Source organism: Mustela nivalis (genome assembly GCF_964662115.1).
Source record: "Mustela nivalis genome assembly, chromosome: 1".
NCBI lineage: Eukaryota > Metazoa > Chordata > Mammalia > Carnivora > Mustelidae > Mustela > Mustela nivalis.
In genome coordinates this window covers 204,436,870-204,507,006 of record NC_139020.1, presented here as the reverse complement: position 1 = coordinate 204,507,006, position 70,137 = coordinate 204,436,870, and the positions used below count along the sequence as shown (strand labels likewise).

Below are 70,137 nucleotides of genomic sequence, written 5' to 3'. Positions count from 1 at the left end.
GAATTCACTTCTCCAATAACGCTAATGTCCTCTGAATCATTTCTGCCTCTGAGGCTTTGCTTACCACCACTTCCCTGAGCTGGGGTGCCCCTTCTCTCACTACTTCCCACGCAAATGTATTCTTTCTAGTTGATTCTGCACTCTCACACAGGATGAGACACTGACAATTACAGGATTGACAGCAGGAACAAATCTTGGATCAACATAATGAATGTTCAATAAACAGATGTCTAACTTTAAAAGTATGTGTTGAAACCTTCTCTATGCTTAAAACATGAGGCTAATGTGAAAGACATTATAGATTTAGTTCCTTTTTCCCAACAGCCCACTGCCTCCCAGACAAGTCTATCATGAATAGAGAATCAGGAGCCTCATCTCCTCTTTCTCAAAAATGCAGGTGTGTGAAATAAGTCAAGCAGAGAGAGTCAATTATCATATGGTTTCACTTATTTGTAGAGCATAACAAGTATCATGGAGGACAAGGGGTGTTAGAGAAGAGAAGGGAGGTGGGGTAAATTGGAAGGGGAGGTGAATCATGAGAGACTATGGACTCTGAAAAACAATGTGAGGGGTTTGAAGTGGCGGGGGGGTGGAAGGTTGGGGTACCAGATGGTGGGTATTAGAGAGGGCATGGATTGCATGGAGCACTGGGTGTGGTGAAAAAATAATGAATACTGTTTTTCTGAAAATAAATTAATTAATTTTTTTAAAAATAAAGAAATTTAATTTTTAAAAAAATAATGAATACTGTTATGCTGAAAATAAATAAATAAATAAATAAAACCAAAAAAATGCAGATGTGTATGAAATTTATAGTTAGAGGCCACACTTTCATTACAAATGGTTATGTTTTTCATGATTGTGTCATCTTCAGAATGTTCCTGAAGAAGTTTTCAGACACAGAATTATAGCTTTTTAGAACCATAAGGGACCTTGGAGATCACCTAGTTATAGGTTCACAGATATTTAGCTAGTGTGTTATGTCTTTCTCATCTGGGTGCCCATGGCAGACATGACTAATCAATCACACCTTTCCCACTGAACTTGGGTGCTGCCTCAAAGTATTTCTTCTCTTAGCACTCCAGGAAACATAAGCACATCATTGGGGAGGGACTTGCCTAGAGTCACCGAGTTCTTCTTTTTTTTAAAGATTTTATTTATTTATTTGACAGACAGAGATCACAAGGCAGAGAGGCAGGCACAGAGAGGGAGGGAGGGAGGCTCCCTGCTGAGCAGAGAATCTGATGCAGGGCTCAATCCCAGGACCCTGGAATTATGACCTGAGCTGAAGGCAGAGGCCCAACCCATTGAACCACCCAGGTGCCCCGAGTCACCAAGTTCTTAAGTAGCAAAACCAAGCGCCTCATTCTACAGTAGTAGCAGTAATAGAAGTAATAACATTCTGCAGTGGTAGGGCAGCAGTGAAGGCTTTATCCATGAGAATGGGCAGAACAACTGGCTGAGGGAGGGTTGAGTACACAGAGCCAAGTAGATCTGGGATGATGCATATACTGAGTGCTATACACCCACCCATGTGAAAACCTGTGGTCCAAACACCCAATGATTCTAGAGTCTCTAAATAAAAACAGGGATCAGCAAACTATGCCTCCTTTGCCAAACCCAGTCAGCAACCCATTTTTGTAAATGAAGCTTTATTGTCACACAGTGATGCTCATTCCTTTACACATTGTCGATGGCTCCTTTTACCCATCAATGGCAAGCTTAAGTAGCTACAATAGACAATATATGGCCTGCAAAGCTGACAAGATTTACTACCTGCACCTTTTCAGAAGTGTGCCAGCCCCTGCCCTAATGTCCTTGCAACAAATTCCCATTTTATTGAAATCAGCCAGAGCTGCTCATCACCAGAACTATACCTGATACAAGTGACAGCACTGAAAACAATGACTTAATTCTTTAAGAGCCCTCATTAAGTATTTCCCCCAAGTATTTACTTAGGATTTGAAAGGGTATCCTGGAAGTTTATTACTGAGTATCAAGGGCACATCCAAGTTTTGTGGGACCTGTACAATTGCTGCAGGAGGAGTTTCTCCTTAAGAAAAATACAAAATTACCAACCCAGAATTATTACAGTCATATAAGCGCATTGTCAGGTCTCTCCCAAGGCCTTGGAGGAGCCCATGAAAGTGAGGTACCAGCAGCTTAAGCTTTGATAGCCTTCCAGAAAACACACATCTGTCTACCACCTGTTTTCTAGGCCATTCTCCAAGAATAGCAGGGATGGTCATTTTTTAAAATGAAAACCTGCCCTGAAATGCCTGGATGGCTCAGTTAGTGAAGCATCTGACTCTTGATCTGAGCTCAAGTCTTGATCTCAGAGTTGTGAGGTCAAGCCCCACATTGGGCTCCATGCCCCCCCAAAATGAAAATCTGACCTGCCATGCAACCTCTTAAAATCTTTCAGTTGTTTCCCACTACCCTTTGAATAAGAAAAGCAGTCTTAATTTGACTGCTAGGTCCCATGTTTTCATCTCTATCCCTTCTCTCTTTCTATTCCAATCACATTGGCCTTCTATTTTTCCCAAAATAAGCTCTTTACTACCTCAGGTCTCTCTGCCTAGATCATTTTTCCCAACTTCCACTTATCCTTCGTATCACAGTTCAAGTATCATTTCTTCAGGGAATTCTTATCCATCACTCCAGAGAAGATCAGTGTTTATAGTTCCTTGTAGACTTTTTCCTCAAACCACAAGTCACACTAAAATCTGCACTCAATGTCTCCAAGACAAGACTTCTGTTGTCATAAGCCTATGTGCTATACTTTATATGGAAAACCAAAAAGATTCCACCCCTAAATTACTAGAACTCATACAGCATTTCAGTAATGTGGAAGGATGCAAAATCAATGCACAGAAATCAGTTGCTTTCTTATACACTAACAATGAAATTATAGAAAGGGAAATTAGAGAATAAATTCCATTTGCTATAGCAACCAAGAACCATAAGATACCTTGGAATAAACCTAACCAAAGAGGTAAAGGATCTGTACTCAAAGAACTACAGAACACTCCTGAAAGAAACTGAAGAAGATGGAAAAACATTCCATGCTCATGGATCAGAAGAATAAACATTGTTAAAATATCATACTGCCCAGAGCAATCTATACTTTCAATGCAGTCCCAATCAAAATTTCACTGGCATTTTTCAAAGTGCTCAAACTAACAATCCTAAAATTTGTATGGAACCAGAAAAGACCCTGAATCGCTGAAATATTGAAAAAGAAAAAAAAAAAGCTGAAGGGATCATGTTTCCTGATTTCAAGCTTTACTACAAAGTTGTGACATGATAACCAAGACAGCATGGTACTGGCATAAAAACAGACACATAGATTAGTGGAACAGAGAGCCCAGATATGAGCTCAGCTGAGCTCATAGACCTCAGCTCTATGGTCAAATAATCTTTGACAAAGCAGGAAAAAATATACAGTTGAAAAAAGACACTCTCTTCAATAAATGGTGCTAGAAAAATTGGGCAGCTATGTATAGATGAATGAAATGTGGAATTCTCTTATACCATACACAAAGATAAACTCAAGATAGATGAAAGATCTCAACTTGAGACAAAAATCTATCAAAATCCTAGAGGAGAAACTAGGCAGTAACCTCTATGACATCAGCCACATCAGCCACAGTAACTTCTTTCAAGACATGTCTCCAAAGGTAAAGGAAACAAAAGCAAAAATGAACTTTTGGGACTTCGTCAAGATAAAAACTTCTACACAGCAAAGGAAACAGTCAACAAAACAAAGAGGCAACCCACAGAATGGGAGAAGATATTCACAAATGACACTATAGAAAAATGGCTGATAGCCAAGATCTATAAAGAACTCCTCAAACTCAACACCCAAAAAACAGATAAACATCATTAGCCATCAGGGAAATTCAAATCAAAACCACATTGAGGGCACCTGGGTGGCTCAGTGGGTTAAAGCCTCTTCTTCTGGCTCAGGTCATGATCCCAGGGTCCTGGGATGGAGCCCTGCATCAGGCTCTCTGCTCAGCAGGGAGCCTGCTTCCTCCTCCTCTCTCTCTCTCTCCCTGCCTCTCTGTCTACTTGTGATCTCTGTCAAATAAATAAATAAAATCTTAAAAAAAAAAAACCACACTGAGATATCATCTTACACCAGTTAATTATGGCCAAAATTAACAAGCCAAAAATAACAGGAAACAGCAAATGTTGGAGAGAATGTGGAGAAAGGGGAACCCTCTTGCACTGTTGGTGGGAATCCAAGTTTGTGCAGCCACTTTGGAAAACAGGGTGGAGATTCCTAAAAAAATTAAAAATAAAGCTATCCTGTGACCCTACAATTGCACTACTGGGTATTCACCCCAAAGATACAGATGTAGTGAAAAGAAGGGCCATATGTATCCCAATGTTCATAACAGCAATGGCCACAATCGCCAAACTGTGGAAAAAGCCAAGATACCCTTCAACATATGAACGGATAAAGGAGATGTGGTCCACATATACAATAGAATATTACACAATCATCAGAAAGGATGAATACCCAACTTTTGTATCAACATAGACAGGACCGGAGGAGATTATGTTGAGTGAAATAACTCAAGCAGAGAAAGTCAATTATCATATGGTTTAACTTACTTGTGGAACATAAGGAATAACACGGAAGACATGGGGAGATGGAGAAAAGTGAGTTGGGGGAAACTGGAGGGGGAGACAAAACATGAGAGACTGTGGACTTCAAGAAACAAACTGAGGGTTTTAGAGGTGAGGGGACAGGTGGATGGGTGAGCCTGCTGGTGAGTCTTAAGGAGGACACATATTGCCTGGAGCACTGGGTGTGGTGCACAAACAATGAATCTTGGAACACTGAAAAAATTAAATTAAATGTAAAAAAATAAAAATAATAAAATAATAAATATATAAATAAAATAAGCCAATGTGCTTCAGGGATCATTTGTTACTGCAGCATAATCTAACCTAATCTGACTGATACACTAGACAAGGCCAAAGGTCTAAAGTGGAGGGTTCAGTTTAAAAGTGACATTATAATGAAAGATGCTTTGAGAAGCCAAATACGAAGTTCACAGAAGCCATGAGATAAAAACAAATCCACTTCCTATATATATGAATACATTGAATCATATGAAAAATTTATTCTCTTAATTATCTCACAACACACACATATATCAAATTTTTGTGTTGTTGTATACCTTAAACTTACATAGTGTTATATGTTAACTGTATCTCAATAAAGCTGGAAAAAATCTTAATTTTTTTAAAAAGTATATACACTAACAAGGGAAGCACAAGGAACTAATGACCTAAGTCATTTCAAAGGCCTCCAGTTCAACATAAGACATGAGAAACGTGATGGGATGTCTATCCTCCCAAATTTGGAATACAAACTGGTCTGCCTTCATTCTGATTGACTAGGTTATTTGGAAGATAAAACATGTCAGCTGTTTATGAAGTTGTTCTTACATATGATCAATTATAGAAAATGAGGTCACCCTCATTTTGGTCAATTAATTAAACCAATTTAATTAATTGGTTTAATTTAATTAATCCTGCTATACTTCCTTGCCCACAGCCCACACCCATGGCCTCAAGTCAAGCTCCTTATGTCCATCTGGTTTCCTGTTATGTTATGACAGCATGAGATATTAAGAGGAAGATAGGGAGAAGGAGGAGCAATGCATGGGTTGAATCTTCTGGTTTTGGTGGCCAGCAATATCACATCGAAAAAGTTTCTAACTTCTTTGCCCCATAGGCAGAACCAGCATCATCATGGTCCCCTCATGTGTACCAGCAACAGCTGATTACCAAGCCCTCCTCAGAGCTATCTATTGGTACCAGATCCCATGATACTCCCATGATACTCATCTCTAAGCTTCTGGGATCTGATAAGTTCAGCTCTTTCTTTTGTTTCCCAAGTTATGTTGACCAACTGATTCCCATAGGATGTCTCTCTGTTTTAACTCTAGTATTAGATTGCCTTTTCTGTCCTCCATTACCTATTTAACTAATTCCCATATTCAATTCTTTCTGTTAAAATACCTTGAGTATTTCTATACATGGATAAACCTTGAAAACATTATGCTAAATGAAATAAGCCATTACACAAAAGGACCAACATTATATAATTCCTCTTACATGCAGTACCCTAAGTAGGTATATTCACAGAGATGGGATGTAGATTAGAGATGCCAAGGTGACTCGGTCAGTTAAGCATGCGTCTCTCTATCTCAGCTCAGGTTTTGATCTCAGGGTTGTGAGTTCAAGGCCCATGTTGGCCTCCATGTTGGGTGTGGAGCCTACTTAAAAAAATAAAAGTGTTGAGTGTTCTATGAAACTGATGAATCACTAAAGTCTACCTCTGAAACTCTATGTTAATTTATTTTAAATTTAAAAATAATAATAAGTAATAAAAGAAGATAAAAATAAATTTTAAAAAAGAGATGGAATGTAGATTAGAGGTTGTCAGGGGCTGGAGGCAGAGGAGAATGAGGGTTTATTATTTGATGTACATAGTTTCTGTTTGGGGAAATAGTGATGTTGGTTATACATCATGAATGTAATTCATCTCACTGAATTGTACACTGAAAACTAGTCAAAAAAACAAATTTTGTGTTATATATATTTTACAACAATTTTTTAAAAATTAAAAAGGTATCATACGTAAAAGCAATGAATTGTAACACTTTACATGGTAAATTGTATGGTATGTGAATTATATCTCAATAAAGCTGTTTTAAAAATAGTGATGAGCACTGGGTGTTATATGCAACTGATGAATCATTGATCACTACTACATCAGAAACTAACAACGTATGATATGTTGGCTAATTGCATTTAAATTAAAAAAATAAACTTGAGTACTTTGCAGTGAAGAAAACTAACCAAGTGAAAGAGATGTTCATGTGGATTTCGTGTACCTTCTGAAATGATATGATAAAAGGGGCACCTCACCTCTAGGGCATTTTTTCCAAAGATCCATAATCCCAACCTAATCATGGGGAAAATATCAGACAAATTCAGATCAGTTGACATCCCACATGCTGCCCAACCAGTCTTCCTCAAGACTGTCAAGATCATGAAAAACAAGGAGAGACTGAAAAACTATCACAAACTAAAGCAGAGTGGAGAGACATGACAATTAAAAACCATGTGGTACCCTATGTTGGTGCTTGGACCAGAAGGAGGACACTATTCAAAAACTGGTCAAATCTAAATAAACTCCTGAGTCTCGTTTTTAAAAAATAAATAAATAGGGTGTTTTCAACCCCAATTCCATAATACTATGCTAACGATGAGAAAACATCAGACAAACCTAAAATAAGGGATATCTCACAAAATATCTGACCAATGATGCTCTTTAAAGCTATCAAGGTCACGAAAGACATGACAAGACAGAGAAATTGTCATAGATTGAAGGAGACTAAGCAAACAAGATCATAAGAACAATGTGATATCCTGTTTTGGATCCTGGAACAGAGAAAGGACATTTGTGCGTAAATTGGTGAACTCTGAATAAGAGTCAGTAGTACTGTGGCAATGTTAGTTTTAACAAATGCACTCAGGTTACATAAGATACTAATATTAAAGAAATTAAAACATAAACTCTCTATATTATTTTTTTAACTTTTCAGTAAATCTAAAGGATTCCAAAACAAAGAGTTTATTAAAAACAAACAAAAATTTTAACTGGCATAGTTTTTTTTTCCCTGACTTAACCATGATTGCTAAAGAATGTAATAATCATCAATGAATATAAAGTAGGGGGAGTAGACCAATGGTTTGTAATCTATGTAAATCATTTCATCAGTTTTAATACGTTGCTATTAGAATACAATGCAATTTCAAGGCATGATAAAAGATTGGCAAATCATAAAATTTTTGTGTAATGCTTAATATTTCTGGAATGCTTATTTTTCAGCATTTTAACATTTCATTTTTCCAGTTTTATTGAGATATTATTAATATCCAGCACTACATAAATTTAAGCATCCAGCATAATTTCTTGACTTACATGCATTGTGAAAATAATGACCATAGTAAGTTTAGTCATCTGATCCCCTCTTCTGAATATGGTTTCGGGGTTTTTGTTTGGTTGGTTGGTTTTTGTTTTTTGGTTTTGTTTCCATTTTTGTTCAGTCATGTTGAATTTTGACATTGTGCTGAACTGGAGAAGAATTTAAATTTTTGATCCTGGTGCTTGGGGTTAGAACATTATCGTGTCAAGATGAATTATCATCCAGCCACTCTACACCATCCCAGGTGGGTTAAACTCTTTAACAAAGGCAACACATCTACTCCTTTAGACAGATTTACTGTGACGGAAGAAACTAAGGAACAGATACTGAGCATTTCCTGACTACACCCAACATGTTCCCACTGATTATTCGACAGAATAGGGTGAAGGCAGAGCTGGTGGGAAGACTTGAAAAAATAATCCTCCCTTCCAAACCACAGAATTAAAGAATGTTTGCACACCCAGAAGACGCACCCGTGTAGTTTACATCAATTATGCATATATCCAAATGGGTTTCCTATTTTCCAGTTTCCCAAACTTTGGTCTTTTGCATTCTACCTTCATCCCATATGTACATATCCCTGCCTTCATTATTTCAGTGATTTTTTAAAGGATTCATTTTTTTATTTAAAGGGAATAACTATCCACACAATACTATTTGTTATTAAAAGGGACAAAAGACTGATTTGGGCTACAGAACTTTGAAATGTTATGCCAAGTGGGAAAAGCCCTTATTATATGATTTGATTTCTATGAAATTACCAGAATAGGCAAATCATAGCAAAAGAAAACAGATTAGTGGTCCCAGGGGCTGGGGGAGGAAGAAATGGGACTGACAGCTTAATGGGTATGCAGTTTCATTTTGGGATGATGAACAAGTTCTAGAATTTGAATACACCAAAGATCACTGAATCCTATACTTTCAAAGGGTGAGTTTATGGTGTGTGAATTATATATTATTACAGTTATTTAGGAAACAGTTACCTATTATGATAAGTGGAAAGTAGTATCCTTTGCCATAAATTGGAGATAAGCGTTAAAATATTATTCAACCATAACAAAGGAAATTCTGCCATTTGTGACAAAATAGATACACCTTGAGGGTATTAGGCTAAGTGAGATAAGTCAAGCAAAGAAAGACAAGTAGTATATGATATCACTTATATGTAGAATCTAAAAAAGCTGAACTCAGAGAGAGTGGAATGGTGGTTACCAGTGGGAGTGGGGAGTTGGGGAGATGTTTTAAAGGATACAAACCTTTATCCTGGGTGGCTCAGTGGGTTAAAGCCTCTGCCTTCTGCTCAGGTCATAGTCTCAGGGACCTGGAATCGAGCCCCACATCGGGCTCTCTGCTCAGCAGAGAACCTGCTTCCTCCTCTCTCTCTGCCTCTGACCTGGAATCGAGCCCCACATCGGGCTCTCTGCTCAGCAGAGAACCTGCTTCCTCCTCTCTCTCTCTCTGCCTCTCTGACTTGTAATCTCTGTGTATCAAAGAAATAAATGAAATCTTTTTTAAAAAAAAGGATAGAAACCTGCAACTAGGAGATAAATAAATTCTGGAAATTTAATACATAACATAGTGGCTATAGTCAACAGTACTATATTATATACTTGAAAGTTGCTAATGATGTATTAAATGTTGGCTAAGTGAATTCTTTTTTAGATTCCAGATATTTCATTTCCTTTAATGAAGTTGTTTCCAACTTTTCAAAATGAAAAGAGAAAATTTCCAGTTTTTTTTTTAAATAGTATTACTCTTCCTATAAACACAAAGGCAATTAAAACAAATATAACAGCAATATTTAATACTTTCCTGGCTACTTCCCCTGGACAAGTGACTATTTACAATGTATCTTCAGTATTAAGTTCAACATGTAAGTATTCAGTTAAGCATCACCTTGCTGTGATTTGACGAACAAGGGAAATTTCTTTGTTTCTGTAATGTTGGGGTTTTTCACTGCATTCACTACCTGAGCAGACATGCTTTTTTAAAAATCTTCTTCGGTTTTATAATGTCATTTTTCTGAGTATTTCTTGAAAACCACATCAATAGAGCAGATGGCCCACCTCAAGAAATATTTTCATGAATTCCTAGAATATAGAAACCTGGGACTCAGCCTCCCCTTTTTGCCCAATGGTTGTTGCAATGTCTATGTGTCTGCAACTTACATATGGCTTTGGGCTTCTATAATTCACCAGGTTTTTGTTTTTTTAAGTATTTTTAATAAGATTTCATTTATTTATTTCAGGTGGGGGGAGGGGCAGAGCTTGCTGGGGAATTTATTTTTTTTAAAGATTTTTATTTATTTATTTGACAGACAGATCACAAGTAGGCAGAGAGGCAGGCAGGCAGAGAGAGAGGAGGAAGCAGGCTCCCCACTAAGCAGAGAGCCCAATGTGGGGCTCGATCCCAGGACCCTGGGATCATGACCTAAGCCGAAGGCAGAGGCTTTAACCCACTGAGCCATCCAGGTGCCCCGGCTAAGTGAATTTAAATTTAAAAAGCTAGACCGTAAATGTTCTCACGACAGAAAAAGAAATTATAATTATGCAATATGATAAGGGTGTTAGCTAATATTATGGTGATAATCATATTGCAATATATAAATGTATCAAACCAACACATTGCCTATCTTACAAAATGTTATCTGTCATTTACATCTTAATAAAAAATACACACAAACTATGGAAAGAACCTAGATGTCCATCAACAGATGAATGGATCAAGAAGATGTGGTATATATACACAATGGAATACTATGCAGCCATCAAAAGAAATGAAATCTTGCCATTTGCAACAACATGGATGGAACTAGAGCGTATCATGCTTAGCGAAATAAGTCAAGCAGAGAAAGACAACTATCATATGATCTCCCTGATATGAGGAAGTGGTGATGCAACATGGAGGCTTAAGTGGGTAGAAGAAGAATAAATGAAACAAGATGGGATTGGGAGGGAGACAAACCATAAGTGACTCTTAATCTCACAAAACAAACTGAGGGTTGCTGGGGGGAGGGGGTTTGGGAGAGGGGGGTTGGATTATGGACATTGGGGAGGGTATGTGATTTGGTGAGTGCTGTGAAGTGTGTAAACCTGGTGATTCACAGACCTGTACCCCTGGGGATAAAAAATATATGTATATAAAAAGTAAAAAATTTTTAAAAAAAAGAAAAAAATACACACATACAATAAAATTTTAAATGTTCAAGATGACCAAAAGTCATCTCAATGTACCACCAATGTAAATTTTACAAAGTCTTGGGGCACCTGGGTAGCTCAGTGGGTTAAGGCTCTGCTTTCAGCTCAGGTCATGATTTCAGGGCCCTGGGATCGATCCCCACAGACTCTCTGCTCAGCAGGGAGCCTGCTTCCCCCTCTCTCTCTGCCTGCCTCTCTGCCTATTTATGCTCTGTCAAATAAATAAATAAAATCTTTTTTTTTTTAATTTCCACAAAATCTTTCAATACCATGACCAGTATCCTGGTCTATGCCTCTTTGTGCACATGTGCAGACATTTCCCTAGGGGCGGAACTGCTAAGTCAAAGGTGTAAGCACTTTTATCTTCCATATGTTCACTCAGTCACTGCATTAAAATAATTTATCAAGCCCCTAAGAAGGGCACTATTGCATGGAGCACTAGGTGTGGTGCATAAACAATGAATTTCAGAACACTGAAAAAAAATTAAATTTAATTTAAAAAAAAAAAACTTGAAAAAGGATGTTACACAAACAGTTAAAAAAAAAAAGATTATCAAGCCCCTATCAAATGTCAAAGACTATGCTAGGTATTGGAAATAGTGTGGTTGACAAAGACCCTGATGTTATGGATTCTGGTGGGGAGACTGCCGATGAACAAGAGCATAATGGGTAGCATAATAATTGTGCAATGGAGGGAGAAAAGGCATTGTAAGGGGTTCAACAATGATGCAGGAAAGATGCTTTTTTACTGGGGTAAAATACACATAACCTAAAATGTACAACTTTAACCATGTCAAAGTGTACCATTCAAGAGCATCAAGTACATTCACAATGTTGTGCAATCATCACCTATATCTAGTTCCAAAATATTTTCATTTCCCCAGAAGGAAACACCATGCACAGATGGGTGTGATCAGGGAAATGGTATCTGAGCAGAGATTTATTTAAAGGAAGAGCAAGTGAGAATCATGGGAAGATGTGATGGTCTTGGCATGCTACTACCTTCACCCCCAACCTACATACCTCTGTACTATTATTGTGTTCTACTTTCCTTTAACATAATTCTTTTCTTTTATTACTTAAAAGCAAACTGCTACCCATATGACAGAATATCATCTGACATTTTTTTATGTTATTCTTAAGTTGTCTTTTTTTATTGTGTTGTTAGCATACAGTACATTAGTTTCTGATGTAGTGTTACATGATCCATTGTTTTCACACTAACACCCAGTGCTCCATGCAATACACGCCCTCCTTAACACCCATTGCCCGGCTCACCCATCCCCCCACTCTCCTTCCCCCTAAAACCCCCAGTTTGTTTCTTGGAGTCCATAGTCTCTCGTCGTTCATTGACTATATACCTGACCATAATCAGTCAAACTGATCAGAATAGCCTTTCTCTTCCTCTTTACCTCAGTTAGACTTTACTCCTTCTTGGCTAGATCTGACTAAGGGCTATGACTTTGAGAATGCAACACTGTCAGTTGAGATCTGGGCCAACATGTCGGGTGCTGGAAACACAAGCAAGCCTTCTGAGCTCTAGAAACCACCAAGGAGCTACAGTGCAATAACCACAGGCACTTTCATTGAGTGCTGATTGAATGCAATAGCTGCCCTAAGCACTTTACATACATTGTGCCATACAAACTTCACAACCTGCCTGCGAAGTGAGTAAGTATCATCCTCATATCTCAGGTGAGGAAAGAAAGGTTCGGTTGTATTTAATACTTCCCGAGGATCTCACATCCAGTAAGTGGCAGAGCTACGTCTTGTCTGAGTTTAACCACTACGCTTTTCTGCCTGCCAGCCTTCCCAGAGACCAGCAGGCATATACAGGAGAGGGTGCCTAGTAGCATGGAAATAGACCCAAGAGACTGAGCTCTACCTCTTCCAACTGACTGAGCCAAGCTCTCACAGAGATTGTTTACTGAGCACCTATGAAGTAGATTCTCAGGTCTTTGGAGTATTTTGTTTATCATGCTCACTCAAACCCTGGATATCAATTTGGGGGATCCTTTCCAAGAAAAAGAAACTCAATTCAAAATATCTTAACCGAGTTATACTTGTCTTATACACAGCAACTGTAATGACTCTCACAAGTATAATGTTAAGTAATAGGCAACATGAAAAAAAAGTATACATGACTGTGTTTAAATAATGTTCAAGAAAAAGCACATTAATCTAAGGTAGTAGAAATCCAGAAAGTGGTTATCTTTGAAGAGAAGAGATGAATAAGAAGGTGGAGTCATAAAGGGGTTTAAGGGTACTAGATGATTGATATAGAGAGGTGATAAATGATTGATAAAATATATACAGTTTTTTAAAGATTTTATTTATTTGGCAGACAGAGAGAGATCACAAGTAGGCAGAGAGGCACGCAGAGAGAGGAGGGAACAGGCTCCCCGCTGAGCAGAGAACCCAATATGGGACTCGATCCCAGGACCCTGAGATCATGACCTGAGCCAAAGGCGGAGGCTTAATCCACTGAGCCATCCAGGGGCCCCAATATATACAGTTTTATATCTAGTTTCTTACAAATATACGTGTATATAAAATATATATTCATACCTATAGTTTCTTAAAAATTTAAATATACACTTATAAACCCAGCATTCATACTCTCAGAGATATGAAAATGTATGTCCACTAAAAATATGCACATGAATGTTCATAACAGCTTTATTTGTAATAGCCAGATTGGAGACAACCTTCAGTGAATGACTGGAAAACACATTACAGTTGGTCTATACTATGGATACTACTTGTCATAAAAAGGAAGGAATGACTGCTATGTGCAACAAGTTGGTTGTCTATCAAGATTACACTAAGTGTAAAAAGCCAAGCTTTATCAAAAGCCTACACAATGTGTGATTCCATTATATTATATTATATTATATTATATTGTATTATAATTATACATGGACATGTGTCACACATGTCCATGTATAATGTCCATGTATACATGGACAAGTATAATAATAACTTGGACATGACAAAGCTATAGTGTGAAATAATACATGTACAAAGTATTCATTTTAGCAAAGACTGGAAACATTCATCGAAAGAAACTGATGACATAGACTGTGGCACCATCTATTTCATGGGAAATAAAGAGCTGTAGAAAAATTAAGGACATGAAAATACCACCAAAATAAATTAAGTAAGGGGGAGGAGATAAGTACTGTGTGTTTTCTGCACTGATGAATCACTTAATTCTACCTCTGAAATTAATTTTTAAAAACACTAAAAAAACTAAGTAAGTAAAAAATGCAAGATTCAGAACAGTATTATAATATGCTACTTTTATGTACAAAAAGAGGTAAGAGAGAGAAAGAGAGAGAGAGAGTGAGTGTGCGTGTGTGTGTGTGTAAAGAAACTCTGGAAGGTTACATAAGAAATCATTAATAGGGAGCGCCTGGGTGGCACAATGGGTTAAGCCTCTGCCTTCGGCTCAGGTCATGATCTCAAGGTCCTGGGATCGAGTCCCACATCCGGCTCTCTGCTTGGCGCAGAGCCTGCTTCCTCCTCTCTCTCTTGGCCTGCCTCTCTGCCTACTTGTGATCTCTGTCTGTCAAATAAATAAACAAAGTCTTTAAAAAAAAAAAAAAAGAAATCATTAATAGGGGCAATCCATTGAGGTGACTTGTTCAGAACTAGAGGGATGGGGACCTAGACTGTACACATTTTAAAAGAAATTATCAAATACAACAGAAAGCCAATGGAAGAAAGGGTAAAAATAAAAGGGTTCCAGGAGAAAGGGGAGCAGAAATTGGGGTCATGATGTGAGCACCCCAACAAAGGCTCACCAATGTTGTTGGTGGAAGAGTAGAACAGTGATTCCCTAATCCCCATGCAAAGTGCACTTGGTAGGGTTAATGAATGCTGAGCCCTGCATGTGGCTGACAGGAAGGCATTTTTAACAAGGAGGTGGTTCAAAGCCCCAACGTCAAGCACAGCATCTGACCTATGGAACATGACAGGAAGTGTTTGATAAAGTCATTCATTTGACCTTATTGACTTTTCTTTCTAACTTTCTAGAAGCTTTCCTTGGCAAACCAGACTGCATAAATTCTCTTCCTTGTAGAATTCCCATCACGATGAAATGAATGAAAGGACACTGATTCAGGCATCTGAGTGCCCTGTGGAGGGTTTGGACCACCAGACCTTCCTGTCTAGGAACTGCTATGAGGCTCAGTCTGGGTTAGGAGAGGATTTTTTTTAACTAATTTTTTGTTTATTTTCAGCATAACAGTATTCATTATTTTTGCACCACACCCAATGCTCCATGCAATCCGTGCCCTCTCTAATACCCACCACCTGGTTCCCCCATCTTCCCACTCCCCCGCCACTTCAAACCCCTCAGATTGTTTTTCAGAGTCCATAGTCTCTCATGGTTAGGAGAGGATTTTGAGGGGTGTTCAGTGAGAATGAATCCCTGGTGACTTTTCCATCTCCTCACCTCTCCATCATCTGAGAGTGCACATACCCCAGGGAATAAGTCACATGTTTCTGGAAACAAAGCAACTAGCATTTTCCTTCTTAACAAGGAGCCATGGGGATAGAGTCCCCAAGAGTCCCCAAACTGTAAATATCCTACTGCATCCCTGGCCCCCTGCTCACCTGCCCCAGGACGGGGCCAACACATCATTCCCTCCACCCCAGACATCAATTTTTCCCCAGCCATCACAACTTGAAGGGTCTCCCTCTGTCCTTCCTGAAGGCTTAGCACTGACCTCAGGATCCCCTGGAAGTCAGTGGAGGAGGAGGTTTGCCAAGACCATCTTTTTGGTGACACCATCCTGGTAAGTGAGTGAAGGATGGGGAAGGGAAATGAGCTGGATGGGACTGAGAAAGAGGAAATCCTTCTTTTTCTGGATACCCTAAGAAAGAGAAGTGTCTGAGACCAATTCTATACCCTCTGAGTGGATAGAGGTCACAGGGGACACACCTCTGTAGCAGGTCATGAGAAGAAAGAATGGTTAGGGTCTGCAATTGAGGGACACCCGCACACATGGGAGAGATTGAAAAACAGCTCTCTCCACTGTGGGTGGCGGTTCTCCAGATGTGGTCCCCGGGCTAGCAGCAGCAGCATCCCTAGGAACTTCCTAGAAGTGCTGATTCTCAAGCCCCAGCACAGACACTCCAGGGCACAGCTCCAGCCCTCTGGGAGACACTGATGCAGATCAATGTTGAGGACTACCACTCTAGTGCAACCAAGGACTTCATCTCAACAACCAAGGACAGCTGCAAATGTATTGCCAGGAAGGGACTCTCAGTTACATGTGCAGCCCAGAGAACCTGAGCATTACCTTACAAAGTCTCAAAGAGACCTCTGAAAAATTGTGGTAAGTAGTAAGAGGTTTGATCAAGAGATCAAGAGATCTCTTGAGGTCAGCAAAGAGGAAATTACACTGCTTCCCTTCCTGAAAACCCCCTTTCGACACCTCTTCCACCTCCAAGGTTCCTGGCAGATATCTGCATCCCTCCCCTTGTTCTCACAACACCTCAGAATCACCTGTCACCTCTCTTATACACACCTGTCCACCTACTGTGTTCTCCCATGTACATCCTGCCCCCTTTCAGCTCACCGTAAATCTTTCTGGAGACTAGCATTCCTCGATGGGCAGAGGGAAGATAATTGCAACTGTCCCTCAGAACAATGTATTCCTTAAAATATAACTTAAAGGAATTATACTAGTTACTAAGCATGCTTATATACAGTACTGGCAACAGGCCTCTGAAGATGGCCGGCCTGCTCAGGGTGGAAGGTCACCTGCTTCATTTTTCCATTATCTCCTTCTCCAGAGAGCACCTGTGGCTAATTAGATGATCCCTTTGAATGTGCTTGCTCAACTATAAACTTATATTGCTTGACCAGATATACTTTGCCTTCCTTCTTGTTTATCTATAAGGCATATGATTAATGTGTAGCCTTCTTTGGCTCCTCTGTTGATTACTGTCTATACCTAATAAACATGGAACTGAGAAGTTGTTCAGGGCAACAGTCTTTTCTACTGTCAATCCCTGCTCCCTCTTCCTTGCAGCTGACTTACAGCTCTCTTACAGCCTCATTCTTCTCCCATGCGCCATCAGAAAGTGGCAATAATTTTAGATGCTTGTGACTGAACAGTTTTCCTAGCAAGTGTTGACAGCAGAGTTTAGCTTTGAAATGCTGCTCCTCATGAAATGCACTCAGAGAAGCAATGACATGTGAGAGAGCAAAAATAAATCTGTCCAGACGGGTTATGGTGCAGGTGCAAGCTGAGGGCCCCTAGCATCGCTTTCAGCCTGACTCCTCATCGTCGGGTGTGGCCAACATCATCTCCCACTGCGCATAAAGAAGTTGTGATTCCTAGGAAGGCTCAATACTCCACACACCTGGGTGGTACTGTCCGTTAATGGCCAAATCTTGGTTTTGGCTCAGGTTATGACCTCATGGGTCTTAAGATCAAGACCTGATTCAGGCTCTGCGCTCAACACAGAATCTGCTTGAGTTTCTCCGTCTCCTTTAGTGCCTCCTTCCTTTCGCTCTTGCTCTCTCCCTCTCTGTCTCTCTCTGAAATAAATAAATCTTTAAAAAAGAAGAGGAAGAGGAGGAAGGAGAAGAAGGAGGAGGAGAAAGAAGAGGAAGGGAAGAAGAAGAAGAAGGAGAAGGAGAAGAAAAGAAAGACTCAACACTCTACAGATATGATCACAAAATGCCTCTGTTGTGTTCTTGTCCATAATTGCTTTTAAGCCATGGGGACCCAACCAGTTAAGCAATGAGTTAAAGAAGATCCTCTCTTTGCTGAAAAGAGTCAATATTGAGATTTTATAAAAATATGGTTTCACTTACTTGTGAAGCATAAGGAATAACATGGAGGACATTGGGAGATGAAGAGGAGAAGTGAGATGGGGAAAGTGAAGGGGGACACAAACCATGAGAGACTATGGACTCTGAGAACAAACAGGGTTTTGGAGGGGAGGTGGAGTAGGGGGTTGGGAGAGCCTGGTGGTGGGTGTTATGGAGGGCATGTATTGCATGGACCACTGGGTATAGCACATAAACAATAAATTTTGGAACACTGAAAAGAAATAAGATGGGGAAAAATGCATCTGAACTTTAAAAAAAAAAAATGTGGTGAGTAGTGCCATGCTGGGCTTTACCTATATCATCCATGTATCATAAGAGAGCTATGTGACCCCTAACACACTCTCTGTAAATGTTCATCAAGTGAAAGGAAGTGTCTCTGTGCATACCAGGAGGTGGAGACTTGGAAAGGCAAATGCAACCAGGCTTTGGTGGTCTCGTGTGGATAGGATAAACACATGCTTTCTTGGGGTTTTTAGCATGAAGTTTCTCCTAAGTCCCAAACAGCTGAAGCCAAAGCAGAGATTAACTCAAAAGTCATCTCTGATACTACAGATTACAATGGTCTAGGATGAACTCCCAATTCCCTTCTAAATACATGGGAAAATAAAACCAGGACCATACCAGTGTTAAATGGGTGAATGAGAATATTATCACAACATGCCTACATGTGGGCATTTCTTTAAATGTTGGTCTCACATTGGTCACTGTTTTCATATCCGTTCATATTATAAACTCACTTTTCTTGTCATCATAGTTCCTACAGGAGTAAGCACATGGCACACTTTGCTTTCCATCAAACAGGGATTTGGGGACATTGTTGTCATTTTTAAGAAACCAGCTTATTTTTGAACCATCTGGACTATGTCTGGGAGTTTTCTTTTGAATAAACTTCTTAAATGCTGTTTGCCATTCTATAACAATGTATATTTTCCTGAGGGTACAAAAGTATTCCAACGGCTAGTGACAGCCTCTCTAGAACATAAGAAAGTATAAAATTTTTTTTGTCCTGCAAAACTACAACTAATGACAAAATATACTTCCAAAAGACCATTAGCTTTAAACCTCCAGATACTCTTTTTTTACCATGAAAGTTTTCTTTAAAATCTCCATTTACCCAGCTTTCTGGGTTCATCCGTGGTCATGGTCTCTGCGTCTTCCCAAACATATACTGGGTGCTGTCTCACAAAGGATGAAAGTGGGTTTACTACAGTGATGACGTGGTAGAAGATCATAAATGCCCCCAAATCAATTTGGCCATCACTGGAAACAGTAGAGCAGTGCTATCTGTCCTTGTATTCTTGGTCATTAACCTGAAACGGATGCAAAAATTGTATCATGTGAAGGAAGGATGAAATGGAAGGAGGGGAGGAAAGAGAGGATAAAGGGAAAGGAAGACAAGGAATAAAAGAGGCTGATAAGATTCCCTCTCCCTGTACTGGGTTTCAGTTTAGGTTTGATCCAGCTTAATTTTGTTTTCTACAAAGCGCTACTCCACTAAAAACACAAAGGTGTTTATGGGCAAATGTCTAAGTTCTCTCTAAACACATGAGTTCAGTTTTTGAGATGCTAACTATCTCAGGCATGGATGGGTTTGTTGGAGAGAAACAGAAACCTATGGATCTTCACAGAACTTCAATCTCGATGGGAAGCCAGGACAGGAACTCCATTTCTGACTCCCAGTTTTACGTTGCTTTCCTCTTCCCTTTTATTTCTTTTACAGTAGACACAGATTGTCCATGGAACCAAAAAACCAAAAAAATCAAACAACAATCTCAGAATTCCTCCTTTTGGGACTCACAGAAAAGCCAGAGCATCAGACTCTCCTCTTTGGGCTGTTCCTCTCTGTGTACCTGGTCACCATCTTGGGGAACCTGCTCATCGTCCTGGCCATCATCACAGATGTCCACCTCCACACGCCCATGTACTTCTTCCTCTCCAACCTGTCCCTTGTCGATACCTTCTTTTCTTCCACCACTGTCCCCAAGATGCTGGTGAACCTTTGGACCCAGAACCAGGCCATCTCCTTTGTGGGCTGCCTTGCTCAGATGTACACCTTCCACCTGTTTGGGACCATGGACAGCTTCCTCCTGGCTGTGATGGCCATTGACCGCTTCGTGGCTATTGTCTATCCTCTACGCTACTCAGTCATCATGAGCCCTTGTGTTTGCAGGTTGCTGTTGGGGGGACCATGGCTGATCACCAATCTCCAGTCACTTGTCCACACCTGCCTCATGGCTCAGCTGACTTTCTGTGCTGGCTCCAAAATCCCCCACTTCTTCTGTGATCTCATGCCCCTGTTGAAGCTCTCCTGCTCTGATACCCACACCAATGAGCTGGTGATTTTTGCTTTTGGCATCATCATGGGCATCAGCCCCCTCTTGTGCATCCTTCTCTCCTACACCTGCATTTTCTGGGCAGTCTTCAAGATCCCTTCTGCTCAGGGCAAGTGGAAAGCCTTCTCCACTTGTGGCTCACACCTCACTGTGGTATCACTGTTCTATGGCACCATCTTTGCCGTGTACTTGCAACCCACATCTCCTGCCTCCTCCCAGAAGGACAAGGCAGCTGCCCTGATGTGTGGGGTGGTCATCCCCATGCTGAACCCTTTTATATACAGCCTAAGGAACAAGGAGATGAAGGCAGGCCTGAAGAAGCTCGTCAGCAAAGCAGTCTCTTCTCAGTCTTAGTGTAGAACAGTTGTTTGGGCATTCAGCTTGTTCCATAACCAATGTTGGGTGGTGGGAACACAGAGATACATCCCATCCCTGCCCTCAGGGCATTCAGAATTGAGTGGGGCATAGACATGTGTCATTATGGCCCAACGTGGTAAATGTATCAAAAAAATAAATGAAAACCTTTGGAAACTCAAAGGGAGAGTTGTGCATTTTCCCCATGAAGATCAAAATACTTCAAAGAACTCTTAAATTGGTCCTCTCTGGGGTATTGGGCTTATGGGATTGCTACCTGGTTAATACAGTTGAACAAAAATTGGCTACACCATTTTTTTTTTGGCTACACCATTTGTTTTTAAAGATTTATTTATTTATTTATTTATTTGACAGACAGATATCACAAATAGGCAGAGAGGCAGGCGAGGGAGGCTGGGAAGCAGGCTCCCCATTGAGCAGAGAGCCCAATTCGGGGCTCGATCCCAGGACCCTGAGATCGTGACCTTAGCTGAAGGCAGAGGCTTAACTCACTGAGCCACCCAGGCACCCCTGGCTACACCATTTTAATATTGATAAAGACAATACATATTAGCCAGTTACATCACCATGCTTCCTAAGTGACATGGAGAAGGAAAGTGAAAGTATCTGTTGAGATTAGCTCACTTATTATTTGCTTCAACAGCCACCAGCCTTGTCTCAAAAGGACCTTGTGGCCACCTCTTGTGCTCATGACTTTGGGGATCTTTGTCATAATCAGGCCTCCCATGTGCACCTCCCCCACCTCCCATGCATTGGATCATAAGAGACAATGACATCTGGCTCCCAGGTATTGTGATTCAGGTTGGCGATGAACCCTGCAATCTGCCTTTTTAACAGGCTCTCCAGGTGGCCATGAGCAGGAAGTACACAGTCCTCTTGTCTGAGGACACAAGCCCTGGACAAGCTGCAGAGTCCATGTGTTTCCTGTGATGTTCATCACCTGACTTCAAATCCAATCTAATTCTACAGGCATAATCAGAAACAAGCAGATAGGATGGGCTGGCAAGCATGGAAAGTTAGTGCTGGAAGGTGAATTGTGTCCTCCAAAAAAGATGTGTCAAAGTCTAACCCCCCAGGACCTGAGAATGTGACCTTACCTGGAAATAGGGTCTTTACAGAGGTAATCAATTTAAAATGAGGTCGTTAGGATGGGTCCTGATGCAGTATGATTGCCAACCTTATCTAAAGGGAGAATTTGGACACAGAAGCACACACAGGGAGAAGACCATGTGGAGATGGAGGCAGAGATGATGGTGATGGTTCTACAAGCCAAGGAATGCCAGAGAGTGCCAGCAAACCACCAGAAGCCAGGACCGAAGCGTGGAGCAGATCCTCCCTCACAGTTCCCAGAAGGAACCAACCCTGCTAATACCTGATCTCTGACTTCTGGTCCCCAGAACCATTATACAATAAATCTCTCATCCTGTTTGTAGTCTTTTGTTATGGCAGTCCTATCAAATGAGTACAGTGAGTTTAGGAAGACCAGGCATCATGCAAAGACCACACCCAGATTCATCCCCTCAAGCCCATGACTCACTGCATGTCTGGTTAAAAGTCTGGGTTACATCTGCAGGAAAAGATGAAGGATTTAAGTTGTATGGATTCATTTTCTGGGTCTCAATGTGATGACAATAATGAGATTTACTGAATGCTGGGTACAGTGCTAGCCCTTTGGAAACAACAACCCTACAAGGTAGGTGATAAAAGTTCTTAGTTTACAGATAAGGAAGCTGAGGTTTGCAAAATGAAGCTGCCAAAGTTCAAACACAGGACCCATCCCAAAGGCCCAGATCTTAACATTACATGATACTGTCTAGGCGTTGGCACCTAGAGCAAGGATGTGTAAACTATGACCCTTGGGCGAAATCCAACCACAGCCTTTTTTGTATGGTCTGTGAGCTGAGGATGTTTTTTATATTTTTAAATAGTTGGGGGGAAAGAAAGACTATTCTATGACAGATTAAAATTATATAAAATTCTAATTGTAGTGCTCACAAAGTTTTATGGGAACACACCTATGCCCATTAATTTATGTATCACCTACGGCTGCTTTCAAACTACAGGGCAGAGTTGAATAATCTTGACAGAGACTCTAGGGTGCACAAAGCCTAAAATATTTACTGTCTGGCTATCTGCAGAAGGAGTTTATTGACCCCTTTTCGATAGAAAAAGTAGCAACTGATACTCAAGTAGATCCATGAACCAGAAGCATCAGCATCATAGGGATTTTGCTAGAAATGAAGACTCAGACATCATCCCAAACCCCTGAATCATAATTTTAACAGCAACCCATAGGGCTTATATGAGCCTTAAAGTTTGGGGATCACAGAGATAGGGCGAGGATGGAAAGGAGGGTTATAGAGATGTGGGATCCAAATAGGCCTTCAGTTCAGAGATACAGGAGAACCGGATCTGGGGCATTTTTCCACGGACGTTTTCCAGTTCCCTGGTATAGACGTGGTTCTGGAGAGGAAAGTCCAAGAACGACACCAAACGCTTTGGAAGAATTGCAGCTGCAACTTGAGGATATGGCCACCAGGTGGCGACAGTGCTGTTTCACAACTTGGATTTAAAGCGGCTCTTTTATAAGGAATAACACAGAGGACATTGGATGAAGAAGAGGAGAAGTGAGTTGGTGGAAATCGGAGGGAGAGAAGAACCATGAGAGACTGTGGACTCTGAGAAGCAAACTGAGGGTTTTGGAAGGGAGGGGGGTGAGGGGATGGGTGGCCCTGGTGGTGGGTACTAAGGAGGGCAGGTATCGCATGGAGCACTGGATGTGGTGCATAAACAATGAATCTTGGAACACTGAAAAAATAAAATTAAATTTTTTTTAAAAATTTTAATTAAAAAATAAATAAAGCTGTTCTTTTTCAGAAGCATTTATCCTGGCTGTAAACTGCCCCAGTTCCCCTACTCAGGTGTATCATCCCCTGGGAGGGACAGCATGTGCAAAGTTCCCGTGGTGGGACAGAGCCTGGGTTGTTCAGTGAAATCACACGCGGAGAGGAGTGTCTCCAGGCCACGGCGAGGGGAGTGGGGTGTGTGGGAGGCTGTGGAGGACAGTGGTGGTCAGTCACCATGGGCCTTGGTCCACAGGGCAGAGGGGGACAATGACATTAAGCAGGGATGTAGGGAGGGCCCAGGTTTCAGAATTAATCCACTGATGAGTCATCCCATGGCTTGGGGGTCAGAAACCTTCTATAAATGGCCAGATAGTAATTATCAGCATTAGAGATCATACAGCTTGTTATAATGACTCATCTCTGCTGTTCCAACATGGAAGTCACCATAAACAATACATCAAAGAGTAGAAACTGAAACTTGAATTTCATATCATTTTACATGTCATGAAAGTCTTTTTTTTTTTTTACTCTTGCAAAAAAAAAAAAAAAAAAATGGGTTGACATCATCAAAATGATTCAGAAAGATTCTCAGTGTCTATCTACCTTCCGTGTACTTCTCTCCCTGCAAATTGTAGTGACAAAATAGAGCATGTGCCTTCCTTTTTTTTTTTTTTTTTTTAAGAAAGTAAAATATATTGCAAAAATGGATCTGGCTCTTTGGGTTTTAGTGACGGGCCTATGTTCACTCCTTTTCTCTCCTCATCCCAGAAATCCTCCCACATGGGTTCCCAAATATCTCAACTACCAAAATATTTCAACTGTCACCCATAAATAGGAAATCAGGAGGAAGTTTCCACCTTCTGTATCTGCTGGCTGGGCTCCAGGATCGCAGGGAAAAAAACTACTTAATCTGAGAGTCAGAAAATTCTGTCTTGAATCTGCCATCCAGTGTGAGCTTTCTAACATTATGTATTACTGGACACATTAATCCTACGGTTACCACTAAGGCTCCCTTCATGGACACTAGGTTTGAAGTTTTAATGATCAAAGTTATCAAAAGTAGCTCACGAAATGTTTTCTTTTGATTTGTTTCCAACCATTTTAAAATTTTTTTTTAAGAAGGTCATAGTTCAAGAGCCAGATTTGGCCCACAGGCTCTATTTTGCAAATCCTGGTCCACATGGATGGAAGTGGCAAGAAACAGAGAGACCAACAGGGAACAAACAGTGAGCGGTGAAATGGGCTGAATCCTAGGACCAGAAAATGAAGGGATGGATGGAGCCACAGGACATTTGCATAGCTAATGTCTCCTCAGCTTTGAGATTTCAAGGCAAACCCCACTTCCTCAAGGAAGCCTCTCACCCACTCCCTACCCCAGCTATATCAGGTGCCCAAATACATTCACTAGTCCTCATTTTTCTCATCACATTAGTGATTTTATATTCATTCGTGTGATTCTCTGGTGAATGTCTATTTCACCCACTTAACTATGAGCTGAGAGCTGAGAAATCATGTTTTCTGGCTTTATCTTCCCCAAATCCAGACAGCAGCCACTCAAAATATAGTTGTTGACTGAGCAAATGAATGAATGAACAAATGAATGGATGAACAAAGGAATGGATGGGGAGGCAATGCAATGACAAGATTCTAGGAGGTAGGCTGGGTTGGAACAGAGACATCTAACAGTCAAGGTTAAGTTGCTGTGGTATGCAATGTAAACTCTCCCTCCACTCCCCCAAACTCAGTAAAATCTGTCACACAACCGGGAACCCTGGCAAAATCAAGGCAAGAAGCCCATGCACCCCATCCTAGAAACGAGGAAGAGCAAGCTCACCATGAAGCTATTTAATTCAGCAATAACAGGAGTCCATGAGTAAACAAACATCTAGTAATTCTCCAACATCTCAAGCAAGGGTGTTGGAAGGGGCTTGAGCCCATCTATCTGAGTCTGAAGGAGCAGAATGACCCTGGTCAATATTAGAACACAATAACACTTTTTTCTCCCTACATGGGATTCTGTTGGGTAATTCAAAGCAATTTTGGAGACTCAAAGAAGTAAAGTAACTGTCCCAATGTCATATGCTAGATAAGGGCAGAGGAAGTATTCCAATGCGGTGTAGTGTGACCCAAACACCTGACCCTTCCTTCCAGCATGCCGAGTGACCTCCCAGGTGAGTGACTTGCCCAAGGTCATGCTGCAGCCCCATGTGGGACTCTGGGAGGCAAAAGGTGGATCAGCTGGTAGGAAAGAAAGGCACTTCCAGCAAGGCATGAGGAAGGATACAGTAAGGCTTCAGCCTGAGGTCCTAGAGGCAAAGCTGCTACTCCCAAATAGACACTTGCCAGGGATTTGGGGAGTCATTCCTATCTCCTTGAACCTGTGTAGGAAGAGGTCTCCAAGGCCACCCTCAGGTTCAACGATTCACTAGGAGTCAAGAGAACTCAGCAAAATTGTTATATGCACAGTTTATTACAGGGAAAGGATAGAGATTAAAAACCAACAAGGGTAAAAAGCACAAGGGCCAGGGTCCAGAAGGGACGAGCCACCAGGGGGCCAGTTGTCCCCTCCCAGTGGACAGCATGTAATTCTCCCAGCAGTGACATTCAACCACAAACATGGTATACTGCCAGCCAGGGGAGCTCCTTGAGTCCCGTGGTCCAGAGTTTTCATCGGTATTAGTTTCCTACTCCTGCCATAATAAAACACCACAGACGGGGTGGTTTAAACAGGAGAAATTTACTTCTCAGTTCTAGAGGCCAGAAGTCCGAGATCAAGGCATCAGCAGGCTTGGTTCTTTCTCGGGCCTCTCTCCGTTGCTGGTAGACAGCCATCTTCCATGCCCTCGTATGACCTCTCCTCCATGCACACATCTTGTGTCCAGATAGCCTCTTATGAAGAGAAGTCATATCAGATTGGGGTCCACCCTAAAGACTTCACTGGATTTAATCATGGTTTAAAGGCCATTCTGAGGAACTTGGTTGGGGGGAGGGATGGAGCAGTTAGGGCTTCAACATATGAATTTGGTGCAGACACAACAGACATGGCCATAACAGCCACACAGACATGGCCAACTGCCCATGTGGCTGACCTTGGTTACTCAGTGTCTGGCTCCTACACGTTAACCTGACACAGCGTGGCTGAAGGCCCTCACTATAAATCGCATTGTTAGCCTGGCCTCCAGGTATACAAAGAGATTCTTATTAAGTAGGATACTGTAAAAATTTAGGGGCTTCCTTCCAAGAGCCAGTCAAGGGCCAGACGTTTCTGTGGAAGTCAAACCCAGAGACCTCGGAGAGAGGAGGAAGTAGCTAAGAAATGACTTGGGGTCTCTGCCTGGTCCTTCCCACCCTGGGCTATTTGCCCCAGCCCATGGGTTGGTCACCCCTCTCCACACTGCCTCCCCTTTCTCTGGGACAACTAGAGGTCCTGCAAGCTGGACACCATGGCAGCTCTTGGCATGGCTCCTGGTGGCCAGTTGCTGAAAGGTGTCCTGGGCGTGTGCAGGGGCCTGGCCAGCAGGAGAGTCCAGCTGACCTGCAGCTGAGGGAAGGAGGGCACCGCAAGGGCACTAGGGGCTCTGCTGCCCCTGGGCTTCAGCTCCACGGGTGGTCTGCTGGGCTTTGCCAAGGGTCACTGGGAGGCTCTGGCCCAGATAAGCTGCCCCAATAAATGCCTGCCAGCTGATGCCATATCTCACCTCAGGAAGCTGCCTCATGGTAATTTGGCCACCTCTCCCCCTCTAGCTGCTCAATGCTACCCTGGTGGACATCTCTGAGCAAACACCTCTTCCCTGGATTCTCTAAGGATGGACTCCCAGCCAGACAAGTGCCTCTTCACCCTGGAAGGTACCTGACACAGTGAGCCTCAGGCACAGGGACAACAGGAAGTGACAAAAGTGGGTGGGGGAAAGCTGGGAGACTGCTCCCCGTGATCTTCTTCATCTTGCATTCCCAGGAACTAAGAATTCCAGGGAGAAGGCAAACAGGCTTAGCCCACAGATACATGCCCCACCTCCATTATTCCCACTCCCACAATCTTGGTAACAGGGGGAGATTTCTTTCTTTTGTGTGGACAAGGAAACTGAGGCCTAGAAAGAAGGTCTGCATTTGGGGTCCTCTAGAAGCTGACCCTGAGACAAGGATTCAAGTGCAGAGAGTTTATTTGGGAAGTGATCCAGGAAATGCTGGAAGGCAGAGGGAGGTGGGGGGAGGTGGTGCAGAAGTGAGAAACAGAAGGGAAGGAAGTCAGTAAAAAGTGTACTGACATTCGAGTTTCCAGTGTGGGGAGCTGGAGCTCGGTCCCATGGGGACCTGTAGGGTCGATGTGGGACATGAACCTTCAGTCATCCCACATGAGGGGTGAGGTAGCTCTGCCACAGAGGTGCAGAGCTCTGCTCAAACCTCACCAGCACCCTCCACCTGCACTTCTTCTTTCAACAAATCCCCATTCTTCTGGGGGCTGGATTTATCCATCAGGCACCATAAGTACAGCACATCATGTCTGCAGCCAGTGAGAACATTGGGGGGAAAGAGAATACACACAAACACTCTTAAATCCCAACAGCAACTACCAAAAGCCAGTCTACACAGAATGTGAAACTCAGTATTCATAACCATTTTATTAACACTTACCAAAAATTTCTGGTTGCTGACAAAGAATCATAGCCAACTGTGAATTAAATGAGTTAAATAATGAGCCAAATAAATGCAAAGGAAAAGCAGAGAAACAACATCAAAAGTGTTTACCAAGAATGAATAAGTAAATATGGATATGCTGTGTGAGTGTGTTTTATTCATTTGATGTGTTATGGGTGGGACCAAGGGCTGCTCTCATCTCCATGTCAGCCTCCAGCTTCTCTGAAGTACTGGCATACCCTGAGGGGCCCCCCTCTCCTGTCCCCACTTCCTGGGACTTGTGAACAGATATTGTCTTGACCCTGACCTCTCCCCCGCTGTCAGTAGCTACCTCAAAGACTCCTGGGGTGCATCCCACCACTCTCCAGCATGTCTCCTGCCAAACACACATCCAAGAAAAATGAGTAGAACCTGAGAGACCCATGGAACACTGATAAGCCTACAAACATATGTATAATGGGAGTCCCAAAAGGAGAGAAGAGAAAGGGATAGAAAAAAACAGTTGAAATAATGGCCCAAGAAAAACCTCCCAGAGTGGATGAAAGATATGAATCTGCACATCCAACTAGCTCAACAAACTCCAAGTAGAATAAACAGAAAGATCCACTTTGAGACACAAAACTAGCAAACACACACTATGCAAGCTGCTTGGCCACCCACTCCTAGCCAGGCCTCTGGCACCTGGCACCTGATCGCCTACCTGAACACTCAGCAGTGAACAAGACAGACATGCATATGGTAGAGTCCCCATTTCAACAAGGACACAGATAAACTAGAACAAACACTGAAGCTATTCATTTCAATCTGTGACAGTGTTCAAAGAAATGAAACACAATGAGGTGATAATGAGTGGACAGGGGTGGGGACTCAAAGAGGGCCTCCCAAGGGGGTGCTTTTGGAACTAAAGGATGAGAAAGAGGCAAATTCAGAAGAACCAGGGCTCTGGGACAGAGGAGACTGCATGTGCAAAGGGCCTGATACAGATACAGTTTGAAGTAAAGGAGGACCAGAGAAGAGGTCATGGTGAGCAATGGGGACAACAAAGGAGATGAGGCCAGAAGTCTTACTGGAAATCTGCATTTTATTCTAGGTGGGGTGAGCAGTCATGGAAAGACTCTCCAGCAGGGGTGTGTCATAATCTGGCTTCGGTTTTTAAATCCACTCTGGAGAATGGAATGAAGGACTGAAGCAGGCTAAATTTTCCAAGATGACCACAATAGCTCCCATCCCACATTCTCTTCACAAGGTCACCTTGACATAAGGCCTACTGAGCAGGTGGGGTCTATGTCTTGAATCTGACGCCAGAAGTGACACAACATGACCCTCAAGGCTGGGTTAGGAAATGTAATGCAGGTTTGGTCTTGTTGACTTTGGAGTCCTGGAAACAACCCTCCTGACAAATGACCTGCTGGTAGGAAGCACGGGCCAGAGGGAGAGGCCCACGTAGTTGTCCTGGTCCACAGCCCGTGAAGAGGTCCCAGCCCTCAGCTGGGATAGGTTGCAAGCCCTGTGAGTGAACATGCCTGCAGATGATTCCAGCTCCCCATTGCTGAGTTACCTCTAAACCTCAAAGCCTTTCCAACCAAGGAGTAGAAACGATCAATGTCAGCTCTGCCCTGCCCAAATCCCTTACCCGCAGCATCTGCGGCATCATAAAATGGCTTCTACACCACTAGTTTGGAGATGGTCTGTTAAACATCTGTAGTAACTGAAATTGGGGGATGGGAAAATTGGGAGGCACCCAGGTGGCGTCCAGAAGACTAAAGAAGAGGAGGTGTCATGGAACAAAGGGAGTGAGGCCACCGCTTGCACCAGGCTGGAGCAGTACATGGGGGTAAGAGGTGGAAATACGTGCAGGATGTGTCTTGAAAGTAAATCCAAAAGAAGGTGCTGTGTTCGATTACCAAAGGAGAGTGGGTAAGAGGGAAGACAGGGCTCAGGACCGTGCCACGCTATATACAGTTGGAGCCAGCAAGGCAGCCTAGAGCCCCCATCTCCTCCCCACCCGGCCCGGGCAACTACATATCCCAGCATCGCTCGCTCGAGCCGCGGGAAGGGGAAAAAAAAAAGTTTGGGCCAAGCATTCCCGGAATGCGCTTCCTGCCGGCGCGGAGAACTGGGGGGGGGGGGGAGGGGGGGGGGCGGGCGGGAAGGCCCGGGCGGGGCGGGGAGGCCGGGCGGGGCGGGGAGGGCGGGGGGCGGCGCGGCCGGAGCCCGGGGCGCGCACTCGGCCCGGCCCGGGCCCCAGCATGGCCGAGCCGCTGCTCAGGAAAACCTTCTCCCGCCTGCGAGGCCGAGAAAAACTTCCCCGGAAAAAGTCGGACGCGAAGGAGCGCGGTGAGCAGAGGAGGCGGCGGAGGAGGGGGCGCCGAACCCCGCCCCGCCCGGGAGATGGTCCGGGAGCCCCAAGGCGCGGACGACTGGGGGGGGGGAGCCCCGCGGAGCCCCCTGAGGCCCCGGGTGGGGGACCGAGAGCGGGCAGGGGTTCTGGTAGGAAGGGGCTGGGCAGGGGGGAGAGGGGGCGCAAACCGTTATGTGCGCCTGGCCTGGGATGCCAGCGCTGCGGGCTCCTTGCGAGGCCCAGGAGGGGGCCTCGCCCCTGACAGGAAATGGGCCCGAGACCGAGCGCCTGGAGGGCGGAGGGGAGGAGGAGTTGGGAAACTGGCAAACGGGCCCAGTCAGGCCAGGCTGGGACACCCTGCACCCTGGAGACCCGGGATGGAAGATGGGTAGCCACCTCCTGCAGAGGAGGGAGAGAGGCGGTGCATCAGCCACAGTGGCCACCCCCTAAACCCCCTCCTATAAACCAGTGACTGCAGTTGCGCCCACCTTAGGCAGCCCTAGGATATTGTTCCTTTTAGATGGGCGGGGAAACTGAGGCATGGAACAGTTGGGTCATTTGTCCAGAGCCAATGAAGTGACTTAAACAGCTCTTTGGACATGCTACTAATAGAGACCCCCGAGACAGGGTCAAGGGCATTGGAAATCAGAGTTGACCAGACGAGAGAGTCCACCAGCAAACAAGACAAGACCTTAAGGAACTGGGAGCTGCGTGGGCCAGAAAGTCCCAGGAAGGAAGGAGTTAAAGGAGGGAGGCCTGGTGACTCCAGGATCTGACCTTCTCCCCACCACCCCGTCCCTTCCCAAAGATTCCCAAGTTTCCTAGAGCAGGGAGAAGGGACAGGGGTGCCCACGCACAAACACAGACAGGAAACAGCCCAGGATGTCAGAGAAGGGAGGATGGAGCAAAGCGGAGGCCCCAAGGCATTGACCATGGGGATCTGGACTGGGCTGAGAGACAGGGCTGGCTCCAGGGTGGGGGCAGAGCCTGGAAGACCAGGCAAGGGGTGGGCGGTGGGGGGAGCGCTATAGAAAAGGAGAGCTAAGGGAGGCCCAAGCACTAGTTGTCGTGCCTGCTCCTGTCTTCCAAAAGGAGCAAGGCAGCCTTCACGGTGGGTTGCGTGCTTGACCATAACTTGGACACCTAAGAAGCAGTCCCCACGCCGAGCTCTCTGATGCCTCCCTGGAGGAGGGCATTGACTCCCCCCATTTTACAGGAGGACACTGAGGTTCAAAGATGGAAAGCAACTTCCCCAAAGCCACCCAGTAAGAAGGGACAGGGACAGAGCTCCATGCCAGGGGTGGGAGGTAGAGTTGAGAGTGCGGGCCCCGGTCCTGGAGAAACCCCACTGGACCCCTGAGGCTGAAGGGCAGAGGGACACCGTTTAGGACCCCCAGGGACGAAGTGGGGGCAGGCCGTAAGCTGGCAACCAATGAGATTGCTGGGTTGCCCCTGCCCATTCCAAACAAACATGTGGAGTGAGTGCCAGTACGGTGTGCACCCCAGCCATGGCCCCTGCTGGGGAAAGAGCCAGCAGGCTGGGGCTGCACTGGGGGCAGCAGAGGGGTAGCTGGGTCTCACTCCCCTTGCTCTCTGCCAGGCCGCCCAGCCCAGCGCCCGGAGCCCAATCCTCCAGAGCCAGAGCCCCAGGCCCCTGAAGGGTCCCAAGCTGGAGCAGAGGGGCCCCCAAGCCCTGAGGCATCTCGGAGCCCAGCTCGGGGGGCCTACCTGCAGAGCCTGGAGCCCAGCAGTCGACGATGGGTGCTGGGTGGGGCCAAGCCACCGGAAGAGGCTGCTTTGGGGGCCAGGGCACCTGGCAGCGGGGAGCCCGCAGGTGAGATCTGGTACAACCCTATCCCCGAGGAAGACTCCAGACCCCCAGCACCAGAGCCCCTGGGACCACAACCAGGCTCAGCTGAGCCAGAGGGCCCAGCCTCACAAGGTGAGCACAAGCCTCATTCCTCCAGCTCCCCAAGATGACCACAAGCCTCACCCCTATCCCAAGCCCAGGCTTCTGAACTCTGAGATCTGCTATTTCTACAGCCACAGCCCCTGCAAGCCCCCCAACCAAAGCCTCCCGCACAAAGTCCCCTGGCCCAGCTCGGCGCCTCTCCATGAAGATGAAGAAGCTGCCTGACCTGCGGCGGCGACTGAGCCTGCGGGGCACCCGGGCTGGCAGAGAGCGTGAGCGAGCCGCCCCGGAGGGCTCCGTCATCAGTCGTTACCACCTGGACAGCAGTGTGGGGACCCCGGGACGGGCAGCAGGGGCTGGGGCCACAAGGGGACCTCGGGCCGGTTACCTCAGTGATGGGGACTCACCGGAGCGCCCAGCGGGGCCCCCATCACCCACTGCCTTCCGGCCCTATGAGGTGGGCCCATCAGCCCGAACACCCCCCGCCGCACTCTGGGGCCGCCTCAGCCTGCACTTGTATGGGCTGGGGGGTCTGCGGCCAGCACCTGGGGCCACCCCAAGAGACCTCTGCTGCCTACTGCAGGTGGATGGGGTGGCCCGGGCCCGAACAGGGCCACTGAGGGGGGGGCCAGACTTCCTGAGGCTGGATCACACCTTCCACCTGGAACTTGAGGCTGCCCGGCTGCTGCGGGCCCTGGTGCTGGCGTGGGACCCTGGTGTCCGGCGGCACCGGCCCTGCGCCCAGGGCACTGTGCTGCTACCCACAGTCTTCCGAGGTAGGATACCTGGCTGCAAGGGAAGAGCGGTTGGCACAGGATTCAGCCCTGCCTTTCCCCCCAGAGTGTCCAGGGTGGGGGTGTGGCTCAGAGCAGGGGGCCAGGGCATAGGAGCCTGGCAGCCAGACCCCACAGATGCCCTTGTGTCTTCAGGGTGCCAGGCCCAGCAGCTGGCCGTGCGCCTGGAGCCTCAGGGGCTGTTGTATGCCAAACTGACCCTGTCAGAGCAGCAGGAAGCACCAGGCACAACTGAGCCCCGAGTCTTTGGGCTGCCCCTGCCATTGCTGGTGGAGCGAGAAAAACCCCCGGGCCAGGTGCCCCTCATCATCCAGAAGTGTGTTGGGCAGATCGAGCGCCGAGGGCTGCGGGTGAGCCCCCTGCCCCGTCCCAGCTGGCCCTCAGACCTACAGCCCAGGACACCCAGCATACAGAGGCCAGACCTTCCCCACGAATACACCCTGCCTGGGACACTCGTAGGTCCAATCCCAGCTTAGACAAGGGCAGGAGGCTCCCATAGACCACAGCACCCAGCCCAGAACCCATGGGTCATCCATCCATTTAGTAATACATGGTCCCAGACCTACTGGAGCTCAGAACCTGATGGAAGAAAAGACGTGATTCCAGTAACTCACAAGTGTAAAACTGGCTGGGACAAGACTGAGGCTGGGAGAGCTTGAAGCAGGACTTGATGCTGGCTGGAGTAGTCAGAAAGGGCTTCCCAGAGGAGGTGACAAGTGAGCTGAGAAGGAGGGTGGTGGCAGGACAAATGATCCAAGCAGAGGGTTTACAGGGCCAGGTTGTTCAGACAGCCAGGTGGGGACCCCATGATGGGTGTCAGAAGAGCAGGAAGGCAGCTGGGAAAGCCACAGCCAGCCCCTCTGCCACAGCCCACTGCCACCCTCACCCAAACCTCCCACCCCAAACCACCTGGCCCCGATCAGTCTGTAGCACTGGCAAGAAGATCTCTCTCTGTCCCCACCCCCAGGTGGTGGGGCTGTACCGTCTGTGTGGCTCGGCAGCCGTGAAGAAAGAGCTTCGGGATGCCTTTGAGCGGGACAGTGCAGCCGTCTGCCTCTCTGAGGACCTGTATCCTGATATCAATGTCATCACTGGTCAGCAAGCCCCTTCTGTCCCCTGCCTGCTCCCTGTTGAAACTTCACCGCAAGGGAGTCCCTGTGGTCCCTCTGGGACATCACCCTTTCTGTCTAGCTTTGTTTTCACTTTCCTGTGCCTGTCCTCCTCTATCGCCTCCCAGCCCCAGCTGACCCTTCCAGCCTCAGAAGCCAGGGGTGCCCTGACCAGAGTGGGCCCTGTGTCCACAGGCATCCTCAAGGATTATCTTCGGGAGTTGCCCACCCCACTCATCACCCAGCCCCTCTATCAGGTGGTGCTGGAGGCCATGGCCCAAGGACCCCCAAGCAGGGCACCCTCCAGCACTGAGGGCACCCGTGGGCTCCTCAACTGCCTGCCAGATGTGGAGAGGGTGAGTTGGGTCTGGTGGGAGTGGGCAGGACTGAATGAGCTGACATCAGGAGAGTGTTTCACCCGCACTGAGCCCATGATGTACACTGTCACAACCCTAGAAAGTAGGTGCTATTAGCGTCCCCACTTCGTAGCTACAGAAACCTAGGCCCAGAGCAGTTAAGTGAGTTGCCCAAGGTTGCACAGCCAGGATATCACAAAAATGCAGGCTCTGAATACAGGTCTGTAAGCCTACCACCAGGGAGGTTCTGGCTGTGGGATCCTGGAGAAGTCCTGACCCTCTGTGCCTCAATATCCTCATAGGGTATAAACCCTAAAACGGGATTAATGCTAGCCCTGCCTAACAGACAGTGGGGAGGGTTCAAATCCAAGTTCTGCCTTTCCAAAGCTAAGTTGCCTTTGTCTTCAGTCTCCTCTCCAGCAAAATAGATCATAATACTAATATCAAAGCCTGACCTCAGCCATCAACCAGCTATGAAATCTCGACTTTTCCCACTGTGGGCCGCCTTAGTCTCCCTTCAGGTTTGACAGGGGACCAGCTTCACCCGCTTCATGATTCCCAACCGTCTTCTCTCAGGCTACGCTGACGCTTCTCCTGGACCATCTGCGCCTCGTCTCCTCCTTCCACGCCCACAACCGCATGACCCCGCAGAACCTGGCCGTGTGCTTCGGTCCCGTGCTGCTGCCCGCGCGCCAGGCACCCGCCAGGCCCCGCATCCGCAGCTCTGGCCCCGGCCTAACCAACGCAGTGGACTTCAAGCGCCACATCGAGGTGCTGCACTACCTGCTGCAGGCCTGGCCAGGTGAGCCCGCCCCTGGCCCGCGCCGCCAATCCAGGCCAGGCCGCCGCAAGGATGCTTTCTGGGCGACCAATCAGAGTCCCATATTTCAGGCGTGCCACGCCCCTCTCGCCTGGCCCCTTGCGTGAACGGTACCTGGTAGCCTCAGCAACCCGTTCAGATTGAGCCAATCGTGCTTGACGCGGTCAGAGACCCTGCCTCTCGACCTGCCCATCAGAGGGCCGGTTGCCGAAGCAACCAGTTCTAGCTCGGCCAGTGAAATCCCGATGCGGTCGCAGGTCCCGTCTCCCGCCGGGCCAATCAGGGGCCCGGTTAGCTAGGCGGCCAATCACGAGCCCCGCTCTTCCCCCGCAGATCCCCGCGGGGCCCCGGAGCCTCCCGACCTCGCCCCATACCTGCGGCCCAAACGGCAGCCGCCGCTGCACTTGCCGCTCTCCGGCCCCGAAGTGGTGGCGCGGCCCCGCGGCCGGGGCGGCCCTGAGAGCCCCCCGAGTAACCGCTACGCGGGCGACTGGAGCGTGTGCGGACGGGACTTCCTGCCGTGCGGGCGGGACTTTCTGTCCGGGCCGGACTACGACCACGTGACGGGCAGCTACAGCGAGGACGAGGACGAGGAGGCGGGCGAGCCGGCGGGCGCCGCGGACTTCGAAGACGACTTCGAGGCACCCTTCAACCCGCACCTGAACCTCAAAGACTTCGACGCCCTCATCCTGGACCTGGAGCGAGAGCTCTCCAAGCAGATCAACGTGTGCCTCTGAGCCAGGCGGGGCGGGACCTCGGTCACGAAGGGCCAGACTCCTGGCAGCTGAGGCGGTGCCCCGGCGACAGAGGGGACCAGGGCCGCCCAGGCCACCGTCCCAGTTGCTGGGGATTTGCCTAGTGACCAGCCGGTTGCTGAGATTCATTCCTCGTTTCCAGTGCCCAGTGGTGGGGCACTGGTTGCGAAGGCTGGGGACTAGGTACTTTCGGGACCAGCTGCTGAGGACATCTTTTCTTAGTACCAAGGGCTTCTTCCATTGCTGCCAAAAGGCACTTCTCCCGCTTGCTGGTCTGGCCTCTCTTGCCCCCTCCCCCTTGGCCAGGGAAACACCAGTTACTGTGAGCATCACCCCGAGATGGTGAGACGACACCGCCCCCACTTCCTTCTCCCCTGCCCCTCCGCCCCCCACCCCCGTCAGTCCTATTGCTGCTGCCAACCAAATCAGTATTAGCTTTAAGCACCACACTCTGCTGCTCCCTCCCCTGGAGGGTCCAAGGACTATCATGAGGTGCTATGTGAGGCAGGGTCGGGGGAAAGCCCCTATCCTGGGCTCTGGCTGGATAAGGGGAGCCAAGGGTCTTTAGAAAAATAGCTGGCTTCCCCACCTTCTCTTCCGGGAAAACACCATGATTGCCTCAAACCAGGAAATGGAGTTAGCAGAGTCTGACCTTTCCCCTCCCCAGTTCTTCCTCCACATCCCTGAAAAAACTGAGCACTTACAAGACCTCCCTTTCGGAGGGCCCCACCTGAAATGTCAGGCTGGGGGCACTTTGGTACGGAACATATTTATTGCCTCCGTGCGTGTGTGTCTGTATGTGAGGACTAGTGTTCATGGACACGTCTGGAGCAGGCATATGGGGCTCTTTCACGGACCTCTAAGGGCAAAAGAATTTGCAGTGGCCAAGCACCCTGAAATCCCCAATAATGGAGCCTCAGTGGGCCCGAGTTCCAGCAGGAGAGTAGGCCCCCTCCTGTCTCCCCCTTTCCCTCACTTCCATCTTTGTGGACAATAAATCAATATGCACAAGTTCTGGAATGAGTGCTGGAGCCACATGGACCAGAGGTGGTTTATTCAGTGCACATGAGAGGAAGGGAGAAAGGGTGTGCCCACAGTGGAAAAGGCCCAGGAGCTCTCTAGTGCTGCCAGGGAACCTCTCTGAGCTCTGACCCACTCCTCCCCAACCCCAGCCCCACCCTGTCTTCAGGGAGGGTTGTAGAGTCACTGGACCTGATAGGCCAGCTCCAAGGCAGGCAAGGATGAGACTCTAAACCAACTAGGCACAGTCCAGGGGTGGGAAGGCCAAGGATACTAACCCACGAGGCCCTACACAGCAATGGAGCCATCTCGGAAGTCCGTCCTCCCAATAAGGATGTTGACCACAACCGGGTGGCCATCTCGGCACTGCTTTTGAGCATCATGAAGCACCTCGACCACCTGATCTTCTTTCTCCCGTGAGAGCAGCAAGCCCTGGGCGCCAAGTCCTATGGCTGCCTTGTGATAATCTAAAAGGGGAAGTCAAGTCAGATGGTGGCAGGGACCCAGGCCACCATGCAGTCAACCCAGGAGAGGAACACATAAAACAGCTTCTCCCTCTCTCCACCCAAACCCAGCCTCTCACCAGTGTAAGCCAGGCCACAGGCCACATTGCTGCCCAGAGACGGCACCTGCTCCCGAGAAATCTGGGTCCAGCCAGCATCATTCCCGATCAAAGCAATCACTGGGATCTGCAGAGAAAGGATGAGGCCAGGCCATAGCGTTCAGCTTTAAGGCTAGCCAGAGGACAAAGACAGGGACAGGACCTTTGCCAGACAGAAGCAGCTCCCTCCCTAGCCCTGCTCACCCCTCATGACCACTCCCAGAACCCCAAGCTCTGAGCTTCCTTCAGGGCAGCTCAGTCACCTTGTGCCTGACGAAGGTATCAAATTCAATGAGGCTATAGCCAAAAGCTCCATCTCCAAACAGGCACCACACCTGAGCAGGAAACAAGGCTGGTTGAGTGGTTCACTGTTCAGAAAACAGTGTACCGCCCCCAGCCTCCAGCATCCTCACTCACCTCGGCATCCGGCCGGCACAATTTGGCCCCAAGTGCAAATCCTGCACCAACGCCCAGAGTCCCAAAGGCCCCTAGGAAAACCAAGAGCAGGTGGGTGTAAAGGGGCCTGGACAATGCAAGCTGTCCCAGGCAGAGCAACTGTCCCAAGCTGTCCCTCCTTACCAGGATCAAGCCAGCACAGGGGGCCACGGGGCTGCACCAGGTGGGCGGCAGTGCCCACAAAGTCCCCACCATCAACCACCAGAATTGAGTTGTCAGGCAGAGTTTCTTCCACCAGCTGCAGTACCCGCACTGGGTTCAGGTGCTGGGCTACAGGCATCAACCCCTTCTCCCTGCCATGGAGCAGTGCACGTCAGCAGGGCCATCAACAAAGCCTTCCAGGAAACCACAACAATACCCCCGGTCCCGGCCCCGTGTCTGCTCTACCCGGTCCCCACCGAAAGGTCTGCTCCTTCTGCCGGTCAGCTTGCCGAAGCTCCTCTGTCCAGTCTGAGGCCCACGTCTGGCCCTTAAGGCCCTCCACCAGCTTCAACACAAAGGAGGCCACGTCTCCTAGGGAAGGAAGAGGATACAGCTGCAGGGAAGTGGCCTCCTGCCCTTCCAGCATCAGAGGCCCAGTGACAGCAGGAATCCAATGGCAACATTCCAGAAAGAGACAAGGAGGCAGACCAAGAATGTTCCTAGGGCAAAACAGGGAAAACACACCCCAGAATCTGCCAGAACCAGGTTAGGGCAGCCAAGGTGAGGCAGAGAGCAAGGCCAGAGAAATGAAGGTTTAGGAAGCACAATGTGGGTTAGAAACCCAAGCAGCTTTACTGCCTGCCTCCTCCTTCCCCCCGCCCCCCGCCACCCAGATCAGGCAGTGCTATCACTTCGGCCTCTAAAACACATCCCTCCAAACACCTCCATCAGCCAAGCATGTCTCTCTGACCCAGACATGCAGCATGCTTGTGAACTGACTGAGAAATGGGCCAGTGTTGTCCTTTTCATGTTGGTCTTAGAAATGATCCCATGTAAGCGCAGAGAAGCAGAATTTGTCCTCCCTGTCTGTGCCCACTCCAGGCCTCATCCTTTCTGTCCTGGCCTGGTTGAATAAGCCCCTGGCCTCCACCTGCCCCCTCTGACTCACTGCCTACCAGCTACTACAGTGGACCTTCCCGAACATGAATGTAGCAATGCCACTTCTCTGCTTGACCCAAGAGGTCCGTGTAGTACCATCAATGTGTTTGGAATGATGCCAAAGAAGAGCACATTAAGGCTATGGGAACAGACTGTAACAGGGATGGTATGGCAGGACAACAGAGGCCTCGGGGCCCAGGAGGGAGCTCTCTGTCCTCCAGGAAGCTGGCAGCATGGGAGGGTTTCCAACTAGGAGCACGATCACATGCACATTCCCAGGCCTTCCCTCTTACGCACGCCCCACTGTTTGTTCATCCAGAAGCACCCATCAGTCTGAGAGCCCATGTCTCTGGCTGACTGGGTGCCCCTATATGTGTTGGGGCGGAAGCGGGGGGGTCCCAGGAGCTCACCCTGCACAGCTTCCTGGGGCTTCCAGAACATGTCTGAGTTAAGCAACATCTCTTTCCGGTTACGGTTGACAATGATGATCTTGCTGCTGCGGCTAAGGACACGGCCATAAGACAGGCGGAAGTCACACACGGCTCCTGGAGTGGAGAACAGGGGTTCAGTGGCTGGACAGCCAGTATCCCACCACTTTACTTAATCCACCATAGCAGACTAAATGCAAAAGGGTCCCCATTCTTCCTTTCTCCCTGTACCAGGACCGCCTGCAGCTGACTTCACAGCTCCCCACCCCTCGAATCTGTCCCCTGGCCTAGAGAGTGTGGCAGGTGAAGGCAAGCGTTCCTGAAACCAAGCTTCAAGAACTGTGGCTTCTGCTGCCTCTCTCTTAAAAACCTCACTCTCCTATCCCTGCATGTTTCTCATCGCACCAAGTGAACAAGCCCAGGCTGGCCCGCTGGAAGGTGAGAAAGCTGGAGGAAAAGGCAGGGAAGAGCAAAAGAACTCAATTAGCCAGCGGAGGCCATGGCAGCTTAATCTGTAGTCCACCAAGGCCAAGTATATGCAGCAGCCCAGCCCGATCAGCCCAGATGCCTTATTGCCTCTCCAACTACAGACTCATCAGTGAGCCCCATCAAAACCTGGAAAACTACCACCTAACCTCTAGGTGGACCTTAAGTAATGATAAGTTCATTTTAAGTCACTGAGTTTAGCAATGGTTACTACACAACAGCCAACTGAAACAACTATTGCATGTTGGACAGGAGTCCAAATACTTTGTGTGAGAATGTACATGACATACAGGTTTACGCTACAGAAACCCCGTATAAAGCACACAGATGCAAATGCTGAATATAAATACTGCAGGTACCCACTATCCACGCCTTCTCCTTTGCACGAAGCTGAGCCTACAACACAGCTCCAACCTTGCCAGAGTTTACCTGGACTTGAAGTACACAGTCGTCCACACCCCCTGGAAGGTGAAGGGGTGGGACCCAAGATAAGATGGTAGGTGATTAGTAGGTTAGTGATTAGGAGGGCAGGGTGCCAGTAAGTACCTGACCAGGAGGGGCAGGGTCACAGAGGTGGGGGCAGTGGGCAGGGGGGCCTGGAGGGAAGGGAAGGGAAGGGAAGGGAAGGGAAGGGAAGGGAAGGGAAGGGAAGGGAAGGGAAGGGAGCAGAGGCGGCCGAGGCCCACCTGCAAGAAGGACGACATCTGCTTTCTTCAGAGCAGCACTACGGTTCTGCCGGACGTGCAGGGGGTGGTTGCGGCCCAGCAGTCCTCGCGCCATCCCTCCCAGGAAGCAGGGGATGCCAAGGGTCTCCACAGCAGCCCTGGGGATCCGGACAGAACAGAGGTGAGTGTAATGTCAAGGGTGTGCCCCACCCCACAAGGCATCAGGGGACCAGGGACCAGGTATATGATAGGAACGGCAGGGCTGAGCCTTCTCACCGAAGTCTTTCAGCAGGTATCGGGGGCAGCAGAGCCTGGCTTCCCAGCACAATAAGGGGCCTTTTGGCTCGGCTCAAGATTTCCATACAGCGCTGAACCTGGGAGAAGAGATGGGGCTCAAAGAGCCAACCGTGTGAGTCACCATCAGCCCCCAAGATCAAGGCCCCAATCCGGACTCAAAGACAGACCATCCTGCCAGGTGGGGTCCTCAGCCAGGGAAGAGAGGCGATTCACCTGCTGGGGGGATGCCTGGGGAATGTCCAGAGGCAGAGGGCCCTCAGGCCGAGGCTCCCAAGCTCCTGCAAAGAGGTTGGCCAGGTAATTCTCTAAGTACCTGCAAAGGTGAGAGCAAGAGCTGGTTACCAGAATCAGTGACCAGGGCTCCCAGAGCTAGAGGCGGCCAGGGTCTAGGAAGTGAGGCAGGCACAGGAGTGGACCGGCAACACTGTGGCAGAGGCACAAGCCAGTGGCCGAGTCTCCAGCAAGCCTGCTTCCCTCAGAAGCTTCTGGTGACTACCCAGCCAGACACAGACCCTCAGAAACAAGAGACACAGGCATGGAGCACCATGATCAGGGCCACAAATGGCTGCACGGACAGCCACATGCAGCTCCACCGCTTCCTAGCTGTGTGACCAGACAAGTGACTTAAGCTTTCTGAGCTTCCTCCTCTGTAAAACGTAAGAGGGAAGCTCCTTCCTAAGGTTCACTAGCTATCCATCCAAACTATAAAGCACTTGGTAAAACACTCAGTGAAGCTACTAATATCCCCAAGACTCAAGCTGCTTTCTCTGGCTTCTGACACCTCTGTATCCTTACTCGTTCGACCATCCATGTGGGCCTGTGCAGGGCCTCAAGACAGAGAGATACCACCTGCCCAGCTCTGACCTCCCTGAGGAACACCCAGCCCAACCAAGAACAAGACACGTGGGCATTGGCAGAAAGCACACAGAGCCTGAAACTTCTCTTTCTCTTTCAAGGAGAAACGGATAATGAGAAGGAAACTACAGAGAATGAGAAGAGGCCAAGAAAGGAACTAATGCAAAAAGAAAAGGCAAAGGAAGAGCCAGGGGCCAAGTAGGGGCAGCCTAGGAGAGAGGAGGAGAATGGAGGGGTGCCGGGGTGGCTCAGTGGGCTAAGTGTCTGCCTTCAGCTCAGGCCATGATCCCAGGGTCCTACAATCGAGTCCTGCCTGGGGGGAGCCTGCTTCTCCCTCTCCCTCTGCTGCTCACCCTGGTTATGCTCTCTGTCAAGTAAATAAAATCTTTAAAGAGCATTTTAGGGGCGCCTGGGGGGCTCAGTCTTTAAGTATCTGCCTTTGGCTAAGGTCATAATTCCGGAGTCCTGGGATCAAGCCCGGAATCAGGCTCCTTGCTCGGTGGGAAGCCTGCTTCTCCCTCTTCCACTCTCCCTGCTTGTGTTCCCTCTCTCACTCACTGTCAAATAAATAAACTTAAAAAAAATTTTACAGGGCACCTGGGTGACTCAGTGGGTTAAGCCTCTGCCTTTGGCTCAGGTCATGGTCTCAGTGTCCTGAGATCAAGTCCCACATCCGGCTCTCTGCTTGGCAAGGAATCTGCTTCTCTCTCTCTCTCTCTCTCTCTGCCTGCCTCTCTGCCTACTTGTGATCTCTATCAAATAAATAAATAAATTCTTTTTAAAAAATTTTTAATTTAGAAAAGAAAAAAAGAATGGGGCGCCTGGGTCTCAGTGTTTTAAAGCCTCTGCCTTTGGCTCAGGTCACAATCCCAGGGTCCTGGGATAGAGCCCCGCATGGGGCTCTCTGCTCAGTGGGGAACCTGCTTCCTCCTCTCTCTCTGTCTCTGCCTGCCTCTCTGCCTACTTGTGATCTCTGTCAAATAAATAAATAAAATCTTAAAAAGAAAAAAAAAAAGAGAAGAAAAAAAGAAGTGAAGGGGGCGAAAGGGAAGGGGAGGAGCCAGGGAACAAATAGGCTGCTGTCACAGCCACAGAATAAATCTGCTAAACTTGAGCCTACCGGTCAGGGTCACCAGCCACTTCCTATGTGTTCAGGATCCCTGAATCCCCCTCTGTACTTGTGGTTCCATAACCATGTTGGAGAAAGGATGGGAGATACCTTGCCTCACACCTGACAGGGACACTGGACTCCCAACAGTATCCTTATTTAAGACAGTAACAGTTAGTTATTCACTGCCGCATTTTACACTCTCAAAATGACCTCGTTTCATTCTCCACAGAATCTTAGTCTACTAGAGAGAAAAACAGGCAATGCTTTCCATTTCACAGATAAGGAAGGTGAAGTCAGGAAAGGTTAAATGATTACGCTGTTCACCTCAAACTTCACCCTCTGTTAACTGTATCTCAGTTAAACTGTGGGAAAAAAGAAAGGCTTAACCATTTGCTTAAGGTAAACACAGCTAGTTAGTGGTGGTCCTGGGATTTGAACCCCTCTCTCTGGACTCACTTCATTCATTACAGACAGCACATAGCTCTGTGGACAAGGCCCTGAGCGATCCTCGAGGCTGAATTGTCGTGTGCCATGAGCAAGCTGGATGACTTCAGGCCAGTCATTTGGCCCCCTTGGGTCCCAGTTACCGAACCTATGAAATGCGCATAATAATACCTTGCCATCTTGACTCAGGGTTGTTATAAAAGCCATATGCATGAAACCACTACTCCCTGAGCTGGCCCTCAGGTGCTGTCTCTCCAGGGGTTAGTGGCCTATCAGTCTTGTTCGCGCCTGTCCTGGTACCTGCGAGGTACGTGGCACTGAGTGTGTGGTCGCAGGGGAACAGAAGGTGGAAGGGCAAACACGGGCAAAGGGGGGGGACAGAGGGGAAGGAGGACAATCGACTCTCTCCCGTGCAGTTTCAGCCAGGCCCATTTCAGTGGAGACCAAAAACCAACGCCTTTCCCATTCCTCTGCCTGGGCTATGGCCCTACCTAGAACCCTTTTCTATCCTCTCAACTGAAAGAAGCCCCCCTCAAGCTTGTAGCTCTTCTAGAAAAACCTTTAAGTGTCTCCCTTATCCTGGCCAGATGGAGGTCTAAGCACTCACATGTGATCCACTCACATGTCTCTGTATCCCACCGCCACCACCCAGATCCAGGCCACCATGCCTCTAGTCCCAAGGCCCACCACACCTCCTCCCTGGCTTCCCAGCTTGCACCCAACCCCACAGTCCATTTTCCTACTCAGGGTATCCTATGCCTCTGCTTAAGGCCCTGTAATGCTTCTCAATGGAACTCAAATTTAAAAAAAAAAAAAAAAAGCCAGATCCTCCAATGGCCACTGCTGGCGGTTCTGAGCTCAGCCCCTGCCCTCTTTGCTCACCTGCTGCTGTCACATAGGCTACCTTGCTTTCCTAACCCACCAAATTTGCTCCTGCCTCAGGACTTTTGCATTTGTAGTCCCTCTACCTAGAATGCTCTTCCCATGGCTGCCCTTCCCCCACTCAATTGATATGCAAGCCCATGAATGAGTCAAAGGAGGGACAGATGCTGGCAGAAGTTACAAAGGAGGGCAAGGGGCTGGAGAGAGCATGGTGGGAGTGGGGCTGCTCACCAAGTGACCACTCGACCCATGAAGCCCTTGGGCGGCTTGGCTGGCACCATCTCCTTCTGGACCATGTAGTAGGGGTACAGCACATCGATGGGCAGCTCCACAAACACTGGGCCTGCAGAGGGGCAGGGAGGATACTGAGCCTGCCACGCCTCCCTAGACCCAAGCCTTAGGGCCTGACCACTGCCCAGCACCCTCCACCTACCTGGGGTGCCCGACTGGGCAGCAGCTATCGCAGCCCTCAGAGTGGGCACAATGTCTCGCACCCTCCGCACGGAAGCACAAAACTTGCACAGTGGCCTAAACAGGGACATCTGATCAATGGCCTGGAGTGCACCCCGGTTCTGGTGGAAACAGAGGTGTCCAGAGAGTCAACACATGAGCCCTTTGAGGCCCCCTGGGGCCCCCACCACCCACCAAGGACAAGGCACCTGCAGGAGTGTGCTGGCAGCCCCACCCAGAAGCAGGACTGGGGACTGAGCTATCTGGGCATTCTTCATTGCAGTCACCGTGTTGGTGAGGCCCGGGCCTGCTGTCACTGCAGCCACACCCACCGTCCCTGAAACACAGAATCCATTGCAGCTGTGCCCACCGGCCTGGCCACCTCTGAAAAAAACTCTGCCCCTCGAAGACCTCCCCCATCCCATTCTCCCCAGCCCTTAGTCCTCTCTGCTCTGCCCTCACCAGTCAGGCGGGCCACGGCATCGGCAGCGAAGACAGCTGTGACTTCGTGGCGAGTGTCCACCACACGGATGCCCATCTTCTCACAGGCCACCAGCAGCGGGGAAATGTGCCCACCGACCAGTGTGAAGAGGAAGCGCACGCCATGGGCCCTCAGCACAGCTGCCACGTTCTCCCCGCCATGCTGAATGCTTGCCTTGTCCACCTGGGCCCCGGAAAGGAAGCGCAAGATTATCAAAGACCGGCAAGGGCTCTAGGGCACATAGGGAGAAGGCAATCTCGCTCCCCCAAGAAGGAGGGCAGGACAGTCAGGGGAACTTGGATGTTGGTTAGGCACCTATAATACCATATGCCAGGCCCAGAGAAAGGCACGTTATCCTATCAGATCCTCTGGTGATTATATCCTTTTGCAGCTAGGAAGACCAAGCCTTGCCCCAGCAATAGTCCAAGTCCCATAGAACGCATGCTCTTAAGCGCCCTCTGTTACACTGCCCGTGTTGAGGGGAGTGGGGCAATGAGGGTGACAGGAGAGGGGAAAATGGATCCCAAGAACCCAAAGCAGTTTGGCCAGGGGCTATCTGCTGAGATTCCAGAACTGCCTGCCCTCCAGGGCCTGGCAGCCTGACTGCTAATTCCAGCCTGCTAGACTTCCTCCCACTCACAGGGCAAGCCCAGTTGGCAGGCCCAGCTGGCCTGCTGCTAGCCACCCGGAGTAGCCTGCTGTCAGAGATCATGCCTGAGGCTTCCCAGACCCAGCTTCCTCACAGCCGGGCACAACAGAGGCCTCTGCCTTAAACCTCCACAAATCCTCAAGACTAGCAGCCTTGCTCCTATTGCTCCTGGTGAAGAAAGGAAGGATTGGGGAAGGAGTGCGGGGAAGGGGTAGATTCCTGAGGGGAGGAACCAAGAGTGAGGTCTGTGGGGTCAATTCTTCCCAAAAAGATCAACTATGGCAAGTTATCCCACAAAATGTCTTGAGCTTATTTCCTCTTGTGCAACATGAGGGCAGAAACAAAAAAACTATTCAGGGTCGTGTTGAGAGGTACATGACAACTGTCACAGCCTCCTCGGGTGCCTGCCTTTGGCCCACTCTGACCGCACAGGATTCAGGGAGCAGTGCTCTGTGAAAAGGGCTCGGGGCCGCTGGGGAAGGAGTGGGCCGAGCGCTGAGCCAATGCACAGATACTCCAGATTCTCTCTTGCTAGAGGCAAAGTCCAGGGCCTCGTCTGCAACCTGGCAATGGGGACAGGGAAGTGGATAGAATTTCCCGACCGAACCCCCTAAATTAGTTGGGATTCACTTTCTCCGCCTGCAAAATATGTGAGCTAGAGGGAGTGCCAGGCGCTCGTTCCTTCTTTGCCTTCCCCCAGCCCGCCTCTGATCTGTGCCCCCGCACCTTGTGCATCAACTGGTAGAAGAGCCCCAGGCGGTGCGCGGCGCCCAGCAGAGCGGCCACTAGCGTCCCGCAGGCCAAGAACAGGAATGAGGGGAAGAAGTTCCCGGCAGGGACGGCGGCCGCGAGGGTCTCCATGACACCGCACCTGAAAGAGAAAGGACAGAGCCAGCCTCTAGACGCAGAGATCCTTTGCGGAAGAAAGTACGCCCCCTCCCACACGGATACCGGGCCACACCTCCCCCACGACTCGTTTCGGCGCGGACACGCCCCTTACGCCGCACGTCTCTGGACGAAGCCACGCCCCCCGGAGGACCAGGCCCCGCCTCTCGGGGGAGGCCACGCCTCCTGCGGCGACAGACGCTCCCTTTACGTCTCCTCCACCACCACCACCACTGAAACTAGACCACCAAACGTCAATACGGCCAGAACGACCTCAAGATAGTTTTTAACACTCACCGGCTTCTCAACGAATTGGTGGGGAGCCCCGCCTCTCTTTTACACCTGGATCCGAATCTCAGCCCTAAAGGTGAGCCCGCCCACCCCGCGTCTACGTCACCTAGGACGAGGCCACGCCCCAAGCTCGCGAGTGAGCCCCTCTCCTGAAACCAGATCTCTACCCACTGCGAGCTCCGGAACTCTACCCCACACCCCAAGCCCGGGGTCGAGGTCGGATCGCATCAGAAGACTTTTCCTACCCCCGGGGCACTTTGGCCTTCACCTGCAGGAAACGGCCCTGACTGCGGGGGAATTCGGCGCCCTTCATGTCACGTGACCTAGGAGCGCGGCCTGGGGTCGGAGAGCTGGGGAGCTGGGCCGGGAGCTGGGGCCGCGCCCCTTTCTCTCACTAGGGGAGTGCGGTGAGAAATTCTTGGCGGTTCCCTGTAGTCCGGCCCGGCGCGCGTGCGCAGAGCCGTAACCACGCCCTGGGACACAAGCACCGCCTATAAGGACTCTGGTCTTCCTGGCGGCGCGCGCACAGGCTCCGCCTTCCCCCGCCTCTCATTGGCTCTCACTTCAAGCCTATCACTTTTCTTTACAAGAGGCCACGCCCCTCGGCAGCTGGTCTAAGCCGAGGCCCATGGAGCCGACTTTCCGCGGCCTTTCATTGGCCCCACATTTCAGCCTGTAGTCCTCTGGCTTTCCGAGCCCGCCGGCTTTCCCACCAGCCGTGCGGAATGCCCCGTCAGATTAGCCGGACTTGGACGTCACAGGCCGCTCCCCAGAATCCACCACCACCCGGGCCCACGTCCCAAGCAAGCTCCGCTCCCAGCTCTTGCACAGACCCCGCCTCCCATCTTACGTAACCCTGCAAAGGCAGAGGCCCGCCCCCTCGCTCGTAGGCCGGCCTCTGTTCAACAACAGAGGCCGCCTTCTTTCCCGACTTTCGGGTTTCTCAATGCAGAGTTCAGAATGCGTGGGAGTAGAGTGCCGGGGAGGAGACGTTCGGTAGCACCAGGGACCTGCTTCCAGCCGTCCGACCTTTGGAAAATGATCCCCATCAGCAAAGGGGAAATAATTCTAGTATTAAGTACCCTACTACCTTCCAAAATGAATCTTCACATTTTAGCAGTGGCTCCCATCCCTCGTCAACTTCTGGAATTTCCCGCTGAGTATTCCACCCCATTATTAATTTTATCTAATGTTGAATCTTCCTACTTTTCATTTCACCCATTTAAAAAAAGAAAAGAAAACTCCGTTTGCCCCACATTTTTCACCTATCACTGTCCTTTTGCACCTCTTTTTAGCAAAATTCCTCCAATGACTTGTCTTTACTTACTCTCATGAGCCCTTCTATTCCCTCTTGAACCCACTCCAAAGAGTCTCTCCCCGCCACTTTATGAAATCTGTTAGGAGTATTCCAACAGTCTCTAAAACCGGTTCCTCTCCTTTCTATCTTATCTACCAGCTCAACGCCACTTTCCCTTCCTATAATTAAAAGGATAAAACTTCCTAGAAAGGTCTTCTAGGTCCAATTAAATTTCCAAAGCCAATAATGAAATAGTGACCATTACTTTTCATTAAGCACTTATTACATATGAGGGACTGTTCCATAGACTCTTCACATCAACTCATGTAATCCTCACAATAGCCCTGTAAGGTAGTTTATATTATTAATATCCTTGTTTACAGATGAGGAAACAGGAGCACAGAGAGGTTAAGGAACTTGCTCAAGGTCACACAGCTTGTAAGTGAAAGAGGCACAATGTGAACTCAAGCAATGCTGCTCTCAGTCTGGGAGAACAGGTACGGTGCTTCAACCACATGGCTTCCCCATGCCTGTCACAGGATGTAACATTTGGGGCCCACCCAGACACCCTCCACTTAACACTGGATTTTATTCTGAGTTGGAAAGGGGAGAAGATTTTGAACAGCCTAAGTCACACAAAACCTGCACACAATTATTCATACGGGCTTAATCTGTAACAGCCAAAAACTGGAAAAACCAAATGTTTCTTGTGAAAATCAGTAAAAGGAAACCTCATTTAAAATGGAGTTGGGGGATGCCTGGGTGGCTCAGTCACTTAAGCGACTGCCTTTGGCTCGGGTCATGATCCCAGGATCCTGGAATCGAGTCCCATATCGGGCTCCTTGCTCAGCAGAGAGTCTGCTTCTCTCTCTCCCTCTGCCTGCTACTCTGCCTGCTTGTGCTCTCTCTCTCTTTCTCTCTGTGTCAAATAAATAGAGTCTTTTAAAAATAAATAAAATAAAATAAAATCGAGTTGGGAGGCTAGAAGGAAAGCTTACATGCCCTGCCACTCATCATCAACTGTAAACCTCAGGAAGAGACCTACCTCGCAAGTCTGGAGAATAGATACTATTGTACTACTCCAGCAGGAGAAAGAAAGGTTTTTCCTCCTCCCCCAGCAACAGCCCAGCTAATGAAGGACTGTGACAGCTCAGCCAATGAAAAGTCACTATTCTTGGAACTCCCAGTTTACTCTAATGAGCTTTTGGTTTACAACAGCTCCTTTCAAACCTCCCTTTTCCTTTATAAAAAAATATACCTTGCCTGTGTTCCCCAGATTTGCATTCAGTTTTGCTGTAGCTTGTGTATCCTGAATTGTAATTTTCTGCTATCCCTGAATAAGCCCAATTTTGTTGATTAATAAAGGATGGTTTTATCTTTAAGGTTAATGCCCTCGATAGGTGAATGGCTAAACAAGTGGTGGTCCATTCCGATCATGGAACACTACTCAGCAATAGGAAGAAAAAGTATTGAAACACACAACTTGGATGAATCTCAAAGTAATTGTGCTCAGAGAACAGATTGTGGTTGCCAGAAGCCAGGGTGGGAGGAAAGAATGGGAGGGAAACTGATCCAAGTTACAGACATCCAGATAAAAGATAAGTAAGTCCTGGGACTGTAATGGACAGCTTGGAAAACACAGTTAACAATAGTGTATTGTAGATTGGGAAGTTGCTAAGAGAGTAGGTCTTAAAAGTTCTTGTCATAAGAAAAAATTGTAACGATGTGAAGTGTTGGACGTCAACTTATTATAGTCACCATTTTGCAATATATATGTATATCAAACCATTGGTTGTATACCTTAAAGTACAATGTTATATGTCGATTATACTTCAGTAAAACTGGTGGTAGGGGAGGCAAGAAAGGCCAGAACTACAAACATAAGTCATAATTTAAATTATGTGTCTTTCTAGCAAAGGTATGTGAGATTATATGTTGCATATCTTATTATTCCTAGACAGACTCTTGAGTTCTATTTGAATGTTCTAGCCCTTTACCTTTTGATGAAATCAATGATATTTTTGGTGAAATAGTTTTAAAGAATAAAGATTTATAAATTATACATTGGATTAATATATCAGATATCAGCATTCCTTATGCTGGTGTCATATAATCCTGACTATTTAAAATTATTTTAATCTCCAGAAACATTTAATATTCTGTGTTGAATGGAGTGCCATCTCTGTAATAGAGAAATAAGATATTATTTAAAAGGTTTATTTTAAATATCACTTATTCTTTAATTTTAGAAAGACTATTAACTCACAAATCAAATTGTGCTGAACATTAAAAAGTGTGACAGAAATAGATTATCCTAAGCGAAGAAATTGTAAGTTTCAGGCATTTCAAAAATTTAAATTTTAGCCTGGGCAAATTATTTTTACTTGTTGAAAGATGTACGCAAAAAGAAGAACTTGCCTACTTTTAGGAAAAAATAAGTCAACAAATAAACCAAGTAAGTATATTTGATAAGTTTGAAGTTACCATTCTTTTTTCTTTTTAGAGTATCTAATTCACTAAGCAGTGTAATTAAGACAGAATGAGACTCTGCGAAAATTTTTATTTTCACTTAGAGATGAGAATATTGGTGACAGTGCCAAACTAAATCTAAGTCAAAGCAAAGCAAAAAGAAACAACCAACACTGTGTTAAGTTCTTAGAGACTACTGTTAATCTTAGGAAACAAACTAAGGATTGCTGGACGGGAGGGGAGTGTGTGGATGGGGTAATGGGGTGATGAGTGTTGGGGAGAGTATGTGTTGTAACGAACACTGGGTATTGTAGAAGACTGATAAATCACAGGCCTGTACTCCTGAAACAAATAATACATTATATGTTAATTTAAAAATATGTATACACTGGGGAAAAAAGAACAAGGGGAAGAAATGGGGTGGGGTGGTATTCTCTATCCACAAGGCATGCACACACCCAGAGAATGATGCTGAGTGAAAGAAGCCGGTCTTAAAGGGTTACATACTGTATGATTCCATCAGTATTATATTCTTCAAGTATAAAACTAGATCAGCAGTTGCTAGAGGATAGGGAAGGATGTGATTACAAAGGGGGTAGGACTAGAGAGTTTTCTGAGGTGATGTTCTGTATCTGGGTTATAGTGGTGGTGGCATGTGTTAAAATTCATTGAATTGGGCACTTTTTAAAAATCTGTTTTAATGTACGATATTTTTAAATTTGGGGCCCCTGGGTGGCTCTGTCAGTTGAGTGTCCAACTTTTGGTTTCGGCTCGGGTCATGATCTTGGGGTCAGAGACCCAGCTGCACATCGGGCTCCTCACTCAGCTCGGAGTCCGCTGGAGATTCTCGCCCCCTGCCCCTCCTCAACTCTTTCTCTAAAAATAAAAGTTTTTTTTAAAATATAAGTAAATAACTGTTGGTGGGAATGCAAGTTGATACAGCCACTTTGGAGAACAGTGTGGAGATTCCTCAAGAAATTAAAAATAGAGCTTCCCTATGACCCTGCAATTGCACTTCTGGGAATTTACCCCAAAGATACAGATGGAGTGAAAAGAAGGGCCATCTGTACCCCAGTGTTTATAGCAGCAATGGCCACGGTCACCAAACTGTGGAAAGAACCAAGATGCCCTTCAACAGACGAATGTATAAGAAGATGTAGTCCATATACACTACGGAGTATTATGCCTCCATCAGAAAGGATGAATATCCAACTTTTGTAGCAACATGGATGGGAATGGGAAAGATTATGCTGAGTGAAATAAGTCAAGCAGAGAGAGTCAGTTATCATATGGTTTCACTTATTTCTGGAGCATAACAAATAACATAGAGGACAAGGGGAATTAGAGAGGAGAAGGGAGTTGAGGGAAATTGGAAGGGGAGGTGAACCATGAGAGACTATGGACTCTGAAAAGCAACCTGAGGGTTTTGAAGGGGCGGGGCGGTGGAGGTTGGGGGAGCCAGGTGGTGGGTATTAAGGAGGGCGTGTATTGCATGGAGCACAGGGTGTGCTGCAAAAACAATGAATACTGCTATGCTGAAAAGATATAAAAATAATAATTATATATATATATATGTATATATATATATATATACACACATATATGTAAATATAGGTGCTTGGGTGGCTCAGCGGGTTAAGTCTCTGCATTCAACGCAGGTCATGATCTCGGGGTACATCCAGCCCCACATCAGGCTCTCTGCACAGCAGGGAGTCTGCTTCCCACCCCCACCTGCCTCTCTGCCTACCTGTGATCTCTGTCAAATAAATTTTAAAATCATTAAATATATATATGTAAATAAATTATACATATAATCTCATATGTGCGTGTTTAGGTAGATATTCTACATACACAATGTAAATAATATTTTAAAGATACACTAGCAGAAATAAGTCAGACTGAGAAAGACAAATACCATCTGATTTCGCTTATATATGGAATATAAAAAATAAACAAGAATAAACAAAAAGCAGAATGAGACCTATAAACAAACCAATAGTTGATAGAGAGAAAGGGGACAGGAGGATGGGCAAAATGCGTGAAGGTGACTAGGAGGTACAGGTGCTCAGTTATGGAATGAATAAACCACAAGACTAAAGGGTACAATATAGGAAATAAGTCAATAGTATTGTAATATTGTTGTCCAATGACCGATGGTAGCTACATGGGCTGTGAGGCGAGCATAAGGTATAGCGATATGGAATACTTTGTTGTACACCTGAAACTAATATAATACTGTGTGCCATACTCAAATTTTAAAAATGTAAAAAATAGGGGCATCTGGGTGGCTCAGTCGTTAAGCATCTGCCTTCAGCTCATGATCCTAGGGTCTTGGGATTGAGTCCTGCATTAGACTCCCTGCTCAGTGGGGAGCCTGCTTCTCCCTCTCCCACTCCCCCAGTTTGTGTTCCCTCTCTCACTGTTTCCCTCTCTCTCAAATAAATAAATAAAATCTTTATTAATGTAACAACTAGATAAAAGATCCACTAGCATCAAACCGAATTTTTTCCTTGCAGTAATCAGTAGCCTTGAGAGAGAATTAGGAAAAGGAATGCATTTCTGCCTCGGTAATGCCAAGTTTTCTTTCTTCCTGCCATCCTCAGGAAACGCTACTCCTCTGTGCTCCACATTTTGGGAAACAGTGACCGTGCCAGACCTTCATATCCTCACCAAGCCTCATATTTATGAGCTCCAGAGACAGCATAGGGTCTGAAAATGTCCAAGAGAGAAGAGATCATCAGAGTCAATTCCTCCATTCAATGACCTCTGAGTCACAGAGAAGGGGAGGGATCTTCCCATGCCCCCAAGAGTGGTTCAGAGAGAAACTAGCACCTAGATCTCCAGGTTCTGGTTGAGTGGATAGTGTTTCTAAGTGCTCACACAGCCTTTGAGAGAGAGGGAGCACAAGGTGCCCAGAGCTCCTTGGAAACTGATGGAAGCCCCCAAGCCTTGCTTGCACCTGCTTGGACCAGAGGCAGCAGCACTGGGTCCTGCAGTCCTCCTCAGGACGTGGAAGCCCTCCCTGGCCCCCTGCCTGCACTGAGTGCCTCATAAGGACCGGCGAGCCTTCACTTCCATCCTCCATAGCAGAGAAATGAAAGCCAGTCGGTCCTCAAACAGAAAAATATATAAATGAATGAATGAATGAATGAATGAATGAATGAATGAATAAGAATTCCACAAAAACTGCAAAAACAGGCTCGCTTCCCACATACTGCAGACTCAGTCCCACACCACCATGATAAAGTAAGCGAAATGCATTTTTTGGTTTCCCAGGGCATATAGAAATGATGTTACACAATACTGTAGTCTACTACGTGTGCAACAGCATCGTGCCTGAAATAGCCATGGACATACCTTAATGTAAAAGTACTTGATTGCTAAAAAATGCCAACCTGCATTGGATTTCCAGTAAGTTGTCATCTTTTTCTTTTTTTTTTTAATAATGATTTTATTTATTTATTTGAGAGAGAGAGAGAGCGAGCATGAGAGGAGAGAGATCAGCAGGAGAAGCAGACTCCCTGCCGAGCAGGGAGTCTGATGTGGGACTCGATCCCAGGACTCCAGGATCATGGAGTCGAAGGCAGTCACTTAACCAACTGAGCCACCCAGGCACCCCTTGTCATCTTTTTCTTGATGGAAAGTCCTGCCTCCATGGTGATGGCTGCTGACCGATGGCCAGCCACGACTCGGGTGGCTGTGGCAGTTTCTTAAAATAAGGCCACAGGAAAGTTTGCCTCATCCACTGGCTCTGCCTTTCACAGACCATTTCTCTGTAGCATGCAATGCTGTTTGTTAGCATTTGAAACACAGTAGGACTTCTTTCAAAATGGGATTTCGTCCTCTCAAGTGCTGCCACTGCTTTATCAGCTCGTTTTCAATAATACTCTCCGCCCTTTGTGGTCATTTCAAGTCTTCACGGCATCTTCACCACAACTACATTCCAGCTCAGGAAACCATGCTTTGTGCTCATCCATTAGAAGTAACTCCTCAACTGTTCAAGTTTCAGCATCAGGTTGGAGCAATTCAGTCCCATTGTCAGGCTCCACTTCTGATTCTAGTTCTTTGGCTGTTTCCATCACACCTGCGGTTACTTCCTCCACCGACGTCTTGAACCCTCAGTCATCCATAAGGGTTGGAATCCACAGCTTCCAGACTCCTGTTCATGTTCATATTTTGACCTCTTCCCATGAGCCACAGATGTTTTTAATGGCATCTACAATGGTAAACCCTTTCCAGAAGCTTTTCAGTTTATTTTCCCCATATGCATCAGAGGACTCACTGTCTGTGGCAGCTGTAGTCTTTTAAAAATGTATTTCTTAAAGAATAAGCTCAAAAGTAAAAATGACTAGGGCACCTGGGTGGCACAGTCGTTAAACATTTCCACTCAGGTGGTGATCTCAGGGTCATGAGATCCAGTTCCGCGTTGGGCCCTGCACTCAACCTGAAGTTGGCTTGTCCTGCTCCTCTGCCCTCTGCACCCTTTCTCTCTCTCTTTCTCTCCCTCAAATAAATAAATAAATAAATATTTCAAAAAGTCAAAATTTCTCCTTGGCCCATGGGCTGCAGAATGGATGTTGTGACAGCAGGTATGAAAACAACATTAATCTCATGGCACATCCCATCAGAGCTCTTGGGTGACCCTGTGCCTTGTCAACAAGCAATATTTTTTTAAGATTCTATTGATTTATTTGTCACAGAGACACAGACAGACAAAGAGCACAAGCAGGGGGAGCGACAGGCAGAGGCAGAAGCAGGCTCCCCACCAAGCAAGGAACCTGATGGACTCAATCCCAGGACCCTGGGACCATGACCTGAGCCAAAGGCAGATGCTCAACTAGTTGAGCCACCCAGGCAAAGTGTCCCAAGCAGTCATATGTTGAGAGGAATCTTTCTCTTCTTTCTTTCTTCCTTTCTTTCTTCCTTCTTTTTCTTTTGGAGCAGTAGGTCTCAAACAGTGGACTTAAAATATTTAGTAAACCATCCTACAAACATGTGCTATCATCTAGACTTTGTTGTTCCCTTTCTAGAGCACAGACTGAGTAGATTTAGCATAATTCTTAAGGACCTTAGGATTTTCCAAGTGGTAAATAAGCATTGGCTTCAACTTGATCCCCAGCCGCATTAGCCCCCAACAAGAGAGTCAGCCTGTCCTTCAAAGCTTTGCAGCCGGGCATTGACTTCTCTCTCTGAAAGTCCTGGGTGACATCTTGGCTGTCTCATGTGCACTGACAGTCTGCTGAGTAGGGTCACCACCTTCATGAGTCAGCCTCTTCCCGGTCCCTTGCTGAGGCTTCTACGTCAGCACCTACCGTTTCACAGGCACTTTCAGGTTATGAAGTTGGTTTCTTTCCTTGAACCTCATGAGCCAACCTCCGCTGGCCTCAGACTTTGCTTCTGTAGCTTCCCCGGATCTCCGAGCCTTCACAGAATTGAGAGAGTTAGAGCCTTGCTCTGGACTAGCCTTTGGATTAAAGGAACATGGTGGTTTGATCTTCTACCCAGAGCACTCAGACTTAGTCCCTATCAGCAAGAAGGCGGTTTCGCTTTCTTTGTTCACTAGACTAGCACGTTCATTTGCTTTGCATCACAGGTCGACTAACTGGCACAAGAGGCCTTCCCTCCAGCCTCTCTCTACCTGCAACCTGCCTTCCTCACTAAGCTTGGTCGTCCTTCCTTTGGCTTTTAGGTGAGAGATGTGTGACTCTTCCTTTCACTTGAAGACTTAGAAGTTATTGTAGGACTACTTCCTCCTCTCTCTCTCTCCCTGCTTCTCTAACTACTTGTGATCTCTGTCAAATAAATAAATAAAAATCTTTAAAAATAAATAAATAAATAAAAACTGGCGCATCACGTTACCTGATTTCAAGCTTTACTACAAAGCTGTGATCACCAAGACAGCATAGTACTGGCATAAAAACAGACACATACACCAGTGGAACAGAGTAGAGAGCCCAGATATGGGCCCTCAACTCTATGGTCAATTAATCTTTGACAAAGCAGGAATAAATATAAAGTGGAAAAAAGACAGTCTCTTCAATAAATGGTGCTGGAATATTGGACAGCTATATGTAGAAGATTGAAACTCGACCATTCTCTTACACTGTACAGAAAGATAAACACAAAATGGATAAATGACCTCAACGTGAGACAGGAATCCATCAGAATCCTAGAGGAGAACATAGGCAGTAACTTCTTCGATATCAGCCAAGGCAACTTCTTTCAAGATAAGGTCCATATACACTATGGAGTATTATGCCTCCAACAGGAAGGACGAATACCCAACTTTTGTAGCAACATGGATGGGACTGGAAGAGATTATGCTGAGTGAAATAAGTCAAGCAGAGAGAGTCAATTATCATATGGTTTCACTTATTTGTGGAGCATAACAAATAGCATGGAGGACATGGGGAGATAGAGAGGAGAAGGAAGTTGGGGGAAATTGGAAGGGGAGGTGAACCATGAGAGACTATGGACTCTGAAAAACAATCTGAGGGTTTTGAAGGGGCGGGGGGTGGGAGGTCGGGGTAGCAGGTGGTGGGTATTATAGAGCGCACGGATTGCATGGAGCATTGGGTGTGGTGCAAAAATAATGAATACTGTTACATTGAAAATAAATAAATAATAAATTTTTAAGAAAAGATATGTCTCCAAAGACAAAGGAAACAAAAGCGAAAATAAACTTTTGGGACTTCATCAAGATCAAAAGCTTCTGCACAGCAAAGGAAACAGTCAAGAAAACAAAGAGGCAACCCACGGAATGAGAGAAGATATTTGCAAATGACAGTACAGACAAAAGATTGATATCCAGGATCTATAAAGAACTAACTCCTTAAACTCAACACGCACAAAACAGGTATTCATATCAAAAAATGGGCAGAAGATATGAACAGACACTTCTCCAATGAAGACATACAAATAGCTATCAGACACATGAAAAAATGTTCATCATCACTAGCCATCAGGGAGATTCAAATTAAAACCACATTGAGATATCACGTTACACCAGTTAGAATAGCCAAAATTAGCAAGACAGGAAACAACATGTGTTGAAGGGGATGTGGAGGGAAGTGGAACCCTCTTACACTGTTGGTAAGAATGCAAGTTGGTGCAGCCTCTTTGGAGAACAGTGTGGAGATTCCTCAAGAAATTAAAAATAGAGCTTCCCTATGACCCTTCAATTGCACTTCTGGGCATTTACCCCAAAGATACAGATGGAATGAAAAGAAAGGCCATCTGTACCCCAATGTTTATAGCAGCAATGGCCATGGTCGCCAAACTGTGGAAAGAAACAACACGCCCTTCAACGGATGAATGGATAAGGAAGATGTGATCCATATACACTATGGAGTATTATGTCTCCATCAGAAAGGATGAATATCCAACTTTTGTAGCAACATGGAAGGGACTGGAAGAGATTATGCTGAGTGAAATAAGTCAAGCAGAGAGAGTCAGTTATCATATGGTTTCACTTATTTGTGGAGCATAACAAATAACATGGAGGACAAGGGGAGATGGAGAGAAGGGAGTTGAGGGAAATTGGAAGGGGAGATGAACCATGAGAGACTATAGACTCTGAAAAACAATCTGAGGGCTTTGAAGGGGCGGGGGTGGGAGCTTGGGGGAACCAGGTGGTGGGTATTAAGGTGGGCACGTATTGCATGGAGCACTGGGTGTGCTGCAAAAACAATGAATTCTGTTATGCTTTAAAATTTTTTCTAAATAAATAAAAAGTAAAAATAAAAATTTGTCCAAATTTCATTATTCTCTTGAGTCACCCATCAAATGACCTGAGATGGAAATCTAGGAATGTCTTTGCTCTACTCTCCCTTCCACTTCTCATCCCACATTTCTTTCAGATCATGTGTGATCTCTCAGTTCCACTGGCTCCTGGCTCCCAGTGAACTGGGAAAATTCCTAAGAGCACACAGCACATGGGACAGAATCCCACCTTGAGTCTTCAGTAGCTGTGTGATACGGGGCGAGGTTTTTAAACTCTCAGTGTTTCTTACCAATATGATGGAAATAGCAATATTGATCCATGGGCGGATACAAGTAATGTGTTGCTACTTTGCTGCCAAAAATTATTCTCACCTCCCTCCTTTAAAGATAGAACTCCCAGGGGGTGCTGGGCTGGCTCAGTCAGTAGAGCATGCCACTCTTGGTCTTGGGCTTGTGAGTTCAAACCCCATGAGCTTACTTTAGAAAAAAAAAGTAAGTAGAGTTTACTTTAAAAAATAAAAATAAATAGGACTCCCAAGATGTGGCCCAGCACATATCAATCCCCGTAAAAAGCATGTGTCCAGACACCCTTGCTGCCTGCCATAGGGTCCGAGTTATGGCCATGGGACACGAACAGATGTGACGACCACCACATCCACACTGTGCCCTTCAGAGGAAAGAGCATGTGCTCCTTTGAGCCTTTCACCCTTTCCTGTAGGCTGGGATGTAGATACAATGGTGAGACTTAAAGAATTTACTTTGGTCCAGGGATTGAAGACATGGTTTATAAGGAAAGAGGAACCACTTGACCAGCATGAAAACAATCACCACCTGGAGACTGCAACGTCCAGTTTCAGCTGCTGTGTTTTGGAATCTCCTTGTTATAGCAGCTCCCACTGTACAATAACTGACACAAAAGTTAATGCCAGGGGTGCCTGGATGGTGCTGTCAGTCAAGCATTCAACTCTTGCCTTCAGCTCAGGTCATGATCTAAGGGTCGTGAGATCGAGCCCCTCCTCAGGCTCCATGCTCAGCGGGGAGTCTGCTTGATGATTCTCTCTCCCTCTGCCTCTGCCCCTCCTCCCCAATCATATGTGTGTTCGTTCTCTCTCACTCTCAAATAAATAAATCAACCAAACATCTCAGATGATGAACCGTGAGGACATGATGCTAAGTGAAATAAGGCCATCCCCAAAAGACAAATGTGGTATGACTCCTTTCACATGCAGGCCTTAGAGTGGTCAAATTCATGAAGACAGGAAGTAGAAGCGTGGCTGCCTGGGCTGGCAGGGAGGGAGGAATGGAACTAGTGTTTAATTGGGACAGAGTTTCCGTTTTACAAGAGGAAGAGTTCTGGAGAAGGATGGCAGGGATGGTTGCATAACATTCTGAATGTATTTAATGCCACTGAAGTGTACAGGTAAAAAGGGGTTAAGACGATTGATTTTACATTATGGGTAGTTTACCACAATAAAAGAAATGGAAACAAAAGAGAACTGAGGGAGAGGACATCTTTGGCTGTGCTTGCTTGCACTTGGAGCTGTCTGGACACACAAAGATGGAGCACCTCCTAAATTTTTTAGAAAAACTGAGAGCCTGTAAATGACTGTTGAGGGGGCGCCTGGATGGCTCATTCAGTTAAGCATCTGCCTTCTGCTAAGATGATGATCCCAGGGTTCTGGGATCGAGCTCCACATCAGGCTCCCTGCTCAGCGGGGAGGCTGTTTCTCCCTCTGCCTTTGCCTCCCCCTCCCCCTGCTCATGGTCTGTCTCTCTCTCTTTGTCAAATAAATAAAATCTTTAAAAAAAAAAACTGTTGACTATGGGCTCATAAAACAATGCCCCAGTGTTCCACGATGAGGTCCCCAAAACCATTACCACAGGAGATGCACTGAGAAAATTTCCAAAGCGGTGATGGAGGACAGAGCCCAGTGAGGAGGCTCAGGGTGGGCAGAGCCCAGGGCCACGGAAGACAATGGTACAACCAACTGGCTTACAGCAAGGGGAGGAGCCTAATAAAAATTTTAAGTTGCTAAGTTCTGCGACTTCTGTGTGCTTCCCAGACCCCCACTGAGGTTTGTTGTTTTCTCGTTGTTGTTGTTCATTGTGGTTTTAACATCTATTTCACACAGAGATTGGAGTTTTCTAAAGTTCTTGGGTGGCGGGGTGCCTGGGTGGCTCAGTAAGTTAAAGCCTCTGCCTTCGGCTCAGGTCATGATCCCAGAGTCCTGGGATTGAGCGCTGCATCAGGCTGTCTGCTCAGCAGGGAGCCTGCTTCCCTTCCTCTCTCTCTTCCTGCTCTCTGCCTACTTGTGATCTCTGTCTGTCAAATAAATAAATAAAATCTTTTTAAAGGGGTGGTGGGGGACGCCTGAGTGGCTCAGTGGGTTAAGCCTCTGCCTTCGGATCAGGTCATGATCTCGGGGTCCTGGGATCGAGTCCCGCAGGCTCTCTGCTCGGAAGCAGGGAGCCTGCTTTCCCCTCTGTCTCTCTGCCTGCCTCTCTGCCTACTTGTCATCCCTCTCTCTCTCTGTCAAATTTTTAAAAATAAATAAATAAATAAAGGGGTGGTTGTGCTATTTGTAAAGGTGTGAGCAGAGTTAGGGGCTGGAGAATCACCCCAGAACTAGCAGCCCAGGCGAGCTGTCGGCATGCCTAAAGAAACTAAGGAAACCATGGCCATAGCCAGAAAGATTGGTTGTGTGGAAAACACTGTGACCTCTGACTAAGAGTGGCCACCCATGGACACATGTAGAGATGGATTGGAGAGAGTAATACCCTGGCCTGTGTATGCTCCTACCCTCCATCTCCTGACAGGGCCTCTCATTGACCAAACCCAACCAGAAGCCAGAAGGCAGAGAGCCCATCAGTGTGATCCATACAGGTTGGTCTCCTGAGTCTTTCTCTGACAAATGGAAGATACAGCATATAACACACAGACCATAGCTTGCTGGTGAATCTCAAGGTGGAAACCCCATCCTCAGTGTTTAGCTTGTTCTTGTGTTTCTAATTCCTTGGCATGTATAGTTAGGTAGTTGGTTATATCTTTCTTCCTCTTTAAAGATTTTATTTATTTATTTGACAGAGAGTAAGTAGGCAGAGAGGCAGGCAGAGAGAGAGGACGAAGCCTGCCCCCCGCTGCACAGAGAGCCCAGTGTCAGGCTCCATCCCAGGACCCTGAGATCATGACCTGAGCCGAAGGCAGAAACTTATCCCACTGAGCCACCCAGGCACCCCTCTTTCTTCCTTTTTAATGGAAACACTTACAACTATGAATTTCCCTCTGAGCACTGCTTTTGCTGTATCCCCTAAGTTTTGGTATGTTGTGTTTTCATGTTCATTCATCTCAAACTATTTTCCAATCTAACTTGTAATTTCTTCTTTGATCCCGTTGTTTGAGAGCATAGTGTTTAGGGGCGCCTGGGTGGCTCAGTGGGTTAAGCCTCTGCCTCTGTATTGTTTCATTGCTACTTATTTGGCAAGTGTCCAGTTTCCTTCTGTCACTGATTTCTTATTTCATCCCACAGTGGTCAGAGAAGATGCTCAGGGGATTTCAATCCATCATCAGGTTTAATTAGACAAAAGTGAATTACTAAGCTGTTGCACATATACTCGGGTGGCTATAATCTCAAAAAGTAGAGAATTGATTTTGGCAAGAATGAGGATAGCAGAAACAATGATTCTTCATTCCCCCCTACTCGCAGTCTCTGGTAACCTCAAATCTACTTTCTGTCTCTATAAATTTGCTTATTCTAGATGTTTCATGTAAGTGGAATCATATATTTGTACTTTTATATCTGGCTTATGCATTTACCATAATGTTTTTAAAGATTTTATTAATTTATTTTAGAACGAGAGGGGGGCCACCTGGGTGGCTCAGTCTTTAAGCGTCTGCCTTCAGCTCAGGTCAAGATCCCAGGGTCCTGGGATCGAGCCCCACATCAGGCTCCCTGTATGTCAGGAAGCCTGCTTCTCCCTCTCCCACTGCCCCAGCTTGTGTTCCTGTTACTGCTCTCTCTCTCTCTATGTGTCAAATAAATAAAATCTTTAAAAAGAGAGAGAGCACAGGAGTGGAGGAAGGACAGAGGAAGAGAAAGAGAGAAAAACCCCAAGTAGACTCCCCACCGAGCCCAGAGCCTGATGTGGACTCCATCCCACAACTCCCGAGATCCTGTCCCCAGATGGAATCAAGAGTTGAAAGACTGGTGAATGAATTAAATAGAGATGGTATGTATATATCATGGAATATGATTCATCCATAAAAACAGAATGAAGTCTTAACATTTGCAACGATGTGGATGGAACCAGAGAGTATAATGCTGAGCGAAATCAGAGAGAAAAACACCATACGATTTCACTCACGTGGAATTTAAGAAGCAAACCAAACAAAATAAATGAAGGGAGAAAAATAAGAGAGAGAGAAATGAAGCTACAGATGCTGAATTATAAAGAACAGATTGGGATGCCTGCATGGCTCAGTTGATTAAGCATCTGCTTTCTGTGCAGGGTCCTACAATTGAGCCCTCATAGGGCTCCTTGCTCAGTGGAGAGACTGATTCTCCCTCTGCCTGCCCTTCCCCCTGCTTGTGCTCTCTTTCTGACAAATAAAAATCAGGGGTGCCTGGGTGGCTCAGTGGTTAAGCCTCTGCCTTTGGCTCAGGTCATGATCCCAGGATCTTGGGATGGAGTCCCCACATCGGGCTCTCTGCTCGGCAGGGAACCTTCTTCTTCCTCTCTCTCTTTCAGCCTGCCTCTCTGCCTACTTGTGATCTCTGACTGTCAAAAAAATAAATAAAATCTTTAAAAAAAATAAAAATAAAAATAAACAGGGCACCTGGGTGGCTCAGTGGGTTAAAGCCTGTGCCTTCCGCTCAGGTCATGATCCCAGGATCCTGGGATGGAGCCCCAAATCGGGCTCTCTGCTCAGCGGGGAGACTGCTTCCTCTTCTCTCTCCCTCTGTCTCTTTCTCTCTCTGCCTACCTGTGATCTCTGTCAAATAAATAAATAAAATATTTTTTTAAAAATGTGTAAAAATAAAAATTTTAAAAAGAGCAAATTGGTGGTTGCCAGAGGGGAGGAGGGTGGCCGGATGGATTGAGGAGGCGATGGGGATGAACGCGAGCGCCAGGTGATGTGCGGAAGGGTTAAATCACTACACGGTGCACCCGAAAACAGTAGAACACTGTATGTTCACTACCTGGAACTTAAATAAAAACTTTTCACACACATATCTGATAAAGGACTGTCATCCCAAATCTACAAAGAACGCTTGAAACTCAATAATAAAGATTTTAATGGATAAAATGACAAAATGTATGTTACACAAATTGTACCACAATGATTTATGAAATCCTCCTCCTTTCCTTTCCCGTCACACAACAAAGAAATAAGAGATCCAAGAGGAAGAAGGTAGAGAACCATCATGAAATCAACTCTAATCATCATGACACTCTAGTTTTTACAAATATTCATCACTCAGAGGATCTTACTGTTTGTTTTCTCCTCCCACTAGATTTAAGGATGTGATTCGGCAGGAAGGAAAAAGACAGCCTGCGGCCGCTGGTGCAAAACCACCCAGAACACAGATTAGAAAACCCGGGCTCCCCGTCAGATGGGAGCTCTGCGTCTCAGGATCACCCAGTGCCCCAGGGGATGGCAGAAGGCTCCCTGGCGGTCCTCACCTCCCAGGGCAAGGAGGAAGCAGCCTTCCCTGCTCTCTGTCAGCGCTACCCCGCCCCGCTCGCCCAGGCTTGGCAGGGTTCATGGCTGGTGACCATCGCCGCCAAGTCAAAGGCTCAAGGACCAAAGGAAGAGGAGACCGCGCTATCTTCGTGGACTTCGTGGTGGGTCTCAGCCACTGCCAGTTGCCTCATTGAAGAGGCTATTTCATTCAAGGCTACGGGAGCGACCCCAGTATTCCAAGCCGGGAAACTGAGCGCCAGGCGGGATACCCGTTCATGAAGAAGCTAGAAGGGGAACGTGGATCAAGCATTTATTGAAAAACCCCGCGGCTCCGCCCCAGGGTCCTCCTCAGAGCCACCCGCACCTCCTTGTTGCGCAGCGTGTACACCACGGGGTTCAGCAGCGGCGTCACCACCGTGTAGAACACAGCCACCAGGCGGTCCTGCTCAGGCCTGGCCCCGGACTCGGGCCGCAGGTAGATGATGGAGGCGCAGCCAAAATGCACAATGACCACGGTGAGGTGGGCCGCGCAGGTGGAGAAGGCCTTGCGCCGGCCGGCGGCGGAGGGGATCCTCACGATGGCGGCCACGATGAAGGCGTAGGACAGGAGGACGAGGAGGAAGGAGACCAGCACCACGAGGACGCTCAGGAAGAAGATGGCCAGCGCTCTGCCAGCGCTCTTGGAGCAGCTGAGCTTCAGGACCGGCGCGATGTCACAGAAGAAGTGCTCCACGCGGTTGCTGCCGCAGAAAGACGAGGAGAAGATCATGCTGGTCTCAATCGAGGCCACCGAGAAGCCGGAGCAGAAAACCAGGGCTCCCAGGCGGAGACACACTGTGGGTCTCATGATCACCGAGTACCGCAGGGGGTGGCAGATGGCCACATAGCGGTCATAGCCCATCAGGGTAAGGAGGAAGCAGTGGCTGCATCCCAGGCCCAGGAAGAAGAACATCTGAGCCCGACAGCCAGGGATGGAGATGGCCTGGCTCTCCATGAGCAGATGGGCCAGCATGTTGGGGATAGTGACCAGCGTGTAGGAGGTCTCGGAGAGGGACAGCACCGCCAGGAAGCGGTACATGGGAGTGTGAAGGGTCCGATCTTCCTGGATAATAATGATGATGGTGATGTTGCCACTGAGGGTGACCAGGTATGTGAGGAAGAAGAGGCCGAAGAGGGTATATCTCAGGTGTGGGAGGTTGGAGAAACCCACCAGCACAAACTCGGTCACCAGCCAGGTGGCATTTTCCTGCTGCTTCTCAAAAGCCTGAGAGGAGAGGACAGAGTAAATGGAATGGGACAATTTTGTAGCCATCTGCCATACATCTGTACCGATAGGGCGGGAAATCAGCCCTGTTTTACGGAAAAAAAAAAAAAAAAGGAGAGAGACTCAGAAATTATGTCACTTCTAGGGGTGCCTGGGTGGCTCAGTGGGATAACCCTCTGCCTTCAGCTCAGGTCATGATCTCAGGGTCCTGGGATCGAGCCCAGCTTCAGGCTCTCTACTCAGTGAAGCCTGCTTCCCCTAACTCTCTGCCTGCTGCTCTGCTTCCTTGTGAGCTCTGTCTCTGTCAAATAAATAAATAAAATCTTTTTTAAAAAAGAAATTATGTTACTTCTTTTCCTTAAAGAAGTAAGCCAGTGTCTGTCAATAGGCAAGAAAATTGCAGCTTTGGAAACAGCCTGTGTCAGTCAAGGGATGAATGAATAAAGATGTGGTATAGGGCACCTGGCGGGCTCACTGGTAGGACATGTGACTCTTGGGGTGGCGAGTTCAAGCCTATGCTTGGTGTCCAGAATTTTTGTTTTAAGGTTTTATTTATTTATTTGACAGAGAGACAGCGAGAGAGGGAACACGCGCAGGGGGAGTGGGAGAGGGAGAAGCAGGCTTCCCACTGAGCAGGGAGCCCGATGCGGGGCTCGATCCCAGGACCCTGGCAGATACCTAATGACTGAGCCTCCCAGCACCCCTAGCGATTACTATAAAAGAACAAGGAGGGGGAGGAGAGGGAGGAGGAGGAGGAGAAGGGCTGTATATACACTACGGAATATTAATCATCCTTGGGAAAGAAGCAAATCCTGCCTTGGGCTACTAACTCGACTGGATCTTGAGGACATTATGTTGAGTGAGATAAGACAGATAAGGAAAGACAAATACAGTATGGTACCATTCATAGGTGGAATCTGAAAGAGCCAAATTCTTTTTTTTAATTAACATACAGTGTGTTATTTACTTCAGGGGTACAGATCTGTGAATCATCAGGCTTACACACTTCACAGCACTCACCATAGCACATACCCTCCCCAATGTCCATCACCCAGCCACCCTATCCCTTCCTGCTCCACCCCTCAACAACCCTCAGTTTGTTTCCTGAGATTGAGAGTCTCTTGTGGTTTGTCTCCCTCCCCGGTCCCATCTTGATTCATTTTTTCCCTCCCTATGCCCCATGAACCGCCCCCCGCCCTGCCTCTCAAATTCCTCCTATCAGAGAGATCATATGAGAACTGTCTTTCTCTGATTGACTTATTTCGCTCAGCATAATACCCTCTAGTTCCATCCACATCATCGCAAATGGCAAGATTTCATTTCTTTTGATGGCTGCATAGTATTCCTTTGTGTATATACCACATCTCCTTTATCCATTCATCTGTTCATGGACACCTAGGCTCTTTCCATAGTTTGGCTATTGTGGACATTGCTGCTATAAACATTCAGGTGTATGTGCCCCTTCGGATCACTACATTTGTATCTTTTTTTTTTTTTTTACAGATTTTATTTATCTATTTGACAGAGAGAGAGATCACAAGTAGGCAGAGCAGCAGGCAGAGAGAGAGGAGGAAGCAGGCTCCCTGCTGAGCAGAGAGCCCTTTGCAGGGCTCATTTACAGGACCCTGAGATCTCAACCTGACCCGAAGGGAGAGGCTTAACCCACTGAGCCACCCATGTGCCCCTACATTTTTATCTTTAGGGTAAATACCCAGTAGTGTGATTGCTGGGTCATAGGGTAGCTCTATTTTCAACTTTTTGAGGAATCCCCATGCTGTTCTCCAGAGTGGCTGCACAAGCTTGCATTCCCACCAACAGTGTAGGAGGGTTCCCCTTTCTCCACATCCTTGCCAACATATGTCGCTTCCTGACTTGTTAGTTTTAGCCATTCTGACTGGTGTGAGGTGGTATCTCACTGTGATTTTGATTTGCATTTCCCTGATGCTGAGTGATGTTGAGCACTAAAAGAGCCAAACTCTTGGGGCGTCTGCGTGGCTCAGTAGGTTGGGCCTCTGCCTTCAGCTCGAGTTGTGGTCTCAGGGTCCTGGGATCAAGCCCCACCCTGGGCTCTCTTCTCACTGGGGGGCCTGCTTCTCCCTCTCTCTCTCTCTGCCTGCCTCTCTGTCTACTTGTGATCTCTCTCTCTCTCTGTCAAATAAATAAATAAAATCTTTTTAAAAAATAAAATAAAATAGCCAAACTCTGTAAAAAAAAAAAAAAAAAAAAAAAAAAACAGAATAAAATCGTCATTACGTAGAAGTTTCTACCAGGGGGGCATGCTTGGCTGGCTCAGTCAGTTGGGTGTGCAAACCTTGATCTCAGGGTCATGAGTTCAAGCACAACGCTGGGCATGAAGCCTACTTAAAATAAATAAAAACTTTTTTTTTTTAAGTTTCTACCAGGAGGCATGAATTTCCCAGTAATTCCCACCTGACATATATGGGGAATTCGAAGTTCCCATCTGATGAGAAAAAACATATAAGGGTCAAAGGGATGTGGGAGAGGAATTTACAGGGTCTGCTGCAGTCCATGTGAAAATAACACCCCAGAGCGGTGCCTGGCTGGCTCAGTGGGTTAAGCCTCTGCCTTCGGCTCAGGTCATGATCTCAGGGTCCTGGGATCGAGCCCCACATCGGGCTCTCTGCTCAGTGGGAAGCCTGTTTCCCCCTCTCCCTCTGCCTGCCTCTCTGCCTACTTGTGATTTCTCTCTGTCAAATAAATAAATAAAATCTTTAAAAAAGAAAAGAAAAGAACACCCCAGAAAGACAAAGCCTGTAACAGTGATATCTGCAGTGTACAAAATAACACCTTTAGGAATCTGAATGTTAGGGCTACATCATGAGTTCTGTGGGCCCTAGGCACTTCTGCCTTCCCCATAACAAACTTTCTTATTTGTATCTAAATTGTGTTTAAATAGAATTTATTGAATCAAATAAATAAAGTCTAAATTTTGTTTAAAATATTTAACAACAAAAAATAATAAAATAAAATTATTTAAATATTATCACACTTTAAAAGGCATGTGTTATAGGACTGTTGGTATAAAGATGAAGATAGTCTTCAACCCTCAAAGTTTACTTATTTCCTCTGATCTGAGAAATTACAAAGTTTCATACCCCGCTACCCCCACCCAATAGTATTGTGGACCCTAGGTATTGTGCTAATGGCTACATCTGTGTTAACTAAATGGAAAATAACTCTGAAATTACTGACCATTTTAATTCAAATGATGAGATTTTGGTAGAAATCCTGGATTGGAGATAGCATCATTGTTTAATGATCCATTAACCTGCCAGCACAGGGGGAAAAAAAAAATGCACCTATATTGAAACGTTTCTCACAGTATTTTGCAGTCATTTGGAAATGGGACCATTTTAAGGAAAATGCCCCCCGTCCCAAATTCCCTGATGACCAAGGGCTCCTTGACTTAGATAAGCAAAACTCAAGTCTTGAGTTCCTCAAACACCAACTCAAGAGACAGGGTGGCTGGAAAGGAGGGTGGAGAGGACAGGACTGGTTTAGGAGCCACCTAGTGGCATTTTGGGGTAACCTGCTAGCCCGTGACCCGTAAGAGGAGGAATAATGAATGGCTGTGCCTGACAATTCTCATCCACAGCAGTGGGGCCATACAAGTTAAGAGTAATCATTTAAATGTTTTGGAAGTTTGCTGAAATTTTAATTTAAGAAGCATAAATTTTAGACTTTAGTTCTGAAGATATATAAAATAGAGAAAAACAACAAAAATGCTCTTGATCTATATTCTGGTTTCAAAGAAGACAAGTCAGGATGATTGGAGAACTTAGAAGGGAAAAGGTGGTGAGGGAAGGAAGAAACAGGCAGCCACATCAATCAAGCACCGGGGTACAGATTTCTCTGGAAATGACCGGAGAGGGAATATTTTGGACATTGTGGGCTGCACCATCTCGGCCATAACTGCTCAACTCTGCCATTCTAGTGTGAAAGAGGCCATAGACAATGTATAAACAAGTGTGCACGGCTGTTTCAATAAAACTTTATTTACAAAAGCAGGCAGCGGGCCGGATCTGGTCTTCAGGTTGCAGTCTGCCAACCTCTCATCTAGCACGAGTAGAACTAAAACAATATTCAACTTAGGGAAACTCCAAAGAGATCCTCTGAGGAATTCATGCTGTGATAAAAGCAACGCCTACCTTGACATCTGCAGAACCTGAAGCAAAATGAAACTCAAAAACCAAGAATCTTGTACTCCACTTAAGAACTTTAGATCTGAGGGGCGCCTGGGTGGCTCAGTGGGTTAG

At 46.8% G+C, this 70,137-nt stretch overlaps 4 protein-coding genes and 1 long non-coding RNA gene across 9 annotated transcripts; 3 read left to right on the top strand and 2 right to left on the bottom strand.

The window, feature by feature from the left end:
* Positions 1–15,859: 15,859 nt before the first annotated feature.
* Positions 15,860–20,922, top strand: OR1I1 (olfactory receptor family 1 subfamily I member 1). The gene is made up of 2 exons (XM_082710579.1): positions 15,860–16,017; positions 19,789–20,922. The coding sequence occupies exon 2, from the start codon at positions 19,805–19,807 to the stop codon at positions 20,753–20,755; it is 951 nt and encodes a 316-aa protein (XP_082566705.1). The 5' UTR covers positions 15,860–16,017; positions 19,789–19,804; the 3' UTR covers positions 20,756–20,922.
* A 9,563-nt stretch (positions 20,923–30,485) lies between these two features.
* Positions 30,486–37,358, top strand: SYDE1 (synapse defective Rho GTPase homolog 1). Its single transcript, XM_082709709.1, has 8 exons — positions 30,486–30,594; positions 32,199–32,540; positions 32,642–33,286; positions 33,440–33,654; positions 34,272–34,398; positions 34,609–34,769; positions 35,346–35,571; positions 35,923–37,358. The coding sequence occupies exons 1-8, from the start codon at positions 30,507–30,509 to the stop codon at positions 36,324–36,326; spliced, it is 2,208 nt and encodes a 735-aa protein (XP_082565835.1). The 5' UTR covers positions 30,486–30,506; the 3' UTR covers positions 36,327–37,358.
* Positions 37,357–47,981, bottom strand: ILVBL (ilvB acetolactate synthase like). 4 transcript variants are annotated; one of them, XM_082709362.1, is made up of 16 exons: positions 47,432–47,981; positions 46,976–47,120; positions 45,582–45,783; positions 45,329–45,456; positions 45,103–45,241; positions 44,901–45,012; positions 41,591–41,690; positions 41,357–41,454; positions 41,102–41,238; positions 39,912–40,046; positions 38,820–38,934; positions 38,545–38,714; positions 38,383–38,453; positions 38,229–38,300; positions 37,948–38,053; positions 37,357–37,831 (listed from the first exon to the last, which is right to left on the bottom strand). In XM_082709362.1, exons 2-16 carry the CDS (start codon positions 47,108–47,110, stop codon positions 37,653–37,655), a joined length of 1,899 nt encoding a protein of 632 aa, XP_082565488.1. In that variant the 5' UTR covers positions 47,111–47,120; positions 47,432–47,981; the 3' UTR covers positions 37,357–37,652. The 4 variants fall into 4 exon arrangements, with proteins under 4 accessions (XP_082565488.1, XP_082565487.1, XP_082565489.1 ...); XM_082709361.1 differs by having other exon boundaries at positions 47,671–47,890; XM_082709363.1 differs by having other exon boundaries at positions 47,694–47,889.
* On the top strand, positions 47,369–50,782 carry LOC309853368. 2 transcript variants are annotated; one of them, XR_014305625.1, is made up of 3 exons: positions 47,369–47,501; positions 49,106–49,219; positions 50,106–50,782. It is a non-coding gene; the product is annotated as an uncharacterized lncRNA (long non-coding RNA). The 2 variants fall into 2 exon arrangements; XR_014305626.1 differs by having other exon boundaries at positions 49,106–50,782.
* A 13,912-nt stretch (positions 50,783–64,694) lies between these two features.
* Positions 64,695–66,154, bottom strand: LOC309852912 (olfactory receptor 10T2-like). Its single transcript, XM_082710427.1, has one exon. It carries the CDS (start codon positions 65,906–65,908, stop codon positions 64,907–64,909), a length of 1,002 nt encoding a protein of 333 aa, XP_082566553.1. The 5' UTR covers positions 65,909–66,154; the 3' UTR covers positions 64,695–64,906.
* Positions 66,155–70,137: the final 3,983 nt, after the last annotated feature.

Coding starts and splice junctions, on each gene's coding strand:
- OR1I1 (XM_082710579.1), top strand. CDS start 19,805: ATGGAACCAAAAAACCAAAAAAATCAAACAACAATCTCAGAATTCCTC.
- SYDE1 (XM_082709709.1), top strand. CDS start 30,507: ATGGCCGAGCCGCTGCTCAGGAAAACCTTCTCCCGCCTGCGAGGCCGA. Junction 33,287..33,439: donor GCTACCCACAGTCTTCCGAG/GTAGGATACCTG, acceptor TTGTGTCTTCAG/GGTGCCAGGCCCAGCAGCTG. Junction 34,399..34,608: donor TGATATCAATGTCATCACTG/GTCAGCAAGCCC, acceptor CTGTGTCCACAG/GCATCCTCAAGGATTATCTT.
- ILVBL (XM_082709361.1), bottom strand. CDS start 47,738: ATGAAGGGCGCCGAATTCCCCCGCAGTCAGGGCCGTTTCCTGCAGGTG. Junction 45,242..45,328: donor CTGCCAGCACACTCCTGCAG/GTGCCTTGTCCT, acceptor TGTTTCCACCAG/AACCGGGGTGCACTCCAGGC. Junction 38,935..39,911: donor GCCCCAGGAAGCTGTGCAGG/GTGAGCTCCTGG, acceptor TTCCTTCCCTAG/GAGACGTGGCCTCCTTTGTG.
- LOC309852912 (XM_082710427.1), bottom strand. CDS start 65,908: ATGGCTACAAAATTGTCCCATTCCATTTACTCTGTCCTCTCCTCTCAG.